The sequence below is a fragment of the Pleurodeles waltl genome, chromosome 8 (genome assembly GCF_031143425.1).
Source record: "Pleurodeles waltl isolate 20211129_DDA chromosome 8, aPleWal1.hap1.20221129, whole genome shotgun sequence".
Classification (NCBI taxonomy): domain Eukaryota; kingdom Metazoa; phylum Chordata; class Amphibia; order Caudata; family Salamandridae; genus Pleurodeles; species Pleurodeles waltl.
In genome coordinates this window covers 1405335386-1405407474 of record NC_090447.1, presented here as the reverse complement: position 1 = coordinate 1405407474, position 72089 = coordinate 1405335386, and the positions used below count along the sequence as shown (strand labels likewise).

The 72089-nt window shown below is 43.0% G+C and overlaps 1 protein-coding gene across 1 annotated transcript; it reads left to right on the top strand.

The window, feature by feature from the left end:
- Nucleotides 1–24287: 24287 nt before the first annotated feature.
- Nucleotides 24288–65641, top strand: ATP5PO (ATP synthase peripheral stalk subunit OSCP). The gene is made up of 7 exons (XM_069202492.1): nucleotides 24288–24411; nucleotides 26400–26450; nucleotides 34361–34471; nucleotides 35177–35306; nucleotides 52271–52383; nucleotides 54477–54563; nucleotides 65432–65641. Exons 1-7 carry the CDS (start codon nucleotides 24379–24381, stop codon nucleotides 65543–65545), a joined length of 639 nt encoding a protein of 212 aa, XP_069058593.1. The 5' UTR covers nucleotides 24288–24378; the 3' UTR covers nucleotides 65546–65641.
- The last annotated feature ends 6448 nt before the right edge of the window (nucleotides 65642–72089 follow it).

Here is a 72089-nt window from a genome sequence, read left to right as displayed (position 1 = left end):
TCCACCCGAAGTCACAAAAGGGAGTCCCACGACCCCGGAGGACAACTCAGAAGGTTGTGCACTGCAGGAAGGAGTGTAGGGGACCCAGGCTTGGCTGTGCAGGAAGGAAATCCTGGAAGAGTGCACAGGAGCCGGAGCATCTGCAAATCATGCGGTACCCAGCAATGCAGTCTCGCGTGGGGAGGCAAGGACTTACCTCCACCAAACTTGGACTGAAGAGTCACTGGACTGTGGGAGTCACTTGGACAAAGTTGCTGAGTTCCAGGGACCACGCTCGTCGTGCTGAGAGGGGACCCAGAGGACCAGTGATGCAGTCTTTTGGTGCCTGCGGTTGCAGGGGGAAGATTCCGTCGACCCACGAGAGATTTCTTCAGAGCACCTGGTGAAGAGAGGAGGCAGGCTACCCCCAGAGCATGCACCACCTGGAAACAGTCGAGAAAGCCGGCAGGATGAAGCGATACAAGGTTGCTAGTAGTCGTCTTGCTACTTTGTTGCGGTTTTGCAGGCGTCCTGAGCAGTCAGCGGTCGATCCTTTGGCAGAAGGTGAAGAGGGAGATGCAGAGGAACTCTGGTGAGCTCTTGCATTCGTTATCTGAAGAATTCCCCAAAGCAGAGACCCTAAATAGCCAGAAAAGGAGGTTTGGCTACCAACAAAGGAGGATTGGCTACCAAGACAGGTGAGAGCCTATAAGAAGGAGTCTCTGTCGTCACCTGCTGGCACTGGCCACTCAGAGCAGTCCAGTGTGCCCCCAGCACCTCTAAATCCAAGATGGCAGAGGTCTGGGACACACTGGAGGAGCTCTGGGCACCTCCCCTGGGAGGTGCAGGTCAGGGGAGTAGTCACTCCCCTTTCCTTTGTCCAGTTTCGCGCCAGAGCAGGACTGGGGGATCCCTGAACCGGTGTAGACTGGCTTATGCAGAGATGGGCACCATCTGTGCCCATCGAAGCATTTCCAGAGGCTGGGGGAGGCTACTCCTCCCCAGCCCTCACACCTATTTCCAAAGGGAGAGGGTGTTACACCCTCTCTCAGAGGATGTCCTTTGTTCTGCCTTCCTGGGCCAGGGCTGCCTGGACCCCAGGAGGGCAGAAACCTGTCTGAGGGGTTGGCAGCAGCAGCAGCTGCAGTGGAGACCCCGGAAAGGCAGTTTGGCAGTACCCGGGTTCTGGGCTAGAGACCCGGGGGATCATGGAATTGTCCCCCAAATGCCAGAATGGTATGATCTTAGACATGTTATATGGCCATGTTCGAAGTTACCATTGTGACGCTGTACATAGGTAGTGACCTATATATGCCTAGTATATGGTACTGAGGTACCCAGGGTATGTAACTTTGCACCCAACCTTCACCACGTGGAGGTTAGACATATAGGCGACTTATAAGTTAGTTAAGTGTAGTGGTAAATGGCTGTGAAATAACGTGGACGGTATTTCACGCAGGCTGCAGTGGCAGGCCTGTGTAAGAATTGTCAGAGCTCCCTATGGGTGGCAAAAGAAATGCTGCAGCCCATAGGGATCTCCTGGAACCCCAATACCCTGGGTACCTCAGTACCATATACTAGGCAATTATATGGATGTACCAGTATGCCAATGTGGATTGGTAAATTTAGTCACTAGCCTGTTAATGACAAATTTGGAAGTAAAGAGAGAGCATAACCACTGAGGTTCTGGTTAGCAGAGCCTCAGTGAGACAGTTAGGCATCACACAGGGAACACATATAGGCCACAATCTTATGAGCACTGGGGTCCTGGCTAGCAGGGTCCCAGTAACACATAACAAACATACTGACAACACAGGGTTTTCACTATGAGCACTGGGCCCTGGCTAGCAGGATCCCAGTGAGACAGTGAAAACACCCTGACATATACTCACAAACAGGCCAAAAGTGGGGGTAACAAGACTAGAAAGAGGCTACTTTCTCACACAACCCCCCCAAACGAAGGACAATAAGGCTAACCTTGGCCAGTTGAGTCTTTATTGTCTAAGTGGTGATAAGTGGAGAGTAGCTCTGCAATAGACTGGTTACTCCCTTTATCATCCCCTATATGGTTACTTCCCTGTGGGGATGTAAACCACCCTGTTTGAAGTTTTTAAGCTAACCAACAATGTGAATATATATTGTCAGAGTTCCTATCAGTAAGTTTTAGTTTAGAACAGTGGGAATTGTCCACTGGACCTATTTCTAGTGATGAGAATGCCAGACAGGGATGCTGCCTCAGTAAAGCCATAGCTGGGCAAAAACTTTGTCCATATGGCTGTAAGAGAGAACAGGGATGCTGTTTCTCTTGAGTTGGAGCATGGCAGGGATGCTGTCATATGAGCTCCACACTAGGGCAGGGCTACTGTCCTAAGTGTTTTGAGGCAGTGCAGGGTTTCTGCACTAAAGTTTCTCTGGGAGGGTTGGAGGGATGCTCCATGTTAACTAAAATGGTGTTCTTTTCCTCACCAATATTAGTTATCCCACAGAGAGGTACTTCCACCTCAGGGAGTACAGCTGTGCCAGCTGATGGTTCCCTTGGTACAGGTGCCACCCCAGGAGAGGTTTCTCCTACCACAGGAATGGTATCCTGAATGGCAGGGTGGGTAGGGGATACTGTGATGCCCTTTTTACCTGTTGTTGGAGAAGGATCCTGAGTTTTCAGCCCTGTTCCTCTCCTTTGCTTTTTCATTTCAGTAGAAGTGAGAGGAAGCAATTCCTCAGGGATACCCAGCATGGCTGCATGGGTATAAAACTCTACCTCAGCCCAACCTGAGGTATCTAGGTCATTACCTAAGAGACAGCCTACAGGTAAGCTAGGTGACACTACCACCTGCTTAGGGCCAGTAACTCCACCCCATCTAAGCTGAACTATAGCTAAGGGAAGAAACTTAGTGGAGTTATGGACATCAATAATCTTGTACTGATGTCCAATGATGTGTTGTTCAGGAGACACTAGGTTTTCAGTCACCAAAGTGATACTGGCACCTGTGTCCCTGTAGGCCTGGGCCTCAACACCATTTATTGAAACTGTCTGTCTGTACTTATCCATTGTAAGGGGACAAGCATCCAGTGTGGCAAGGCCAATGCCACTATGTGTGACAGAAACTGTCTTGGGACTGACTACCCCAGTTTCTATGATGGACCCATAAGTGAACCCAACTACACCCTTACTTTGACTGTTGCCAGCAGTCCCACCACTATTACCACTACTGCTAGGGGCACTAGAGTTTGATGTATTAGTGGTGGTTGGCTCAGGGGGTTTACCTGGACAGGACTTAACCCCTTGCCAATGGCCTTTATTTTTACACACATAGCACCAAGGCTTTTTAATGTGTGTATGTTGTGAGGAAGAGGAAGAATTTGATTTATCCCCACCCCCTGAAGAGTGTTTAGGATTTGAAGAAGGATCTTTGGTTTTACCCTTATCCCCATGCTTATCCTGAGATTTCTCACCATCTTTCTTCTTGCCATCGTTGTCACCTCCTGTATGAACTTTTCTGTTCACTCTTGTTCTGACCCATTTGTCTGCCTTCTTTCCCAGTTCTTGGGGAGAGGTCAGATCTGAGTCTATCAAGTACTGGTGTAACAAATTAGACACACAATTGTTAAGAATATGCTCTCTCAGAATAAGATTATACAGGCTTTCATAGTCAGAAACTTTACTGCCATGTAACCACCCCTCCAAGGCCTTCACTGAACAGTCAACAAAGTCTATCCAGTCTTGTAAGGACTCTTTTCTGGTGCCTCTGAACTTAATCCTGTATTGTTCAGTGGTTAAGGCAAATCCAGCCAAGAGTGCATCCTTCAAAACTGCAAAATTGTTAGCATCACTTTCTCTAACAGTAAGGAGCCTATCCGTACCCTTTCCAGTGAAAGATAGCCACAATATAGCAGCCCACTGCCTTTGAGGGACCCCTTGTACCATACAGGCCCTCTCAACTGCAGCAAACCACTTGTTGATGTCATCCCCCTCCTTGTAAGGGGGGACTATCTTGTGCAGATTCCTAGAATCATGCTCTCTAACAGGATTACTATCAGGAATACTGTTATAGCTGCCACCATGGGGTCCAAACCCCAATCTATGTCTCTCCTTCTCCAGGTCTAAGGATTCCCTATCTAAGGCCAGCTGTTGCTGTTTAAGCTTCAGTCTGGTCTCTTCAACTCTCAACATTTTGAGTTCCCTTTCTAACATGTTGTCTTCAGGGTGGGTGGGTTGGGAATGCTTGGACACAGAAGATAAATTGGAAACAACAGAGGGGGATTTGTCCCTAACTGACTGAACCCTAGCAACGTGGCCTCTAGGAATAAAGACTTCCCTACTGTGATGGGAACCTCCATTACTACCAACATTACTGGGTGTCTTGTTAGAGGGCAAATCCTGATCAGAACCCTCCCTACCTCCCTCAAGGAGATCCCCTGCGTCAGATTTGGAACCCTCTATTAACCTCTCATTTGAAGTGCCTGCTTGGGACTCATCAATTACAATGAGCATGTTAAATAGAAATTCTTTGGTAGGGTTCTTTCCTATCAATAAACCTCTCTCTAAGCAGAGACTCCTTAGGCTCTTATCATTCAAATTGTCATAAGTAGTATTGACTAATTTAAGAGCTGACTCTAAATCAGACATGATAGTAAAAGGTTTAGAAATAGTGAGAAGGAAGAAAAGGTTTCAGAACTTTTTAAAGAACAGAGAAAAAAACTTTTTCTAACTTTTTTAGAAACTTTTAGAAGTTTTAGAATACTTTTCAGTACTTTGTAAAAGGTCCAAGAGGAGAAAAGCAAAACTTTATGGTTATGTGTACATACACTGAACTTGTTTTGTATATTATTCTCTTATGAAAAGTACACAATGACAAAGTGGTAAGTAGTTACAAGTACTTATCCCACCACTGCACAACCAATGTAGGAGGCTGGCCTGGCTTGTAGTGGGTACCAGAGGTATTTACACCTTGTGCCAGGTTCAGTTATCCCTTATTAATGTACAAGAGGTGTTTCTAGCAGCTTAGGCTGATAGAAGGTAGCTATGGCAAAGCAGCTTAGGCTGACCTAGGAGACATGTAAAGCTCCTACTATACCACTGGTGTCATATGCACAATATTATAGGAAAACACAATACACAGAAGTACTAAAAAATAAGGTACTTTATTTTGATGACAATATGCCAAAAGTATCTCAGTGAGTACCCTCAGTATGAGGATAACTTATATACACAAGATATATGTACACAAACCAAACTTAGGTAAGTAATAGCAAGAAAAGTAAGGCAAGCAGTGTAAAATTACAGTAGATTGCAATAGGAGCACATAGGTATAGGGGCAACACAAACCATATACTCCAAAAGTGGAATGCGAACCACGAATGGACCCCAAACCTATGTGAGCTTGTAGAGGGTCGCTGGGACTGTAAGAAAACAGTGAGGGTTAGAAAAATAGCCCACCCCAAGACCCTGAGAGGTAGGTGTAAAGTGCACCTACTACCCCCAGAGAGCACAGAAGTCATGATAGGGGGATTCTGCAGGAAGAACGAACACCAGCAATCCAACAACAGTGGATTTCTGGACCTGAGTACCTGTAAGACAAGGAGACCAAGTCCAATAGACGCGACAGTGTCGAGAGTGGGCAGGAGCCGAGGAAATGCCAGCTGAGGGTGCAAGGAAGCTGCCACCTGTTGGACGAAGCTTGGAGTTCTGCAAGAAAGAAGAGGACTAGGAACTTCTCCTTTGGAGGATGGATGTCCTACGTTGCGATGAAGCATGCAGAGGTGTTCCCACGCAGAAAGACCGCAAACAAGCCTTGCTAGCTGCAAGGGTTGCAGTAGAGGTTTGTGGGTGCTGCTGTGGCCCAGGAGGGACCAGGATGTCGCCACTTGGAGGAGGAGACAGAGGGGGTGCCCAGCAACTCAGGGAGCCCTCACAGAAGCAGGCAGCACCCGCAGAAGTACCTGAACAGGCCTTAGAAGAAAAGTGAACCGGAGTCCACCTGAAGTCACAAAAGGGAGTCCCACGACGCCAGAAGACAACTCAGAAGGTTGTGCACTGCAGGAAGGAGTGTAGGGGACCCAGGCTTGGCTGTGCAGGAAGGAAATCCTGGAAGAGTGCACAGGAGCCGGAGCAGCTGCAAATCACGCGGTACCCAGCAATGCAGTCTAGCGTGGGGAGGCAAGGACTTACCTCCACCAAACTTGGACTGAAGAGTCACTGGACTGTGGGAGTCACTTAGACAAAGTTGCTGAGTTCCAGGGACCGCGCTCGTCGTGCTGAGAGGGGACCCAGAGGACCAGTGATGCAGTCTTTTGGTGCCGCAGGTTGCAGGGGGAAGATTCCGTCGACCCACGGGAGATTTCTTCAGAGCGCCTGGTGAAGAGAGGAGGCAGGCTACCCCCAGAGCATGCACCACCTGGAAACAGTCGAGAAAGCTGGCAGGATGAAGCGATACAAGGTTGCTAGTAGTCGTCTTGCTACTTTGTTGCGGTTTTGCAGGCGTCCTGAGCAGTCAGCGATCGATCCTTTGGCAGAAGGTGAAGAGGGAGATGCAGAGGAACTCTGGTGAGCTCTTGCATTCGTTATCTGAAGAATTCCCCAAAGCAGAGACCCTAAATAGCCAGAAAAGGAGGTTTGGCTACCAACAAAGGAGGATTGGCTACCAAGACAGGTGAGAGCCTATAAGAAGGAGTCTCTGTCGTCACCTGCTGGCACTGGCCACTCAGAGCAGTCCAGTGTGCCCCCAGCACCTCTAAATCCAAGATGGCAGAGGTCTGGGACACACTGGAGGAGCTCTGGGCACCTCCCCTGGGAGGTGCAGGTCAGGGGAGTGGTCACTCCCCTTTCCTTTGTCCAGTTTCGCGCCAGAGCAGGACTGGGGGATCCCTGAACCGGTGTAGACTGGCTTATGCAGAGATGGGCACCATCTGTGCCCATCGAAGCATTTCCAGAGGCTGGGGGAGGCTACTCCTCCCCAGCCCTCACACCTATTTCCAAAGGGAGAGGGTGTTACACCCTCTCTCAGAGGATGTCCTTTGTTCTGCCTTCCTGGGCCAGGGCTGCCTGGACCCCAGGAGGGCAGAAACCTGTCTGAGGGGTTGGCAGCAGCAGCAGCTGCAGTGGAGACCCCGGAAAGGCAGGTTGGCAGTACTCGGGTTCTGTGCTAGAGACCCGGGGGATCATGGAATTGTCCCCCAAATGCCAGAATGGCATGGGGGTGACAGTTCCATGATCTTAGACATGTTATATGGCCATGTTCGAAGTTACCATTGTGACGCTGTACATAGGTAGTGACCTATGTACAGTGCACGTGTGTAATGGTGTGCCCGCATTCACAAAGTCCGGAGAATTTGCCCTGAACGATGTAGGGGCACCTTGGCTAGTGCCAGGGTGCCCACACACTAAGTAACTTTGCACCCAACCTTCACCACGTGGAGGTTAGACATATAGGCGACTTATAATTATATGGGTGTACCAGTATGCCAATGTGGATTGGTAAATTTAGTCACTGGCCTGTTAATGACAAATTTGGAAGTAAAGAGAGAGCATAACCACTGAGGTTCTGGTTAGCAGAGCCTCAGTTAGGCATCACACAGGGAACACATATAGGCCACAATCTTATGAGCACTGGGGTCCTGGCTAGCAGGGTCCCAGTAACACATAACAAACATACTGACAACACAGGGTTTTCACTATGAGCACTGGGCCCTGGCTAGCAGGATCCCAGTGAGACATTGAAAACACCCTGACATATACTCACAAACAGGCCAAAGGTGGGGGTAACAAGACCAGAAAGAGGCTACTTTCTCACACAACCCCCCCAAACGAAGGACAATAAGGCTAACCTTGGCCAGTTGAGTCTTTATTGTCTAAGTGGTGATAAGTGGAGAGTAGCTCTGCAATAGACTGGTTACTCCCTTTATCATCCACTATATGGTTACTTCCCTGGGGGGATGTAAACCACCCTGTTTGAAGTTTTTAAGCTAACCAACAATGTGAATATATATTGTCAGAGTTCCTATCAGTAAGTTTTAGTTTAGAACAGCGGGAATTGTCCACTGGACCTATTTCTAGTGATGAGAATGCCAGACAGGGATGCTGCCTCAGTAAAGCCATAGCTGGGCAAAAACTTTGTCCATATGGCTGTAAGAGAGAACAGGGATGCTGTTTCTCTTGAGTTGGAGCAGGGCAGGGATGCTGTCATATGAGCTCCACACTAGGGCAGGGCTGCTGTCCTAAGTGTTTTTGAGGCAGTGCAGGGTTTCTGCACTAAAGTTTCTCTGGGCGGGTTGGAGGGATGCTCCATGTTAACTAAAATGGTGCTCTTTTCCTCACCAATATTAGTTATCCCACAGAGAGGTACTTCCACCTCAGGGAGTACAGCTGTGCCACCTGATGGTTCCCTTGGTACAGGTGCCACCCCAGGAGAGGTTTCTCCTACCACAAGAATGGTATCCTGAATGGCAGGGTGGGTAGGGGATACTGTGATGCCCTTTTTACCTGTTGTTGGAGAAGAATCCTGAGTTTTCAGGCCTGTTCCTCTCCTTTCCTTTTTCATTTCAGTAGAAGTGAGAGGAAGCAATTCCTCAGGGATACCCAGCATGGCTGCATGGGTATAAAACTCTACCTCAGCCCAACCTGAGGTATCTAGGTCATTACCTAAGAGACAGTCTACAGGTAAGCTAGGTGACACTACCACCTGCTTAGGGCCAGTAACTCCACCCCATCTAAGCTGAACTATAGCTAAGGGAAAAAACTTAGTGGAGTTATGGACATCAATAATCTTGTACTGATGTCCAATGATGTGTGGTTCAGGAGACACTAGGTTTTCAGTCACCAAAGTGATACTGGCACCTGTGTCCCTGTAGGCCTGGGCCTCAACACCATTTATTGAAACTGTCTGCCTGTACTTATCCATTGTAAGGGGACAAGCAGCCAGTTTGGCAAGGCCAATGCCACTAGGTGTGACAGAAACTGTCTTGGGACTGACTACCCCAGTTTCTATGATGGACCCATAAGTGAACCCAACTACACCCTTACTTTGACTGTTGCCAGCAGTCCCACCACTATTACCACTACTGCTAGGGGCACTAGAGTTTGATGTATTAGTGGTGGTTGTCTCAGGGGGTTTACCTGGACAGGACTTATCCCCTTGCCAATGGCCTTTATTTTTACACACATAGCACCAAGGCTTTTTAATGTGTGTATGTTGTGAGGAAGAGGAAGAATTTGATTTATCCCCACCCCCTGAAGAGTGTTTAGGATTTGAAGAAGGATCTTTGGTTTTACCCTTATCCCCATGCTTATCCTGAGATTTCTCACCATCTTTCTTCTTGCCATCGTTGTCACCTCCTGTATGAACTTTTCTGTTCACTCTTGTTCTGACCCATTTGTCTGCCTTCTTTCCCAATTCTTGGGGAGATGTCAGATCTGAGTCTATCAAGTACTGGTGTAACAAATTAGACACACAATTGTTAAGAATATGCTCTCTCAGAATAAGATTATACAGGCTTTCATAGTCAGAAACTTTACTGCCATGTAACCACCCCTCCAAGGCCTTCACTGAACAGTCAACAAAGTCTATCCAGTCTTGTGAGGACTCTTTTCTGGTGCCTCTGAACTTAATCCTGTATTGTTCAGTGGTTAAGGCAAATCCATCCAAGAGTGCATCCTTCAAAACTGCAAAATTGTTAGCATCACTTTCTCTAACAGTAAGGAGCCTATCCCTACCCTTTCCAGTGAAAGATAGCCACAATATAGCAGCCCACTGCCTTTGAGGGACCCCCTGTACCATACAGGCCCTCTCAAGTGCAGCAAACCACTTGTTGATGTCATCCCCCTCCTTGTAAGGGGGGACTATCTTGTGCAGATTCCTGGAATCATGCTCTCTAACAGGATTACTATCAGGAATACTGCTATTGCTGCCACCATGGGGTCTAAACCCCAATCTATGTCTCTCCTTCTCCAGGTCTAAGGATTCCCTATCTAAGGCCAGCTGTTGCTGTTTAAGCTTCAGTCTGGTCTCTTCAGCTCTCAACATTTTGAGTTCCCTTTCTAACATGTTGTCTTCAGGGTGGGTGGGTTTGGAATGCTTGGACACAGAAGATAAATTGGAAACAACAGAGGGGGATCTGTCCCTAACTGACTGAACCCTAGCAACTTGGCCTCTAGGAATAAAGACTTCCCTACTGTGATGGGAACCTCCATTACTACCAACATTACTGGGTGTCTTGTTAGAGGGCAAATCCTGATCAAAACCCTCCCTACCTCCCTCAAGGAGATCCCCTGCGTCAGATTTGGAACCTTCTATTAACCTCTCATTTGAAGTGCCTGCTTGGGACTCATCAATTACAATAAGCATGTTAAATAGAAATTCTTTGGTAGGGTTCTTTCCTATCAATAAACCTCTCTCTAAGCAGAGACTCCTTAGGCTCTTATCATTCAAATTGTCATAAGTAGTATTGACTAATTTAAGAGCTGACTCGAAATCAGACATGATAGTAAAAGGTTTAGAAATAGTGAGAAGGAAGAAAAAGTTTCAGAACTTTTTAAAGAACAGAGAAAAAAACTTTTTCTAACTTTTTTAGAAACTTTTAGAAGTTTTAGAATACTTTTCAGTACTTTGTAAAAAGTTCAAGAGGAGAAAAGCAAAACGTTTTGGTTATGTGTACATACACTGAACTTGTTTTGTATATTATTCTCTTATGAAAAGTACACAATGACAAAGTGGTAAGTAGTTACAAGTACTTATCCCACCGCTGCACAACCAATGTAGGAGGCTGGCCTGGCTTGTAGTGGGTACCAGAGGTATTTATCCCTTGTGCCAGGTTCAGTTATCCCTTAATAGTGTAGAAGAGGTGTTTCTAGCAGCTTAGGCTGATAGAAGGTAGCTATGGCAAAGCAGCTTAGGCTGACCTAGGAGACATGTACAGCTCCTACTATACCACTGGTGTCATATGCACAATATCATAGGAAAACACAATACACAGAAGTACTAAAAAAATGGTACTTTATTTTTATGACAATATGCCAAAAGTATCTCAGTGAGTACCCTCAGTATGAGGATAAGTTATATACACAAGATATATGTACACAAACCAAACTTAGGTAAGTAATAGCAAGAAAAGTAATGCAAGCAGTGTACAATTACAGTAGATTACAATAGGAGCACATAGGTATGGGGGCAACACAAACCATATACTCCAAAAGTGGAATGCGAACGACGAATGGACCCCAAACCTATGTGAGCTTGTAGAGGGTCCCTGGGACTGTAAGAAAACAGTGAGGGTTAGAAAAATAGCCCACCCCAAGACCCTGAAAGGTAGGTGTAAAGTGCACCTACTACCCTCAGAGAGCACAGAAGTCGTGATAGGGGGATTCTGCAGGAAGAACGAACACCAGCAATGCATCAACAGTAGATTTCCGGACCTGAGTACCTGTAGGACAAAGGGACCAAGTCCAATAGTTGCGACAGTGTCGAGAGTGGGCAGGAGCCCAGGAAATGCCAGCTGAGGGTGCAAGGAAGCTGCCACCTGTTGGAAGAAGCTTGGAGTTCTGCAAAAAAGAAGAGGACTAGGAACTTCTCCTTTGGAGGATGGATGTCCCACGTCGCGATGAAGCTTGTAGAGGTGTTCCCACACAGAAAGACCACAAACAAGCCTTGCTAGCTGCAAGGGTTGCAGTTGAGGTTTTTGGGTGCTGCTGTGGCCCAGGAGGGACCAGGATGTCGCCACTTGGAGGAGAAGACAGAAGGGGCGCCCAGCAACTCAGGGAGCCCTCACAGAAGCAGGCAGCACCCACAGAAGTACCTGAACAGGCACTTAGAAGAAAAGTGAACCAGAGTCCACCCGAAGTCACAAAAGGGAGTCCCACGACACCGGAGGACAACTCAGAAGGTTGTGCACTGCAGGAAGGAGTGTCGGGGACCCAGGCTTGGCTGTGCAGGAAGGAAATCCTGGAAGAGTGCACAGGAGCTGGAGCAGCTGCAAATCATGCGGTACCCAGCAATGCAGTCTAGCGTGGGGAGGCAAGGATTTATCTCCACCAAACTTGGACTGAAGAGTCACTGGACTGTGGGAGTCACTTGGACAGAGTTGCTGAGTTCCAGGGACCACGCTCGTCGTGCTGAGAGGGGACCCAGAGGACCAGTGATGCAGTCTTTTGGTGCCTGCGGTTGCAGGGGGAAGATTCCGTTGACCCACGGGAGATTTCTTCAGAGCTCCTGGTGCAGAGAGGAGGAAGGCTACCCCCAGAGCATGCACCACCTGGAAACAGTCGAAAAAGCCGGCAGGATGAAGCGATACAAGGTTGCTAGTAGTCGTCTTGCTACTTTGTTGCGGTTTTGCAGGCGTCCTGAGCAGTCAGCGGTCGATCCTTTGGCAGAAGGTGAAGAGGGAGATGCAGAGGAACTCTGGTGAGCTCTTGCATTCATTACCTGAAGAATTCCCCAAAGCAGAGACCCTAAATAGCCAGAAAAGGAGGTTTGGCTACCAACAAAGGAGGATTGGCTACCAAGACAGGTAAGAGCCTATCAGAAGGAGTCTCTGTCGTCACCTGCTGGCACTGGCCACTCAGAGAAGTCCAGTGTGTCCCCAGCACCTCTAAATCCAAGATGGCAGAGGTCTGGGACACACTGGAGGAGCTCTGGGCACCTCCCCTGGGAGGTGCAGGTCAGGAGAGTGGTCACTCCCCTTTCCTTTGTCCAGTTTCGCACCAGAGCAGGGCTGGGGGATCCCTGAACTGGTGTAGACTGGCTAATGCAGAGATGGACACCATCTGTGCCCATCAAAGCATTTCCAGAGGCTGGAGGAGGCTACTCCTCACCAAGCCCTCACACCTATTTCCAAAGGGAAAGGGTGTTACACCCTCTCTCAGAGGATGTCCTTTGTTCTGCCTTCCTGGGCCAGGGCTGCCTGGACCCCAGGAGGGCAGAAACCTGTCTGAGGGGTTGGCAGCAGCAGCAGCTGCAGTGGAGACCCCGGAAAGGCAGTTTGGCAGTACCCGGGTTCTGTGCTAGAGACCCGGGGGATCATGGAATTGTCCCCCAATGCCAGAATGGCATGGGGGTGACAGTGCCATGATCTTAGACATGTTACATGGCCATGTTCGGAGTTACCATTGTGACGCTGTACATAGGTAGTGACCTATGTACAGTGCACGCGTGTAATGGTGTCCCCGCACTCACAAAGTCCAGGGAATTTGCCCTGAACGATGTGGGGGCACCTTGGCTAGTGCCAGGGTGCCCACACACTAAGTAACTTTGCACCCAACCTTCACCAGGTGGAGGTTAGACATATAGGTGACTTATAAGTTACTTAAGTGCAGTGGTAAATGGCTGTGAAATAACATGGACGGTATTTCACGCAGGCTGCAGTGGCAGGCCTGTGTAAGAATTGTCAGAGCTCCCTATGGGTGGCAAAAGCAATGCTGCAGCCCATAGGGATCTCCTGGAACCCCAATACCCTGGGTACCTCAGTACCATATACTAGGGAATTATATGGGTGTACCAGTATGCCAATGTGAATAGGTAAATTTAGTCACTAGCCTGTTAGTGACAACTTTGGAAGTAAAGAGAGAGCATAACCACTGAGGTTCTGCTTAGCAGAGCCTCAGTGAGACAGTTAGGCATCACACAGGGAACACATATAGGCCACAAACTTATGAGCACTGGGGTCCTGGCTAGCAGGGTCCCAGTGACACATAACAAACATACTGACAACATAGGGTTTTCACTATGATCACTGGGCCCTGGCTAGCAGGATCCCAGTGAGACAGTGAAAACACCCTGACATGTGCTCACAAACAGGCCAAAAGTGGGGGTAACAAGGCTAGAAAGAGGCTACTTTCTCACAAGAAGCTGACCCTGAGCATATCCTGATCTCTGGTGCCCATTCCTAGCCCTCCTATCATCTGAGTTCCGAGAACTTACCTGCCCCAGATATCTTCGCATTCTTCTTCTATTGGAGGTTACACAAGATCCTAACTAGAGAAACTCCTTGGAAGACATGGGATGATCGATGAGATCACTTTTCTTTATGCTTAACAGCATTGCAGTTCCCTGGAGGAGGAGGGAGTTTTTGGTTTGTTATAATGATTTTGTATACTATAGCTGGTGAGCAATGAGAGTTCATGGAATTGCAATTGTTTTCATCTGTGAAAATTTAATAAAAAGATTTGGACCATAAGAGAAGATGGTGTAATGCCTACTGTAAGTCAATGTAACATTCCTTTTCTTCCTAGATAACAAAAAACAAGCAAGACCACTGTGTACTACTTTGGCCAAGACCTCTGCACCATTAATAATATGGTGATTCCCAGTTTCCCCATAGAAAGGGTATCAAAGAGTTTAGATCCCAGTTTCCATGCAGCATGAGAATAGTTGAATTTAGATTATTTACTTGACCCACATCGGACATATGGGCCAGAGTTAAGGTGAATACCCCAGCTGCTTTGGGAAAAGAGTCTACATGCGGTAAGGAGAGGAACTACTGATTACTACTCGCACACCAATCAGGGATACTTCTTTCCACTGGTCTTTGAAGCATAGCATGTCCTTGAGCTTCGGGTTCAGTGCTGGAGAACCCCACACAGAATGGAAATCTGGTTTGGAGCATGCTTTTTAGTTTTTAAGATGTTTAGGATCAGAAGCATACATGGACCATGTACTTTACCATGCAAACACAGGAGACACAGCTCCGAATCGTACACTTGGGGAATCCATGCACAGCATAATTCAGACCCCTAGGAGATTTTTATCTGCTTCATGATTAGATTTTTCTGTGTGTTTTAAATTCATGTTGATAACAGTGAGTATTTCGTACTGTCATGCAATTAGGACACTTGAGTATGCACCAGAGACAGTTCAAACAGCTCACTGTTTGGCTCTCTTATTTATCAGAATTTTAAGCCAGTGCTCCGGAGAACCTGTGATGTAGGCTAGTTCCATCAAATCATATCAAAGGTTGCGTCAATGTGAACAGAAGTAAATAAACATTAGTTGTTATATGCAGATAAGTTAATTATACACTTATACATTCCATGAAGACAAAAGTGATTGTGCTGTAGCTACGATAAAGAAATGTTTATTGAGATGATCAGAAAAAGTTTTTTCGTTATATTTTCTGGTTTCAGATTAAGTTACCTATAATCGCTCACCTAAACAAGAACTAGGACAACCCAAAATGCTTTGGGGATCAAGGGAGTGAACAAAATTATCATATGTTTGTTGAAACAAGCATATGATCCAGATAAAATGCAAATTAATCTGCTTTTAATTCAGTATCAATTTTGGAACAAAAAGGGGCAGTTAAAAAACACAATAAACACTGATTACTGTTAAAAAAAAGACAATAAAAAGCAGGTAAAAACAGAGAAAAATACTGGATGGTACTGAGTGAGTGGCAGAAGCAGAGGGATACACAAACCAAATTAAAGTATTCCCCACAAATTGTAAGACAATATTAATATGTCTCAGAACAGAGTTTCGCACAATTCCAGCAGTTACAGCCACCACAGCACGAGTGAGCTGAAGGCAAAAAACAAGCATTGGCAGAGCAATAAGCTTCGATTTTAAAATCTATTTGACTTTCCAATGCGTTTTGGCCATGAAAATCTAATGACATGGCCTCAGCAACCATGCCATCTTGTAGGCGTATTCATGCATGATGCTATTATGCATGTTCACTATTATGCATGTGTGCTATTATGCATGTGCACCTGCAAAAGGACATAGGCACAAATGGAAATGTATGGGACATTTTTTTTAAATTTAAAAGAAGGTACTTTTAAGGTGGTGGGACTGACAGTAATTTGCTGCCTGACCTCCATTGCTCTAAAATAAATAAATATTAATATAAATGATAAAAAAGACGTTGGGCATGAGGGTGATAGATATCAAATTTTACTAATACATTAGTGGTATAGAAGTCAGCATTTTGTGACTTATAAAGCGTCATTTAAAAGCCTAACAGAGAAGTTAACATTGAATGTAAAAATTTGCACTTTTGGACTATGAAGGACATTGTGCCCTCCATGTATTTGGACATCCCGTTTTGCCATGTCAGATGTTCAGCATTTATATTTTAGTGAATTACTGACATGAATTAATGTTAAAAGTATTATTATTAGAGATACAGTAGAGATTAATTATATATCATGAGCATTGAATGGACATGTATTAACCTTACTTATACTAATGTAGATGGATTTTATGAATTTAAAGTTGTGTGCCGAGAAATAAACATACATTTCAATTGTTTCTAGCATAATTCACTAATAATGTCTGCACATAAAATGAATTTTGTTTTGCATTTATTAATTAAATGGTATGCATTAGCAGACGTGTTTAGCAATTATAAATATGTATTTAGGCTTATTTAGCTAGACTAGACCTGAAGATTCATTTTTTCTGCAATAGTGAGAAGTGCTAATTCATCATGTTTCCTTTGACCTGAATTATTTCTTAAGTTTGCTTATGTGTTGGAGAATGTCTTATTGTATTAAGAGATAGCAATTTTATGACAAGACCGGAGGCTCCTATTATGCGTTTCTTCTCTTGCTTTATTTGTACAGCAGCAGTCAAGAAGAACAACAAATCCCATGAGGCTTAAAACAAACAGCCAATGGGATTGAAAAAGTAGTATGCTAATATAACAACCAATAGGAACGACCCTATACCATTATGACGTCACTTGACTGCAAGCAGCCCTCTTTTCTTGCTGCTGCAGTCAAGATAAGTTCATACCAATGTTTCTCTCATGACTTTATGATAGTTTAACATGTTTATCTGTATTTCTTAAGGTAATTGTTTTCCGATATCATATTTTGTTGACGGCATGTTGCCGCATTGATTCTAGCGCGTTGCTGTGCGCTCGCGTCCTCTTCCCGGTTCCAGGGTGCAACGTCGTGCTGCTCCCGGGCCGCGAAACCTAACGTTTTCTCTGCGCCTCGCGCGCAACGTTCCGGAGGAGTTTCCCTCGCGTCTGGGAAGTGACCGTTATTCTGGTTTCTCCCCTGACGCGAGGAATACTTCTGAGACACCGCTCTTACCTGTCGAGTTGTTCAGACGACTCCGGCTCTTCACCAGCTTCACGCAGCCTCATACGGCTTGTCACTCGGTCCCGCCCTGAAGTAGGAGGAGTTTTTCGGCTCCAAGTCAACTTAGTTTTCTATTAACCCCCGGTTGCCTGGGTGTTAACCCTTTGTGATTATTTACATTTTCCCTTTATATTTCATTGACATTTGTTCTTTAACAATTTAATACTATATTTTCCTTTATAATGGAACCCAATTCCTCACCAACGGAACATAGTGCTTCCAGTGTAGAGGAAATAAGGAATGAACTGCGCAATTTTATTAAAACTTCTGTTAAACAGGCAATGCAGTCATCCATTCAAAAACTATCAAAGAACTTGGAATCAAATTTTGCCAACTTATTGTCTAAATCTTCGGCCCAGACTGCGGGGGAATGCAGTCAACGCCTGCCTGTCAACCCCTCGGGTTCGACTCAAACGGAGAGTGAGTTTAACTCACACATGACAGAGGACGCGGTTCCTCCCACGGCTCCTGCCAAGGAGTATAATAATATGGCTTCCAGACCATTTTTAAAGAGAAAGTCCAAACAACATAATATTCCCCCTTCTATTCCTACGACCTCTGCTCCAGACACTGATGAGGATTTGCCTGACGCTGATTCAGACTACTACGTTTCAGATAAGGATCATGATGATTCTTTCAATCCTCCCCATCCAAAGAAACCCAAAGTTTCCTCGGTTCCCCCCCTCTTGGATGCAGAAGGCTTACCTATGTTCGATCCCTCCCACATTTTACACCCCAACTCTACAGAATGGTTCCCAGCTGAACATGTGGGGGATTATGTGGCGCAAAAGTTATTTTCCCCCCCCGATAAGCAAATTAGAAACAAACTAAAATCGGAATGTCCACGTCCGGTGCTTCCACACAGGGCAACAACTACCCCTGTTATCGACCAACAGATGTTAACCTTCTTTACTAAGCAAGGCAAGGACCCCCGCAAAGGGGTAGACAAAGCGTGGTCGTCCTGCCAGGACAAACTCCTCGATACAATTGGCCCATTAACGAGAATTTTTGATATGGTGGAGTCGGCCAGACTGGAGGGAACCTTTTTGGACCCGGAAGAGCTTTCATTGTGGGTTCAACGTTCTATTTGTCTTTTAGGAAATGCGAATTCCGCTTTCATTCATGAGAGACGTAAAGGTCTTCTGATCAAATTGGACCCTAAATTAATTAATTTGGCGACTGTACATCCTCAGATCCATACTGAGGGACAACTGTTCGGGGATTCCTTCATAAAGGACCTCGGCAAGTATGTAGCCACTTTTACCTCGCTGGACAAAGCCCAACAATCTATGAGGAAGATGTTTAATCAACGGGTTTTTGCCAGGGCCGGTAGAGGCAGGGGTCGCTTTACCGGCCGTGGTTTCTCCAATCAAGGCTCCAGAGCGTATTATAATACCTACCAACAAGACTTCAGACCTCAATTCTACCCCCAACGTGGCAGAGGTTATCGTGCCAGGTCCTTCAGACATACTAGAACCTCCAACCCTACAGGTAAGCCCTCAAGTTGCTCTCCTTCCAACTGGGGGTCGTATTTCCCATTTTCTTTCAAATTGGTTAACAATTACAGCAGATGTATGGGTTCTAAACACAGTCCAAGGTTACAACATAGAGCTTTACTCTACTCCGGTGCAAACATTTCTACCCCCTTTTCCTCATTTCTCTGCGGAAATGAAAGACTTGATATCTACCGAGGTAAACGCACTCTTACAAAAACAAGCGATTTCAATCACTCGTCCTCATCCTTTGGGATTTATCAGCCCAATTTTCCTGGTTCAAAAGAAAAACAAAAAGATGCGTCCGGTCATCAATTTAAAACATTTCAATCAATTTGTGGTGTACCGACATTTCAAAATGGAGACAATTCTTCATCTCAGAGATATACTTCTCCAATACGATTGGATGGTCAGACTGGACCTTCAGGACGCTTACCTAGTGGTTCCCGTACATCCAGAGTCAAGGAAATTTCTACAATTCCTATGGTTAGATCAAACGTATCACTTTACCTCTCTACCCTTCGGTCTATCGTCTGCCCCTTGGTGTTTTACCAAGCTTCTCAAGCCCGTAGTTGCTCATCTAAGGGCTCAGGGTATAAGGCTCCTAATCTACTTAGACGACATCCTCATCATGAATCAGTCTCCCCAAACTCTACTACTCCATTTGCAGATCACTTGTTCTCTCTTAGAGGACCTCGGTTTCATAATAAACAGAGAAAAATCTCTCCTAACTCCCTCCCAAGTTCTAGAATTTCTGGGTTTCCAAATAAATTCCATTTCCGCTACTCTTCTTCTTCCTACAACGAAAATAAAATCCATAAAGTCGGAAATTCTTCAGATTCTTCGCACTTCACTCATATCTCTCAGAACTTTAGCACGAATAGTAGGTCTGCTTTCCTCTTCCATCCAAGCGATATTTCCAGGTCCCCTCCATTACCGATCACTCCAAAGGCTAAAGATCCAGCACTTAAGGAAAGGGCTGTCTTATTCCGACCTCGTACCCTTAGATCTCGAATCTCGCACAGAGCTTCAGTGGTGGATAGACCATTTAGATGCTTGGAACGGGAAAAGTATATTTCCGTCAGCCCCAGATCTTGTATTAGAATCCGATGCAAGCCATCTAGGCTGGGGGGCCCGTTGTGGTCCCATCTCGACTGGGGTACATGGTCTATCGAGGAGTCCAAATTGCACATCAATTGTTTAGAGATGCTTGCAGGCTCCTTTGCAATCAGAAGCCTGGCAAAACACAAGGTACATTGTGCAATCCTTCTCAGAATGGACAATGTATCCGCAGTCAGGTATATAAATCATCTCGGAGGTACAAGGTCCAAACCTCTGGCGGATTTGGCCAAGAGTTTTTGGGAATTTTGCCTTACAAACCATCTTTCGGTTCATGCAGAATATCTTCCAGGAGCCCTGAATTCAGTGGCAGACTGGAATTCTCGTCATCTTCGAGACTCCAGCGATTGGAAACTCCATCCTTCAGTGTTCCACAGGATACAATCCTTATGGGGTCCGCTCTCCATAGACCTTTTTGCATCCCGTCTCAACACACAGCTTCCTCGATTTTACAGTTGGCGTCCAGATCCATTAGCCTTAGCATCAGATGCTTTCTTGCAAGATTGGTCTCATGCGCTCAATTACGCCTTTCCCCCTTTTATCATGATCAACAGAGTCTTAGCACAAGCCAGACGTCAACAGGCCTCTCTTATTCTCATAGTTCCGTTTTGGCAATCCCAGGTATGGTACCCTACCTTACTGGAACTTTCAGTGGATTTTCCCCTGTTGATACAACCCTTCCCAGACTTACTCCTAGACCCTCTGCATTGTCCTCACCCCCTCATTTCGGACAGTCTCCTTGTTCTATCCGCCTGGAAGATTTCAGGAATTCCCAAACTATCCCTTTCATTTCGTCAGAAGCTTCTCAATACATCGCAAATTCCTGGGCACCTGGTACCAAGAAAGCATACAAGGCAGCCTGGTCTTTATGGAGCGGCTGGTGTTTGGGAAGGCACATTAATCCCTTTTCAACAGATATAATATTTATAGTAAATTTCCTAGCGGCAGAAGCCAGCAAAGGCAAAGCTTTCCGTACTATCAACCTTTACAGATCAGCTATTTCCTCTAACCATACACACGTCAATGGGAAACCGGTCGGCGAACACCCGCTGGTATGCAGATTACTAAAGGGAGTAAAATTTTCCAAACCTCCTCTACCAAAGTACAATAACTTGTGGGATGTTAATGTTGTTCTAAAGTATTTGAACTCTTTACCAGACAACTCAATTTTATCACTAAAAATGTTATCTGCCAAACTTACAATGTTATTATGTTTAATTTCTATTAAACGTCTTTCGGATGTCAAGGCATTGGACGTCTCCAACCGCCAATTCACTCCTTCGGGGGTGTTGTTCTCGGTTGTCCGACGTACCAAAACCAATTTATCGTCAGTTTTCTATCCTTATTTCCCTCAACATCCGAAGTTATGTGTGGGCCAATGTCTCAAAGTTTATGAACAAAGAACTGCAGAGTTGAGAACATCCTCTTCCCAACTTCTTATTTCTTTCAGGAAACCTCATAATCCGGTTTCATCAGCTACCTTAGCACGTTGGGTTAGATTGATCATGTCCTTAGCGGGCATAGATATTTCCACTTTTGGAGCTCACTCTGCCAGAGGGGCTATGGCTTCCAAGGCCTTCTGGGCAGGTTCTCGTTTGGAGGATATTCTCAAGTCTGCAGACTGGTCCAATGATAATACCTTTCGACTTTTCTATTGCAAACCTGTTGATAATATGTCGTTAAATGTAGTTAATATGCTTTAAACTCGCATAATAGGAGCCTCCGGTCTTGTCATAAAATGTAGATTTTCCTAGTTTATGACGGAAAGTCTTAATTTTATTAAAGACACGGAGGCGAGTATTATCCCACCTCTGGATTAACTTGGTGTTTTTTCCCTCCCTTCTTTCCAGCACCTGCTACAACTACGCAACCTACATCCTAATTGGACCTCCTGGCATCACGTGGAATTCCCACTCACGTCAAGTCTGGAATCATATCCCTCGGACTTCAGGAAACATCCCTATCTCTACAGAATTCTGGACTTTTGTTCTGATGTTTTTGCTTTTCTCATGGCATTGTTTATCCTTTGTTCTCTATTTCCATTATTTTTCAATGATTAACTATTCGCAAGAAAAGAGGGCTGCTTGCAGTCAAGTGACGTCATAATGGTATAGGGTCGTTCCTATTGGTTGTTATATTAGCATACTACTTTTTCAATCCCATTGGCTGTTTGTTTTAAGCCACATGGGATTTGTTGTTCTTCTTGACTGCTGCTGTATAAATAAAGCAAGAGAAGAAACGCATAATACTCGCCTCTGTGTCTTTAATAAAATTAAGACTTTCCGTCATAAACTAGGAAAATCTACATTGTGGTTCTGTTGACCTCGAAATGTAGCAATATTTGTTCTAGCTACCAGACGAACGACAAGTATTATTGAATTCACAGGAAGACTTTGGGATTGTCCCGTGGCTCATGGGAAGAAATCTCACTGTTGCAAATGTTATAAAGATTGTAATTTTTCAATGGAGCTGTACGAATTCATCGAGATAACTTTGCACCTTCCCTGAGAAAATCCAGAACAGTTGTGAACCTGATGGGTGACTATAATTCTTATGGATATTGATACATTTGCGCAAGATGGGTCAACTCTGAGGACCCATCAGAACTCCATGGACCTTTCTAATTAGGGAGAGACATTTGAAAACTTTAGAGTCTTCTTCCTTGGTGTTCATGCTGTCACCTTCTGTTCATCTCCAAGTCTTTTACCATTTCAAGCCTTTCATGTTATGAGTTTCTCTTTAATCCTATATGCCCCATTTACATATGCCATCAGTACTAATATGCCCAACAAATTCTAAACTGCTGTCTTGCCCCATGTGCAGCTCATGTTCTGCACTGTCCCTGATGCTGCCGTATATTGATGCTGAGAAGCTGTGAGCGCTCTAGACCGACAAATCTTTCCTGTCTGCTGTCCCATGAGGAGAGGTATATAACCTGCAATGTGGTTCTTCTTGTTTCCTTTTCAGCCTAGATGATTACACCAGTGTCTTTTTATAGTTAGATGATTTTCCAAAAAATGTTTGTCTCTTCTGTTTTGTCGGCATGTGTTAGCCCGGCCCCCACACATGCAAGTCCAAATTTGTAATAGGGATTAGGATAGCCCAGCTCAAAAACTGATTATTACTAATTGAATTTTGATGATTTACTGATGTCACCATCATATGCTTTGAAATCTGTTTTGACGTGCATTCTTCTGGAGTGTTTAATCGTATTGATGTTTAGTAGGCTTAATCTCTTTAGACGTTTCGGTCAGCCTATGGTTTTTCATGTATGTTTACATCTTAGTGTGGAGTACCATTTATATCACATTGGCTCTGTGGTTGTAATAAAGCTTTGAAACTTAATTCAGTTTTGAGTCTTGTCTCCGTGGCCAAATTGGCCATGGTGTTTAAATTGTCTAGACTTCTCATGTTATTGATTTGTGTTGAAAAAATCTGATTACCCACTCTTCACTGAGTCCAAAGATCCCATAGACCTCTAGTGTGGGTGAGACGACTTGTGGCGTTTCAACCGTGTGCGTTTTTGTAATCTGATTTGGGGGGAAGAGACCCCCCACCGCTACAGCAAAGGGCAACTGAGATTGCTGGGGAGCAACGGAGTCAGTAGGGTAGGTGGAAGCAGCACAGGAACAGCAACACAAGGGTTTGAGGATAAGCACACGAGAAAAAAATACAAAGTGCAGGAGAGGAAGGGAGTTTTGGAGGAGTTAGGCACATCAGTAAGCTTGCAATACGGACTGGGCATAGCAGGTATTTGAGGGGGAAGGGGGAGAACACAGGACGGAGAGAGCTGAAAAAAACAGCTTGTTTGTTTCTTACCTTGAACTGCACCCTTAGGGCAAGCAGTGGGCATGGCAGACACTGGAAGGTCAAAATTACTATTTTAACTACAGTCCTATGAAAGTACAACTTTCCCCCAAATAGTCCGGTAAGTTTATTTAGCTTTCCAACACCAGTCCTGGAATAGTTTGGGAAAAGTTATACATTCACCGAGTATTTTTAAGAATGACTGAAAAGCAGCAAGTCTGAATGGTAGGAAGTGATGCCCTGATTGCGCAGCTCGGGCCAAAACACCTAGGAATGCCAAAAACACATTCCGTTTCATGGAGTACATGACAAAGGGAACAAAGTAATTCCCAATAAGTGAGCGTGTGGCAGTATAGAAGCCAGCTAAAACACAGGAATGGTTCAGAATATGCTACAGGGGTGGAAAACACAAGTGGACAAACTGGGACGAAGACAGCAAGCAAAATAAGAAGCAAGTAAATAAGTGTGACAATAAGGTTAAATTAGACAACTACAAGTATTTTCGATGTGGCAGCCTGCGCTGTCTGACAAACTCGAGCCGACGTCAGTCAATGGTTCACCGAGCATGCGCAGACCCTTCGTACATGCTCTTGTATCTTTTCACTTAAAGTCTTTTAAATTGTGCTGCTATAATTTAATGATATTTTGCCATACTTTGCAAATCGGCCTAATAGTAGCTTTACATTATTAAATATGTTTTGATCCATATTTATGAAGATATTATAGTTTACTACACGGCCTGCATGAAAACTCCAACGAATAACACCGCTTTAATATGGCCGGCACGTTTGTGTGTGTCTTGGAAGACATAGCACGTATAGTCCGTTGTCTCTTTCTCGTGCCTCGTATGTGCAGGCGAGGGCCGGTTTGACCTTCCTATCAGCCGTGGTGGGCCGGAGTGAGAAGATGGCAGCAGCAGCAGCAGGGATCCAGCAGCAGGTAGGTTACGTCCACGTAGAGACTGTCAGTTTATTTTTCAAGCTGAAGGTAGTTTGAACTAAGCATTTCTTGGAGGAGGGCGGGCGCCCTATGCACGGGAACTGGTAAAGTAAAAAATGCAGGCCATCAAGTACAGGCAAAGGTGACCTGCTAGAATGAGTCTGTCGTGTGTGAACCGGCGTTTGTTAGTGGCGTGTTTGCGGGAGACTTTGTTTCGTGAAACTACTTCCCTGGCGCTCTGATGGCTAGGGAGCTACCCCCAAGAAGCCAGAGGCCTTTATGGAGCCAGGTCCATAAAACTATTGGTTGCCCCCGAGTCACCAGACCCAGTTTTTAGTTTACACTGGAAATAATTGCAGCCGAGCAATATGGTGGTCTTATCCACTTAGGAAATGTAAGCAATGTTGTCAATCGTAAGAGTGGACAGATCTTTTAATTCGATTTCCCAAGCTCTGCGCTTGCACCATTTGCACATTAGGACTGCTCTTGTGCACTGCCATTTCCGCTCCCTGCCATTTCTGCACACTATTGGTGGCGGATAGTGATTTGTGAAGAGATGTAATATTTAATACCTGCCAACATACCCATTTTAAAGAGAAAGATTGTTTTATTTTAATGGTCTCGTGCCTAAAATTGTCTCTGCTTAAGTGTTAGTAGGGAAAATACATTCACCCATTTTTTTTCAGTCTCCCTCTTTCCTTTCTGGAAATGTTGGCATGCATGCAATATGTCTCGAATTCCAGTAATTTGAGCGAGGTAGTCAACTTCTAAGAGTCCTTTTTTTTTTTTTTTTTGATTCTTCCCCTGAGAAAATTATAACAATTGGGTGGTATAGTGTATTTTAAAGAAAGGTTTTACATAGAAAAAATCCGAAATGGCCATTATTAAATATTCCAATACTTTCAAGCTGTGCCAGGGAATCCTGACCCTCCCCGGGAGCTCTCCAGCAGCTTTGTATCAACTGAAAATCAAGAATTGGCAAAATTTGTGACACAGGACAATTGGCTACTCAGCAGCTATGTTTCAGTTTGATTTTCAGCCTTTGTTCTTGAATGCTATCAAAGGGTATTCAATTCAGTGGTCAAGTGGCAGAGTCTGAGCATCAGCTGCAGATGTTAGGATTCCAGTGTCAGTTGGCACTCTCCTCTAAAAGGTTGGAGTTTGGAAAATCTTTACTGCCCCACCACTGTAAGAGCCCTAAAGCGTGTTGCCCATAGCTGCCAAATTTCCAGATTGCCATGTGTGACATTTTCATAATTTCAGTGTAATTATGAGTGACATTTTAACGACTATAAGTAATACTTTCTTGCAAACAAAATCAAGCATTGAAGACCAGGGAACTATATGAATATCAGAAATGACATCCACTTGAGCAATGAGAAACCCTAAGAAGTTAACCGCTGTGATTTATTATTTTTTCCCCCCCAATTTTTATCGATTTTAAAATTGATCAAAAAAAAAAAATTGATTAATGTTGGTTATCATTTTTTTCCTCAAGATGTAATCAAGTAGTGCACTGTTTGTAGCTAAATCGTGGTTCAATTGAATTAAAACAAATAACCTACCATACCGAAACACAGTAATTAGCAAAAGGAAATCATAGGAAAGGAATCGTTGTATTCTGCTGCGTTGGGGCCATTGTGACACAGCCATCAGTTTCTGAAGCCGAGTTAAACCTCCTCGCTCTGCTTTTAAATAAAGGGTGTCTCCGGGACATATGTGTTTGTTTCAAGTCATTTTGCGTGGAAGTATGCTATATTTTATAAGCTGTTGAGAGCCAATAAGCACAATATTGCGCAAATGTGTTCTGAGTATCTAAGCAATTCATTCTTCACATGACTAAAAAAAAGTATCTCCGTAAGGATTTCAGGGAGATGGGGAGTTGATTAGTAATTGAGGGCAGCGACCACTGTGTCTAACTTCATACGAGGCCTGCATGAAAGAAGACCTTATTTAAATTTTTACTAAAAGATGTGTTTTATTTTCAGGTGCGCGCTTTCAGCACTAGCATGGCCAAGAATGCTACAAAATTGGTCCGGGTATGTATTAAAATCATTTTCATTGGTTTAATTCCCTTTTCTTTCAAAATTACAGCTTACCCTTATTTAAAATGTCTGTTTTACTATTACTGTACATGCTCACTTCTTTATGTATCAATCATTATGTTACTCTTAATTAAGATACACATGTTTGCACTGCACAGAACAGACATGCTTTGTATATCATCATTGATAGGAAATTTCTAAAATGCTTAACGGCATAACTGGGTAAACCAACAAGGCAGAAGAGAACTTCGCTGCCAGTATGTTACGGAGATGTCAACACTTCCCATAATTGCATTGTTAATGAGCAGCAAAACACAGTTTGGGGCTTTCGGAACCTACAGCTAATTTAATTGTGATGTCAGTATTACAAATGCAGTGGGGAATTTAAGATGCTGGGGTTGTAAGATACACAATCATTAATTTAGTCCGCACTCATTTTTCATGAGATCGGTTGCCTAGGAACAACAGTGTGCTATAAAGAACTGCAAAGGTGACTATTCCTGCTCACTTTTTAAATACCTGAATAAGCTGTCGAACTGTGTTTTGTAAAACAGAATTCCTGATTGTGTAGACACACCTAAGAATTTTTCAAGAGTGAAGTTACTATCATCTTCGAGCTTTGACTCTTCTTTAGCCTATTGCCATCAGAGGGAAATGCAGAGCATCGTATCCTAGTACTAGTTCATAGCATCAGTTACTAACTAGATCAAAACTTCTGACTTATAATTGTTTAAGATCCTCTGATTATTTTCCCTGAAATAATCATGATTTCATAAATGATTAAATGGTTGCAAAAATCTTGGAACCCTGGCTATCAAGCTAATTGACTGCCACTTACATTCTGACAGCGAATCGAGAGCTACAGTATGTTGTGGTGTTTCTGCCATGGTTGAAGCATCCGGAGTGATCCACTAGCCCCCTAGTTGCGTAGTCTGATCATTGCATCTTGTTTTCAGTGCATCTGAGAGGTGAGATCATCGCAAGGCTGTAAGAAATATTTCTGGCTCATTAACTTATGTTTTCCTGACACAAAATAGGTCTTTCTTTGATGCAGCTGACACCACTGAATTGAGGTTGTCTTACCTTTAGTAACTTACTGCCCTTAACCTAGTGCAATTACGGAATCCACCATCTCATAAAAAAAAATCAGTCTAGGTTGTTCTTGCCTGAGATTTGTACAATCAAAGTAAAAAATATTAGAATACAGCAGGTAGACATTATTAAGAACTAGTGGTACATCAAAGAAAATTAAAGTACTATACTGCACACGTTTCTTCAGGTCTGTCACAATGCAGTTTGAGCAGGATAAGTTTATGTTGGACATGTGGTGTTTTTAGTTTAAGAAAAAAACCTCTAAATACATTTACTATACCCCAACAGTAATTTGAACTTCTTTCACTTCTTTAAGAAGCTCACTCTGACCCAGAAGAACTCCTTGATGTTGGATAGTTGTAGTATTGTGCATCTAACTACATTGGGTAGTGTAACAATTCCCTTACTGTGGAGAAAATCCCTAATCCATAACCATCTAGACCTTTTAATCAGTTTAATTCACTTGTAGAAGAAAGTGTATGCCTATTCTTTACTGTAAGAGCATTCCTATCTACTGTCCTTCACTATCTGGGTCCTCTGCACATCTGCTTGTAAGACTTTTCAATTGATCAGGTCTTGTCCTGTACAGCACCAGATTAATTCAGAGTTGTGTTGGTTACGGCACTGTTGAAAAAATACTTGTGTTTTTTTTTGGATCAAAGAACCTTCACCCCAATTCCATATGTTGCTTATCCATCAGATTATGGTGTGCAATCAGATGTGATGGTTGGTTTAAGCTAGTAGAATGTCACACCTCCCCCTGCTTGCTGCAAGCAGGTTTGAGTCGAGTGGTGGAATTGAATAGGTCCTCACATCTGTTCTTGTTGGCCTAAAGAAGGAGCTGGATGCTGCTGGGTACTGATTTTGTTAAATCTGACACCAACCTTCAACATAACTGAACGTTGTTGCCTCCTTGAGTCGCTATACTTAGCCTGATCGTAGGCAGTTGCTATTCCTCCCACTCACTTCCGTGACAGTCTGTGTAGTGAGGGGTGATACTAGACTGAGACCGTTTTATCTTTTACTTAAGCTTTGTTTGTGATCTCCTATTATACGGTTCCTACAAATATAGTAGGACTGTGTATTCGACCAACACAATAAAGAGTCTCAGTCCACATATATCGTCAGTAAGCATTGGTGAGTCTCAGCTCACAGTACCACACCCAAACCCTAAACTGACCAAGGTAAAGATGTTGGCATCCTCAAATATGACAGTCTGATTCTAAAAGAATCAGTTGGAACAGATTTAACCCTTTCATCTGGTTACTCCTGCGCACCCAAGATAAACACAAGAAAGATACAACAAAAAAGCATTTTCAAAACATTTATTGAAATTATTGTATTCTTGCATAAAATGCATGTGCCACAATTGTTAGATGAGACACTACTGTAATCCGCTTTATTAGAATGGTAATTAATATGAACAGTTGAACCATGGTAATTTTTGCTAATGTTTGTGTACTCCTATTTGTGTCAAATACTATACAAAAGAGAGCATAGCGGGAGTACCCTTTTCCCAGATCAGTTAGGATAGTCTAGCTAGTACACCTTGGTGTTAGATGTCCGGAAGCCAGTACAGGCTATCCTCCTTGGCTGGATGGAGGTCTGAGTCAGCATGGCTGCATGTCAACCACAGTTCGCAGAGGTTCTGTGATAATTCCAGCATAGAACTGCTCCTCTCACCAAACGTTAGCATGGAAGCAGCTTATATACTAAAATAGCATTCTTATCACACGGTGACAAAGGTGCAGAACAGCTCATTCATTATATCTCGCTAAATTGAAGTTTCTCCTAACGAGCACAGTAAGAAAGGAAAGCAAAGGCATTGTGTTCTGAAATGTACTACCCTGGAACTAACTTTACAAATTACAGGGCGTCAGAAATGCACATACAGCACATTCACGTGCTAGCCGTAAAATGTGCAGAAAGCCAACATGAGAAAGAGAAGTCAACCTAAAGAGTTGAATGTGAAATGTGGACTAAATGCGAGCCATGCAACATTCCAACTACAGTCATCTTTCCTTTTTGGTTTGCATTATATAATAACAGAGCTGACATCCAGATTCTGTTTTTCTATGATATAATCAGGCCTTGAGACATCTAGTCGCCCACTCACTATGGCAAGTCAAATTTTATCAGGTCGAGCTATATGCCTTATCGCCTGTTCTGGCGAGTTGACAAAGAACAGATGTTCTGTACAGTCAGAAAGTGAAGGAGTAATAAAGATGCCTTTCAGTTCTTGTTTTTATATTGTCACATTTGCTCTGTGTTCTTAGACGGAGGTCATAAGTCAGTTTACAATTACTTTTCCTTCTCTTACTGCAGAGTCTATGATTTTGTAAGGTGAACTGTCTGACCTGCTGTACGAGGTGTGAAATGAAAGGCTGTAGGGTATCAGAGTTTTCACACAAAAAATGACACAGCTGGAATCCAGAATATCTTGTGCCACCTTAATATAAACCATAATTTGGAAGCCGTCTAAATTTGCAGCATGTACGTATTTGCTTGCATTAGAATAGTTCAAAACATAACCCAAATTACTTAAAGGTCTGGGGCCTGCATCGATGGCATTTGTTAGACTGTAATTTGCCAAGGTCTACAGATGCAGATGGCCTTTTGCATCCCTTCTTTGAATGAAAGCTTTGTGTAGTACACATGACAGGGAGCACTGAAATCGTATTTCTTCTGTCTGAGGATCCCAACAAGAGCCTTCACCTCCTTAGTGTTTCTGCATACTGTGCTGGCAGCACTAGTACCACCATGTATTGCTTATGCCATTATATACTAACTATATCTGGGGCTAGCACCTTACTTTCTAAGATGCTTGCAGTGGGTCTAGAAAGTGACCGTTCTCTTTTGCTGAACATTAATTAGAGAACACTCGTGGCTATCATTGTGTTTGCCCAGTTGGCTGCCTGTCAAGCATGGCTGTTTCAGATACCTGCCCATTCATACACATTTCCCCCTACTGCTTGTCAGCAAATATAAAAGGTGCATTATGTCTCAGGAGGTCCACCTTTCTACAGCACCTCAGCTACAGGTAATTTTTCAAAGTATATTCAGCAGGCTGTTGTTTTTCACGAAGCCCTACAATTTGTGGGAAACCGCACACCTCCCAATATGAAGAAAGTGATCTGAACTTGCTCTTCACTGTCAAAGCACATTCGCCTCACTTTTAGAAAAGTGCTCAAGACCTTTTCCTTCTGTTTATAATATTTTCTCTCTGCATCAACACTTTTATCAATCTGTTTTCATTCAGTGTAGGATTTCCTTGTTCATGTAGCTCAAAGAGGCCTTTGGAGCGTTTTATGACAGATAAAAAAGCATTTTAAACTGTATGTGTTTTTGATCAAGTAGAAGTCTCTACTCACTCCAGCATTTCTCTAACCTGTCCTGATGTCTTAACAGATATGATATATTAACACAATTTCGGCCTGATAGGAACTTTAAAAAAAAGCAAGTGTTTGACATATTTGTAATGGCCCTATTACTACTATTGTATCTACGCTACCTTATCTGTTATACCGGGTCAGCTCTGGTATTCAGTATTGGCCTAGTGTAATTTGTCAGCCTTCAAAGCCAGTTCAAGGTCCCTTTGAAATTTCCAGTAGCTAGGCATAAGGTCACTATCTTTTAATAAAACCACTGTCTATTATTCTGAGCTTTTGCTTCCAATCCTGTTATCTAGTCCGAATTGGCATACCCAGAGCTTCTGCTTGTGCCTTGATTCTTCATTATAATTCCCGGATGAAGGTTTTCAGGGTAACTGAGCAGTGTAGCCTTTCTAGATAGATATATCTGTCCTACAATGTGCTTGTTGCAGTGATAGGACTCCGCTCATTTAACTTTTATTCCTGGTATCATTAAGGTGTAAATCCTTCCTGATTTGAATAAATGTCCTCGTTATTTTCAACTAGTTCTTTCTTGTCCTAAATCCTAGGGCCACTAAATGTGTGTGCTGCGCTTGGTGGTAAATAGACTCAACTTAATGTCGAGTGTTGCTGTATTACAACCGTAAGAACTTCATCGAATAATTTTGTTAATAAACATAATGGCTTGTGAGGCATGCTTAGATGCTTTAAAAATTGTTCAACTATTTCAGAGTTTGTTATAGTTTTCCACCTCATTAACCCTCTCACAACTGTAAGGTAACCGTTACTCAAATGCTAAACCTTTGAATATTGAGTGTGAAGGCAGTAGTCAAGATTGAAGTTGCATAATCATCGTACACAGCAGGATAGTACATTTCACAAAATGAAGAGGATGGTAAGCATTTAAATATTTTAATGCTTCATTTTTCCTCCTGTCCAGCCACAAGCTATAAATTGATGGCATGACCCAGTTCTGATTGCCTAATTGTGGCGCCCGAATGTTGTTTCAACCTCGTATGATTCGGAAGAATTTGAAGCATTAATAAAAAAAAAAAATCCACTAAATAAATGTAACAACCTAAATGTTTTTTTTTTTTTTTTGTTTGTTTTTGTTTGACCAGCGTGTGCTGGCTTCACTTTCTCTTTGTGCGTTTGTTCCTTCCGTGGAGCATGGCCGAAGTACTGCTTTCTTTCCAAATGAGTATCCTTCTGCTGCTCGCAGCTTCATGGGGGAGCTACTTTTTTTTTCTTCTTGTACAAACATTCCATAAGAGTGCATGTGATTGCGAGCCATCTCCTCGCCCACTCCCCTTCATACCGCTCCTCCCAATCCCCATGTTTGCAGTTTTTTTTAAATGTAGTGTGAAATCGGCCTGAGGGCATTGGTGCACTCTTCATGAGAACTAGACATTGTGACCTATTGGGTTTGTCAGCGTTTTTCAGAAAGACTCAGTGTTTTTTTTTTTTTTTGTTTCCCACCCCCAAGTGCAATGACACAGCCAGCACTGGCTACTTCTAGCGCTTTTTTTGTTTTTTTGTTACTGGCAGGGGACGAGGCAGAAGGCATCTACGTCCTCCATGTTTCACTTCTTCCGTCCCTCCAAGACACCTTCTGCCAGCAATTTGAAAAAAGGCTGTGAGCATTTTTAGGTCGCAGCTGTCTAGTTTGCTAAAGACATCTTGAGAATTTTCAGAAAGTTGACCCAGGAATGCATTCCACTCATTGGTTACGATTGGCTCTGTTGTTTACAACTCATGCTTTCTGGCTTTCCATTTACTGGCTTTATTTGCTTTAGGCTCTCTGGGTTCAGTTCATCCCTCCCGTTGCCTAACATGGGTTTTCCTTATCCTTCCACAACAAAAAGTGAGTTTAACAGGCCTTTATAGCTTGTTCTTATATTGTCATGTTTGCTTTGTATTCAAATACCGAGGTTACATTTCAGGCGCTGTCTTCCAAGGGAGCTTGTTTACTTCTCTTTCTCTGACTTCAAGATAAGAGGATTTATGTGACAATCCTGCTGGATACTGGGATTAGGAAAGAGTTTCTTTCTAGCACACAACAAAGTTTAAATGAACTGTGTAAGTCAGGATATATATGAATGATAAACGCACAAATAAAGCATATTTGTTGTTGTTTCTGAAGTGTGTTTGAAACAAATATTTTAATGTAATATGAATCATTAAACTAGGTGATGCAATTTGCACATATTGTCGTCTGTGCACTGTATAGTTATATTAGTAAAACTATATGTCTGTGCAAATGTAATGGTCATTTCAATTGAAAATGTGTTGTCTATAATGGCAGAGTGCTACCACACCATGAATACACCACTCTATTTCACTCCACTCTATGCCTCTGCCACTCTAATCTACTCTGCACCACTGCACTCTGTGTCAGTCTACACAATTGCATTCTATACTGCAACGCTCCACTCTAGGCAGTTCACTCTACTCCACTCTACTTTATGCCACTGCACCCTACGCCACTCTACTCTCAATGACTGCTCTCTATGCCAATGCATTCTAAACAACTGCATTCTATGTCACTGCACTCTGCATCATAGTATCCTACTCTGCTCTACAGCACTGCACTCTGAAGCCCTACTCTGCAACACTGCACTCTCTTTGCTGCTGAATTCTACTCCGCTTTACGCAACTGTAATCTGTGGCACTAATCTGTACTCTGCATCACTCTGCTACATTGTTCTGCACCACTCTGCCACTGTACCCTATGCCACTGCCCTATGCATCACTCTCCTCTGCTTCACTCTAATCTACTGCATTCTGACGCTGCATTGTACGTCGCTGAATTCAGTCCCACTGCACTCAATGCCACTACACTCAACGCCGCTATGCTCTGCAACACTCTACGCCAGCCCACTCTACTGTATGCTATTCCAGTGTATGACACTCTACATGACTCCACACTATACCACTACGCTTTACAGCACTACTCCACTCTTCACCATTGTACTCTTCGACACTCCACACCACTGTCCTCTTTGCCACTAACCTTTAGCCATGTTGAACAGCAGCCATGCTGGTGAACAACATGGCTGGAACACATTATCAAAGCCAATTGCTGTTGCATAGGCGCGACCTATTGGCTTTGCCAATGCTTCTTTTATTTGAAAACTTTCAACCATGCTGCACAGCAGCCTAGCTGTGCAGTGTGGCTAAACCCTGACAAAGTCAATAGCTCGTGTAGGCAAGACCTATTGGCTTTGCAAATGCTTGTTGAAGGATTCAATGGTTCTGGTAAAGTGGCATACATACATTGAATGTTGTTGTTCTCCTTAGTCTTTGATGAATACAAATAACGTTTGTTTATAGGGAGAACCATATATTTCAGGTTGCCCAGATCAGCGGAGATGAAGGGTTGTTGGGACTAGTATTTATATCATGCCTTTGTTATATCCCAACTGTGTTCCTTCTACACAGCCTCCAATCACAGTGTTTGGCCTGGAAGGTCGCTATGCAACTGCTCTTTATTCTGCTGCTTCAAAAGAAAAAAAACTGGACCAAGTGGAGAAAGATCTCACCAGAGTATCAGTGAGTAGCTAAATCACTAGGCGTACTCCTTAGTTTAAATTGTGTGATGGCTGAAATGCAAATAATTTGCGCTCATTTCTGGAACTATGTATCTTCTTTTCGGATGTTTGTTTTCCTCACCTGTGTCTCTTTACATCCCAGCTGGGTGTTCTTTTCAAGTCACTTATTATTTTCTAAACCCATCAGTGTGATTTCTCGAACTTGTGATTTCCAGCTATCCAAAATAGTAAATTGTTCCATGTATTTCTTTTTCTCCACAACTGTTTACTCAAAACCTTACTAGTTCCTTGGCAGGAAAAGTGTTTGCTTACTTTTCTTAAATTTCTTGACATGCTGGTTAAGATTCCTCTACAAATAGTGTGCAGTCACCTGGGGATTTCCAGTCAGTGTTAGTAATGAAATGAAGATTGAGCCCACGCTTTTAATCTCCCATACTCAGTGGTTTAAAACATCCGCAATCACATGTTCGGTTGCATATAGAGTATCCACTTTGGACAAATGTTTACTACTGTTACAGGCTGATAAAACCTGGAATGTAATACAAAGAAAAAATCGAATTTAACACATTAAAAACACTGTGCTAACTTAATTGGAGGCAAAAGGAAAGGAGTCACTTTAGTGAGCGTTCCGGCACAGTATGGGCATTTAGATTTACCATTTTGTTATATGGATATACTGACAACCTTTTTCCTCATCTTCTTTAAGGCTTTGGTAAAGGAATCCAAAATGTTTGCTCTCATTACCAATCCCCATGTGAAGCGTGCAGTGAAGCAGAAGAGTCTAAATGACCTTTTAGCAAAAGAGAAGCTTGCACCCCTCACTATGAACTTTGTCAGTAAGTATAGTTTTTGAAGTGTGCTGCTGAATCATTTCATATTTTTCCATGTTTCTACAGGAATGTCCACATATGCAGTAAACGTCTATTGAATATTTATAAATTGATGTTCTAAAATGAAGTTGCATACTAAAGTGATATCATTTTTCTTTCAAGCTCTCTGTGGGATGCAAGGCTATGTACTGCTGAAAAGTTGTGACCGCCATCCCATTTTGACTTCTCTTCTGCCTTGTTCCTTTTTCTCCAGTGATCTCAGCTTCCTTGATTTCACCAAGTGTTTTACATCTTCGCTTTGCTCCTTCAGCAGAGCATATGGTCTGCTCTGGCCAGGGGATGCACCCACAGTTTACCCCGTCCCAAATTAAGTCAGCGTCTTTCATTCCACCAAGAGTGTTAATCATGTTTTGCTCCTTCTGCAGAGCATAAGTATTCTCTGAGCAGGAGCTGTACCCAAAGTATAGGATGACATCTGCCTTATCATTCGGACTCTGAATGATAAATACTGGTGCAAGGGTGGCACTTTTTTTTTTTTTTATATAAGGAAAATTGATTTAGTTTGTGTTTGTGTCCATGTGTTGTGTATGGAGTCAACATAATTATAGCATTAGATGGAGTTTTACCTTCAGGCAGGGTGAAAATGTTGTAGTCCACCAGGGAGAATTGGAAGAATCTTGCCGGGCCGGAGTATCTGCCTTGAGCAGAACTAGTGGACAAAAGCAGGTTAGGCTAACTACCCAGAGATTGCCTGTTCCAGTGCATGCTCATGTACACATCTGTGTGGCCCTCTCCCTCTTTGTGTTATGCAAAGAACTGCATGGACATTTAGAAAGGCCATGCTAAACGTCTGCTTTGTGTCTCCAGTACACCACCTCCTGATCACATGTTGCTGTCCAGCCCCTAGCTGGAGTTATGTTTTTTTTAATATGGCATCCATACCTTGTCATTGGTTCTGACTTCTACCAGTTGCCCCAGTTTAAGATAAATGCTCAACTTCTGGTCCTGGTAAGTTGAATGCACCTGGATGTCTGAAGATCCTTTACAGCACAATCTGGGCAAATCTGACCAGGACTTCGTGCAGCTTTTATTCTCTATTTAACCTGGACTTTGTGCTGCTCTTACACTCAAGGCTGGGACTAAACCCAAGACATTGTAGAAACCTTTGCTGTGTGTGTCATGCCTAAAAGACAAGTTGCAGGATGACTGAGAGAAGAGAAAAGCTTTGATGACCTATAGGGCAAGCGCAAGGTTCTCTTGACTGTGACCTGAATGGATGGTCATTTAAGTAAGGGAGCCTGTAGGAACCCTCGAGGATCTGCAGCCCTGCTTGCTGAGCTGGAACTGTGCTGCAGTGACTACTTTAAGTGAATCTGCACTCCAGGGTTATTCAGTCTACTTCTCCACATGGAAGTGAGTTGCCTCAGTACCCCTGTGGAAGCAGAGATTGTGTCCCCTGTGGTCTAGAATGTTGACACGGAGTCTGTCTTGTAGGTACCTACTCTACCTTACGATGTCTATATCAATGACCAGAGGATCATGGTCAGTCACTTGTTTGCAGACCCCAGGAAATACTTTGGTGGGGTGGCAGCTGCTGAAAAGGGTGCAGTGGAGAACATTTTAAGTAGTCACTTACAGATGTGGGAATAACAGATTGGAAACCAAGTGACTAAGGGAGTGTGTGAGGTACAACCTCAGCATGGGCTGTCTGCTCACGGTCTGACATCTTAGAGTTCAGTATGTTCATTTTCTCAGGATAATGAGACCCATAGAACAAAACACAAACAAGCTCAAACCATATCGGACACTATTGAATCACAAGTGTGCACCTCAAAGATACCTGCCAATTCAGGGAAGGAATCGGAGTATCCTTTTGATGACCGGGTGCTATGGACAGGGAAAATGACAGTGCCTTGGAGTTGGTAACCACTGACTCATCCCTGGTGGAATGAGTTCTGCAAATCTCAGGCAGTGTGTTCCACTTCAGAGGGAACAGGGTGGATGGAAAATGAAGCCCACAGACTGGGAGTATGGGAGTTAGAGGTTGGCTGTCCTGCTATGCCAAAGGAGCTTCCTTTTGCTTCTGGCCTATAAGTCTCCTTCAGCATTGAAATATTTCAAGAGCAGCGTTATAGATTGTATTCTGCTGGCTTGGCTGAAGGTACAAGACGTATTGCCAGATAACATGTATGTCAAATAGGTGCTCCTCCAGTACGTTGCCAGTGGCTGGCTGATAGATATCGACTTTGTTAATCACCCAGAAACTCCTGGAGATTCAGGCAACTAACATACTTGTGCCACCAGAAGACAGTAAGGCCTGGCCATTGAGAAACAGTACTTCCCCTGAGAATATTTTCTCGTCTTAGGTTCCCAACCTCTGACCGTGTGAATAACCTTGTCTACTTACTTCCTTTTAAGGTCATGTGGGACAAGTAGATTAAACTATCATTTCTCAACCTCATACCACTCGACAAACCAATAAGCCGATAAAATGGTTTATCAAAAGGCAGAAAGCATGAAGGGTGGCTTGGAGGAAAGTTTGAAGAAGTGTAACATTTTATCACAATGCTTCCTCTTTCCTTATGAGATGATCCCATAGTACAGATTGGCTTCAGCGTATTTTAACTCTTTGTCCATCCTATCTATTATCATCATCTTAATGATAGAGTATTGTCAGGAAATCCGAGTTTGAGTATGTGCTTGGCTTTAGGAGAATGTGACCCAGTTAATGCACATTGAACAGGGTTGTATTGAAGCCACTTAGGCTCTAATGAAGGAGCACTGTGGTTGAAGGTCATTGTTTACTCGGTACTAGGAGAGATAGGAAATACTAGTCTTCAAGTCTAGTAGTCCTTGTAATATGGAGGACAAATGTTATTCCCCTACATTGTATTAAAGATCACCAGGAATGTCCATTACCTAATGGGTATGCCAGTGGCCCTCAGATTTTGCTGTATGGGAATATGTTATGCTGTGTACTCCTAGGACTACTCCAAATGGTGTAAGAAGTGCCGCTAAAGGGCACAGGGGCTTTCAAAGCAACCTAGTGCCTCTTAGGGCAGTCTCCTGCACTGGAACACTTTTGTACGCTGTCGTGAAGATTGACACCTGAAGCCAGACTGTACTGCATTAGAGGTTTTCACAGCCAGACACAGCCTTTCTCACTCTGAAAGGGTAGTGACGGCATTTGTGTCCAAGCGCAATTACTGAAAAGGCCCTGTGAGTCAACCTGACCTTAAGAAAGCAGTCAGTGAACTCTTCTTGACTGCTAAGTTTCTGCAGTCATTTCAGTTCCTTAATAGTCAGGACACCAACACTTATGTGGCAGTGGAGGACAAATTATGTGGCAGGGTTAACTATATTATGTGGTTTAAAAAAAAAAAAAAAGTAAATTATTACGTATTCTGCACGTTTAGTGGTGGTATTATTTTGTCATTTTTACTCATGCATGAGTGCAAAGGGTATACCTTATCAAGCACCAGTTTAACACCCAAATACTTTAATAAACATCTGAAATACGACCAGTATCAACCCTTATAAAAGGCCTTTCAATCTGTATCAAAATGTTACTGCGTTTTAGTAACTTTATCTTTGAAACTCTGTAGATTATGTTTCAGATGATGGATTATGTGGCTAAAGCTGCAAATCCATAATTATTCAGAAAATGCAGCAGACTTGTGTAATCCCAGTGACTCGGTTTATATTATAGGTGAGCTCTTCTGACATGGTAGCAGGGGCCATTCTGGCTCAACTGTAGAATAAGCAATGAATAATTGCATTTAAAGGGCACACACACTGCCTTTGCAAAGGTGTTTTGGCGTCTGCCTTAGGTAAAAATCTAAAAGAGACTTTTACAGAGCTACATTGAAGCTGTAGAATGTGAGTGAAGCATAGCCTAGATGGAAGTGAATTACATAAAATACGACTTGCAACATAGATAACTATCACTTTAAAAAAAAAAAAAATTAGCTTTCATCTGGGGGATTGCTAGGCCTTGATCGTGGCTATGTAGAGTATGAGTCTGTAATGAAAAACGCAAATTGTTTATTGAATCCGAAACTATTTAATGGTACCACTTGTACATCAAACATTCAGTTTAAATTTAATCCGTTCCTTGACGTGAAGCCTGTGCAGCAAAACTGTATCCTGGGATACTTTGTCCTGTAGCTGTGCAGCAACTGCTGTGTGTACAGGAGCAACTTTGGACGCTGCGACCACAATATGTTGTTGGCTGATAGACCTGTGAACAGGCAGGTACAATAATCATGCACATTAATCGTATCACCCACCAGTACTGCGTTATGATTTGGTGAGATTAAAGATGGAGAGGTTTTATTTTAGTCGATAGTGGAAGGTTTGCCCATCAACTTAACAAATTGAGCCATATATTTTGATCAAAATTGAAACCCATAATGTTTTATTGAGGTGTACATATTTTGGAGTTCGGTCCTGCTAAACAAGATGTCTGGTTCCTCAGGAGCCATACCCTGAGATGCCCATCTTCCAGCAGCACGGATTCTGCCTTTAGAAAAAACAGGTTAGGAGTGGCCAGACGAGGATAAAAGAATTTAGAAGTGTGATGAAAATTAACCCCCACCCCACCGTGGCATTTTCTCATGTTATGGTGAAGCTTGCACTCCATGCACTAACGTTGTGCTAGTTTGCAGGTGATGTGTGTTCTACTAACCTATTGAGTTGTAAGAAAGAGAATAATTTGAATGAAAAGTAATCTAGACATTGCTTAAGCAGTTTTTTTGGAGCAGCACATTGTGCACATTGCCTTCCTTTGTGAGCTGTGGAGTTTGGCTTGGTGCTTTGACAGCCTTCAAGGTTGTGTGACAGCTGTTGAAATGGAGCTGGTAACTCCCAAAACTGTTTTGAACCAGAACACCCACCGAGAACTGCATTATGTCATGTAGCGGTTTCTATCAGTCCAGGAAAGCTCATTACTTTTCAGACATGTACGAAATCAAAAACGTTATATCTTCTAATCTGATTTGCTAAGATCTTAAAGTGAGATAATTTTAATTGGGGATAAAGCGAATTCCTCAGAGGTGTCCATCTGTAGTTAAAGATGGTAGAAAAAAACTTTATTTTCAGAAGCTTGGGATCAGAAAATCTGGAGCCGAATCTATTGCTGCTGGATTCTACCCAGAGGAGTAAAACGAGGTGCGGTAGCCTGTAGTTTGCTTAGGTGTCCAATCTGGACTTCATTCAGCTCCTTACCTCAGAGGAGTGATGCAGTTTCTCTTATTGGATCGGGACCTCTGGAATGAAGACCAGCAGGACATGCTTGTTTTTACTTCTGCCATTACTAAGTCTTATGCATGTGTGCCTTCTAGTATCCTTAGTTTGACAGAATCACTAACAATAGGAGTAGGGTCTAGTTAGATTTGAAGTTTGTGTTCTGTGGGATAAAACAAACTATGGAAAGGTTTTGAATCTGTTGAGCAGTGTCCTCATTCCCATTTCTTTTATTTGCTTTGATATTGGCTACTGTTCTCTTAATGTTTATTATTATGCTAATTAATTGAATGATTCTATGTGTAGTGCCCAATATTCCTATTAGATGCTGCTAGTAAACATTTGTTTTTACCAATAGTGGTGTGTTCACCTACTAACAGAGTCAGTATTGGAGGTCCCTTGCATAATTACCTGCAGTGTCTTATTGGTGGTTAGAATGTCTTGTTCAAATGTGTGTACTTTCAAATGAGTGGACGTATGACAAGATAAACCTGTGAGTTTCCTTTTCCCAATCACTAGAGTTGGTTATCTTATATCATATACCTGGGCTCCTATTCTTTGGCCCAGTAATATGACCACCATGTGCCCAGCTCCCAGAGAAAGTTTGTAGAGTGAGTAATTCTTAACAAATTGACAGGTATCACAGTTCCAGAAGTTTCTTTCCAACAAGATGAATGAAAATACAATTAACATAACTAAAAGATCAATTACACAAGCTACAGATAAGGTATATAGTGCATAGTCACTTAAGGTAACTTGGAGTAAGCTTGTGAAAATCATGCACGTTTCTAGACCAGACTTTTATAATTGGTATAAGAATGAGCAATACAAATGTGAACAATACTGCATCTACTATATATGCTCTATACCAGGTTCTGTGCAAGTCTAGGAGGTGTAAAAATCACCCATTATAAAGGTGCACAATTCTGCATACTGTTATGAAGGCTGTATACTTGAGCTTAACTTAGTATAGAGCCTGTATAACTGTGAGAAAGTAGCCTCTTTCTAGCCTTGTTACCCCCACTTTTGGCATGTTTGTGAGTGTATGTCAGGGTGTTTTCACTGTCTCACTGGGATCCTGCTAGCCAGGGCCCAGTGCTCATAGTGAAAACCCTATGTTTTCAGTATGTTTATGTGTCACTGGGACCCTGCTAGTCAGGACCCCAGTGCTCATAAGTTTGTGGCCTATATGTATGTGTTCCCTGTGTGGTGCCTAACTGTCTCACTGAGGCTCTTCTAACCAGAACCTCAGTGGTTATGCTCTCTCATTTCTTTTAAATTGTCACTAACAGGCTAGTGACCAATTTACATTGGCTTACTGGAACACCCTTATAATTCCCTAGTATATGGTACTGAGGTACCCAGGGTATTGGGTTCCAGGAGATCCCTATGGGCTGCAGCATTTCTTTTGCCACCCATAGGGAGCTCTGACAATTCTTACACAGGCCTGCCACTGCAGCCTGAGTGAAATAACGTCCACGTTAATTCACAGCCATTTTACACTGCACTTAAGTAACTTATAAGTCACCTATATGTCTAACCTTTACCTGGTAAAGGTTGGGTGCTAAGTTACTTAGTGTGTGGGCACCCTGGCACTAGCCAAGGTGCCCCCACATTGTTCAGGGCCAATTCCCCGGACTTTGTGAGTGCGGGGACACCATTACACGCGTGCACTACATATAGGTCACTACCTATGTGTAGCTTCACAATGGTAACTCAGAATATGGCCATGTAACATGTCTAAGATCATGGAATTGCCCCCTCTATGCCATCCTGGCATTGTTGGCACAATCCCATGATCCCACGGGTCTGTAGCACAGACCCGGGTACTGCCAAACTGCCTTTTCAGGGGTTTCACTGCAGCTGCTGCTGCTGCTGCCAACCCCTCCGACAGGTTTCTGCCCTCCTGGGGTCCAGCCAGGCTTGGCCCAGGATGGCAGAACAAAGGACTTCCTCAGAGAGAGGGTGTTACACCCTCTCCCTTTGGAAAAAGGTGTTAAGGCAGGGGAGGAGTAGCCTCCCCCAGCCTCTGGAAATGCTTTCATGGGCACAGATGGTGCCCATTTCTGCATAAGCCAGTCTACACCGGTTCAGGGACCCCTCAGCCCTGCTCTGGCGCGAAACTGGACAAAGGAAAGGTGAGTGACCACTCCCCTGACCTGCACCTCCCCTGGGAGGTGCCCAGAGCTCCTCCAGTGTGCTCCAGACCTCTGCCATCTTGGAAACAGAGGTGCTGCTGGCACACTGGACTGCTCTGAGTGGCCAGTGCCAGCAGGTGACGTCAGAGACTCCTTCTGATAGGCTCATTCAGGTGTTGCTAGCCTATCCTCTCTCCTAAGTAGCCAAACCCTCTTTTCTGGCTATTTAGGGTCTCTGTCTTTGGGGATTCCTTAGATAACGAATGCAAGAGCTCATCCGAGTTCCTCTGCATCTCTCTCTTCACCTTCTGCCAAGGAATCAACTGCTGACCGCGCTGGAAGCCTGCAAAACTGCAACAAAGTAGCGAAGACGACTACTGCAACTCGGTAACGCTGATCCTGCCGCCTTCTCGACTGCTTTCCTGGTGGTGCATGCTGTGGGGGTAGTCTGCCTCCTCTCTGCACTAGAAGCTCCGAAGAAATCTCCCGTGGGTCGACGGAATCATCCCCCTGCAACCGCAGGCACCAAAGAACTGCATCACTGGTACCCTGGGTCTCCTCTCAGCACGACGAGCGAGGTCCCTTGAATCCAGCAACTCTGTCCAAGTGACTCCCACAGTCCAGTGACTCTTCAGTCCAAGTTTGGTGGAGGTAAGTCCTTGCCTCCCCAAGCCAGACTGCATTGCTGGGAACCGCGACTTTTACAGCTACTCCGGCCTCCGTGCACTTCCGGCGGAAATCCTTTGTGCACAGTCCAGCCTGGGTCCACGGCACTCTAACCTGCATTGCACGACCTCCTCAGTTGTCCTCCGGCGACGTGGGACTCCTTTGTGCGACTTCGGGTGAGCACTGTTTCTCTCCACTTCGTAGTGCCTGTTCCGGCACTTCTGCGGGTGCTGCCTGCTTCTGAGAGGGCTCCTTGTCTTGCTCGACACCCCCTCTGTCCCCAGACGCAATTGGCGACATCCTGGTCCCTCCTGGGCCACAGCAGCATCCAAAAACCCTAACCGCACGATTTGCAGCTAGCAAGGCTTATTGGCGGTCTTTCTTCAGGAAAACACTTCTGCACGACTCTCCACAGCGTGGGGGATCCGTCCTCCAAAGGGGAAGTTCCTAGCCCTTGTTGTTCCTGCAGAATTTTCAGCTTCTACTGTCCAGTAGCAACTTCTTTGCACCCACAGCTGGCATTTCCTGGGCATCTGCCCATCTCCGACTTGCTTGTGACTTTTGGACTTGGTCCCCTTGTTCCACAGGTACCCTCGTTTGGAAATCCATTGTTGTTGCATTGCTGATTTGTGTCTTTCCTGCAGAATTCCCCTATCACGACTTCTATGTCCTTTGGGGAACTTTAGTGCACTTTGCACTCACTTTTCAGGGTCTTGGGGTGGGCTATTTTTCTAACCCTTACTATTTTCTAATAGTCCCAGCGACCCTCTACAAGGGGTCCATTCGTGGTTCGCATTCCACTTTTGGAGTATATGGTTTGTGTTGCCCCTATCCCTATGTGTCTCCATTGCATCCTATTGTAACTATACATTGTTTGCACTGTTTTCTAATACTATTACTGCATATTTTGGTATTGTGTACATATATCTTGTGTATATTTGCTATCCTCATACTGAGGGTACTCACTGAGATACTTTTGGCATATTGTCATAAAAATAAAGTACCTTTATTTTTAGTATATCTGTGTATTGTGTTTTCTTATGATATTGTGCATATGACACTAGTGGTACTGTAGGAGCTTCACTTGTCTCCTAGTTCAGCCTAAGCTGCTCTACTAAGCTACCATTATCTATCAGCCTAAGCTGCTAGACACCCTATACACCAATAAGGGATAACTGGGCCTGGTGCAAGGTTTAAGTACCCCTTGGTACTCACTACAAGCCAGTCCAGCCTCCTACAATAACCAAATCCGCATCATGCACAGTTATGGTAGTGATTTGTACCCTATTTATTAATGTCTTGTCTGGCAACTTTCATGAACTTAACTGGCTGAGGTTCCTCATATTACCATCGTTTTCTGAACAAGAGTACTATGTAATTCTCAGCCTTGCTGTAGACCATGTTGAAATTGGCATCTTTCATGGTCAAAACCTTGACAAATGGTTGTTTGACAATTTAGAATACAGGTTGGAGTCTTTGTTGAGGAATAACATTGATGATAGCTCAATTAGTTTGAAAACAGACAAAAATGTGTTCACTTGGGCATGGTCTTCGTGCACTTTTTTCACATCTTCACTTGTCTTAGTCACATTGTATGCAGCTTATGTTGGTGACAATGTTTCATTATTTTCGTGTCATAGATTGACTTCGAGATATGTTAATAGTTGGTAATTGCATTGTTGTATTGCATTATCTGAACTGCGGATCTATTTTCATATGAAAAGTTACATATTGCGCACACATAGCAATAAGACTTTTGTCCTTCTTGTTTAATGTGCTTGAAATGTAATTTACAAATAAGCGATTGTAAGAGAAACACTGTTATATAGTTTATAACCCATGCTTAGCCCATGTTTTCTTCTGAATACCTTTTTTAAAGCTGCGTCAAAAATGGCTGCTTAGGATTGCTAAAATATGGTATGAACAAAAGCTGCAACAGGGTACTCCCAACAACCTGCCTCATCTTTAGATTCCTCACAAGGAAGTAGTGTACCTCCGCCGCCATTTTCTGGACATTTACGCTCTTCCGGAAATGCTCAGACCTCACCTTTTAACATGAGGCCTTGTGAGCACAAGATGGGCACAGCATCCCACCATCTCAAAGGGATATGTTTTACTCTTGGGTCCCCAAGGGATCTCCCTCCAAAATGAACTCTCCCCTTTTTTTTTTTTTTTTTTTTCTTTTTTCTTCTTCTTCTCTCTCTCTCCCCGAGCTGCTCAACTGAAGTTGGCTCTGGTATATCCAGCTCTTGAAGGCAACAAGAAGCTCCTTTAAAAAGCTTCGCCATGTGAGATTTAGAGACTCCGATGTATATAATTTTGTATTGTCCCCATAGATCACATTTTTAATTCGGAGCTAGTGAACAGCTGAAACAAGAGTGCCATAATATTGAGCTTATTTGGTAAAAGAGAGGTGCCCTGAGGGATGATAATTAGGGGTAGACTAGTTAATTTAGCTACAGTTTGTGAGAAGTACTTATTCTCGATTTACTATTTATCATCTCCAATTGATTTATGATCTTATCTCTCTTGAGAATGTGATATCCCCTGGCAGAGCTCCAGTCTGATGGCCACCTGCCCAGCTGGTCCAACCAGCAACTCTAGAGTTTGGTGGTTCACTAATAAATAAAATGAGGACCGGTTTAGCGTAACTAGGTGACATCCACCCCCTCCTTTTTCTATTTTAGGGAATCATCACAAAATCCTTGCAGCACACTTTGTGTACCGTTCCGTGATCTAAATCCTAACTGGAAGACGCAGAGACACTTAGATATTTAAATGTTGTTGAAGCTGGATTACTAACAGTTTTTAAACGCCAGGATGGGTATGTTATGATAGGCCTAAAATGAGGGAGAACTGTTGCATGGAGGTTCGTTTTTACAGTGAGAATTGATCTCTCCATTGCTTTAAAAAAAAAATATTTTCATTAGTAGTCTCTTGCCTAAAGAGGGACAGTAAACATCTTTCCCGGTTGTCTAAGCTTCGTGTTTGGGATGTATTTAATGCTTTAAACCACATTAAATCTCAAGAGGCCGATATTCCCAAGGTGAAAACCACATGCTTCTGGGCTGGTCTATTTGTTTTGTTAGACGTTCTTCTAAAGCACAAAGATCAGTAATTACCCACAGCTAACTGCACAGAATAGATGTTGCAGAAGAGGCTCTCAATTTGATTTGGGAATTGAGCCTTAAGTGTCTGGGATGTGCTTCCCCCTTCAAAAAAATAGAAAGTGGTGTTGTCAAGAGTTTATAACCAAGAAAACATCTCTATGGTTTGGGCTTTTTGTTATTTAATTTATAACGCCTCAGTTAAATAAATTGCCTCATCTCCACAAATGATTTGCTAAAATTTAGTGAAGTCTATAATGGGGAGTCTCTAAATCAGTACAAACATCACATTGGTTGAGCTTTACTGAATGGCATAAGGTGGATAAAATAATTATTTCCAGAGTCAAGGCATTCAAGTGCTCTGGAGCAAATATCTGGCCTTGCCTCCCTAGATTTGGTCACTTTCAGTAGAATGTTGCCATCCAAATGTGGCAAGCATCCGTTGTTCTTAGCCTGGAACAAAACATAATTTTCAGTTAGTTTTTGTCACCATCTCTTTATATTTTACACCTGTAAGAGAAGGGATTCTATATTCTATTTGATTCCTTACTTAACAGTACAGACTTGTCAGCAGGTGATTTGAGGGGTGTGTTGAGTGGGAGTTTGAGTCCCTCCTGGCATTTCCAAAAATAGTTCATGTAACAACCTTCTGAAACAACAGCAGATGCTAAATTTGAAGTGTTGCAAAGCCCACAAAAATGTCACTGCTGTACCTCAACCAAGACTTGGTGTTTTAGAGCTCCCAGTGAAATTTTAGGTTTCTTTTGTGTTACAAATGGAGCAGATTTCATTGTTAGAGTAGACAGTAAAAAAGCACAGTTTAGCCTGTGTAAGGAAATCCCTCTTTTTCCATGTTCACTCCACACATTTTGGGATTGTTGCTGCTGGTTTTTCACCTCCGCGTGCAGTGAGTCCTACTAACAAGACCGTAGTGCCAGTTGTCCAATCCTATAAAAATTGCTTGTCGAATTGGATACACCCAGTTGGCACGGACTGACTTACTTTTAAGTAATAGAGAGGTCTACTCAGGTCTGCAGCACTATTTGTGCCACCCTGTGTCTAACAAAGTGCAAAAATGACCCCCAGCCTGCCACTGTAGACTGGGAAGGACAGTGTTTACACTCCAGTTTGATTTTGACATTCATGCCAATTGCGAAGCCACCGTGTCCCTTAACTTTATTTAACTCCCCTGAAGAACCGTGTGGCAGGGAACTACATTTTGTTAATTAGGACATATATTTGTGTTATATCTTTACACAAACACTTCCAAATTGTCATTTTGCTGGTGGATAAAGTTAGTAGTTCCATTGGCTAACACAGGGTTACCTGTTGACACCCCAACCCGGCTAACTCATGAATGGGACTACCTAACTGGGTCTTTTAAGGTCGAATTTAACACCACAATTGAAGTTTTTAGCAACTTTTAGAAAGTTGCCACTCTGTACTCCAGATAGTCCAGATGCTTTACAAAGGCTGTGGCACACAGACTGCTTTCTGACCGCCTGGGGTGACATGTGAACGACTCCCATGCCCAGGAATAAAGGCAGTTGTAACAGAGTGAGGTGTCGCCTCCTCTCCCAGGATGGCCACTCTGGGTGTTTTGTGAGGTAAGTCGCTCCAACGCCCCTGAGTGTGATGCTTTTTGTTCCTGCAGACAAACTGAAGACAGGACCAAGGAGCTAACACTCACCCCCACACCAGTTTTACCATGGGCGTACAGCCTTCTGGTAGCCACACCTTCAGGGTGGACTACCAAACTCCTGATGATAGAGGAAGATTAGTGCCATCTTGAAAGGAGCAAGAATGTGGCACTATGCGGTAGCTAGATGCCACTCGTTACAGGAACTTCGTCACTCGGTAGGAGGGGACCCAGTAGCCCATTGACTAGTGACCGCATGGCCCCCTCAGGACACTTTCTTAGAATAAATATGGCAGCCCTGGAATCCTGACCCTTAGATCACACTGGAATTGGAGAGAGGCTGCTCTACTGGCCTTCAACCCACAAAAAGAGAGGCTGCACTATCAGATGGGCTGCACCTTGGGCTACCAAAGTTTGGACTGTGCCTGCAGCTCCTGGCTTGGGAAAAAGTTGATTCTTAACAATAGTGACTCCAAGGATCAGTTGTCTGATCTCCTGGAACCAGTTCCAGGGACACAAGTGCTGAAGAAGCCCAAACCAATAAATAAGTAGACACCATAGAAGTTTTGCCGCTATGAGTTCCCAGGCACCCCAGAGGACAAATCTGAGATAGCCGAAAGTTGCACCCGAGTCTTCCTGACCTGGTAGTGCTAAGTCCAGATTTGTTTAACATGAGGGACACTGGCCCCCACCTAAGGATCTCGCCCCACTATGATGCAGCCTGACCAGTAGCCTAGCATCGACTGGCCTACTACTGCAGTGTAGAGGACATTGTGGGACCCCGATGTCTGTGGCCAAGTTTGCCCCACTTGACCTGTGGACTGAGGAGCAACCCCATCAACCGCATCACAACCGGAGCATCTTTTGCCTGCAACAGAACCACTCTGTTGATGGCAGTCGTCCTGTAAAGTTTGGATCTTGCCTTAAAACACTCTGGTGGCCAAGTAACTGTCCAAAGTGTCCCCTCTGGCCCTCGAGACCAGGTGTCTTCAAACTGCGGGGCGGGCCCCCCTAGGAGGGCCTTAAGTGATCCCAGGAGGGTGGCAGGCTCTGGCCAAAAGAAGGATTATGCAAATAAAAAAATTTCTGCTTAAAACAAAGCAAATTTATTGCATTTTTTTAAAAGATAACTTAACTGCAATGTTTAAATCAGTCTAGACAGTGTTAAACATTGCCAACTTAATAGAATAGTTATGAAAAATTCTGAGGGGGGTCTGATGATTTATTTTTTCCAGCATTAACAAGTTTGAAAAACACTGCTTTGGACTTTGTCCTGCCAAAATTGGTCACCCGTCAAATTAACTGTTTCAAACTTTTCAAAAGGTTCCAAAGTTTTTGTTGACCAATGCTTCTTTGTAGTTGAATTAAAAGTGATATCTTCTAAAATCTGTATCTTCGGAGCCCTTTGGTGGATTTTGCTCATCACGGACTAAAAAATAAAAACAAATCATAAAAATATAACCTATTTTTATATATTGGTGTTTTCTTTCTTTACTGTGTTGTGACTCTCTCATTTCGTTGTTTGGTGCTCTGAAATGATTTTCGCATAGTTCCTTTGTTATAAATTACTGCGTGAAGCCACAGATAATCAGAGTTGAGTTTAATGTTAAGTAAACAAGCCTGACTGGATCCAAGACTGTATTTGTGAATGTAATGCATGATAAGGCCCCCACTGCTATCTCACACGGTACACCCAAATTCTCACACCCCTGCCCTTATTTGGATATTCTTTATGTAATGCTCACTTTTGTGGCAACCTTTTTTGAGGACCAAGAAGTGTGGAAGTTTGGGTCAGGGCATGAAATTGGTGGTTGGTTTGTGAAACCAGGCATTTGGCTGATGTTCTGGGCCAAGATGATAAACCTTTGTCTTTGATCCATTGATCTTATGACTGATATTTCTTATCAGGTCCACATCCGGTTTGAGATATGCCAACAAGCACAAAACTGTGTTGTAACAGCGTGCCTTACACGCATGGCCGTCATTTTACTCTGATGAACAGAGCTTAGGGACCACTTTTGCCATGTCATGAACCAAGGATGCTGACGGATAATACACAAGACAAGTCTTGTCCACCATCTTGAGGGCAGTAGATAGACGTATAATATGAGTATTAAGAGGAACCACCCTCAAATATGAGCTACAGTGTCATGCAGTACTTTAACCCAGAGCACTTCCCATCCTGCTTTGGCCTGAAATCAAGTTGGCAAGTTTTCTATATTTTTTTCATTTTCATAATCTCAGTGGATTCGAAATTATCTAGTGGTAGTCCTGCATGGAGATAACGGCCTTTTATATACCACAGAGAGAGCGGATTTCTGCAGCATTAAATTGCCAGATTATGCAGCATGGGTGGCTAAATTATACATAAAAATAATCTCATTTCGTAGTATAATGCAACACATTTTGTTTTTTCTATATTTCACTGTATTATCATTATAACACGATACTGCCTGGGCAAAAGATTAACCTTGTTAGTAGCACTAAAACACATGAATAGCGTTGTTGATCGGTAACTTAAAGGTAACTGAGGTTTTTTGGTTGAAATATGTAAATCATGTTTTAGATGGTGGAAATGTGACACATAGTAGATCCATAGTTATGACGCATCATTTAAGTGTTCCTAATGTATGTATACAATTTATGTGTGTGGTTCATTAAACATTGACTATTACTCTAGGGAGATCTGTATTTGCATTGTTTTTCTGTGAGGAAAAGGGTGAGTTGATGAGCTGTGACGTTCCCTTGTTTGACTGATAATTTGATTAATACTTGCATCTAGCCATGATGCTTCATTTGCTACCACTGCTGACTTGTTCAAAGACTTTTATGTTGTGTAATATATGGATAGAGACGCATCAATGTGATTTCTTTAAGGTACAAGATCATAAAGACAAGTTGAGCATGTTATACACTTCTGAGGAGCAGTGGACGGGTTTACTTATCCGATTACAATTACAATTATCCACATTCAGTCAACACTTATATCTTGACTTAATTTCTTGGGCGAGGGTTCATTTTGGTTGAGATTTGTGCTGTGCTGTACCTTTTTAAACAGCAAGATACCAACTATTATGTTTGAGTCTCCAATCTTACTTGGGTTTTCCTCCCAGTCGTAAGAAGATTTAGGGCCTGCATTAGATGTCGGCAGAGGGGGAATACTCCGTTTGTGACCGTTATCCTGTACGTCGTATTACAGTCCCATTATGTCCTATGGGGATCGTAATACAGTGGACGGGATATCTGTCATGTTTGTGACTGTGTATTCCCTCTGCCGACATCTAATGCAGGCTCTTACCAGCCAAAGAAAAAACTATTTCCCACCTGAAATGACATGCTGACAAGGTGGCTCCAAAACATAACTAATCGAGATAATATTGAATGGTCGCTCATAGGAGACTCTTGGTGTCAGAACATCAATTTCTCTACAATGCCTGGACCTTGGGTTTGTTGCAGTTGGCATTTGTGCCCCACTGGCAGTTATGATGCTGCTTTACGATGTGTTCAGTGAAATAATGATGGACTACTGAAGAGATACATTTGTTATTGTTGTTCACGTTGGACCAGAAATCATTAGGAGATATCCGTTCCTGATTGGAGGAGCAGGCAACTGTTCTGCTGTCTTTGGAGAAGCCAGAGTTGCCGCAGGATTGTATAGACTGGATTGCAGGTTCGTAGGTTGAGCCCCTAGTTTCAACTATCTACTGACCGGGAGGCTGTTAATATCGCTATTGTATCTGAAACCTTCAATTGGCATGACAAGAAAGAAAAAGTCATTCCACTTATTTCTTAAGAGGGTGATTTTATTTTTTGGGTGTAATTTAATTATGCTTGGGCCTTTTTAACCTGTTTTTATAGTTTTGACTTGCAACAAAACAAACCTGTAGAAGTTAACTTAGTCTGGTCTTTGGGCTGAAAAGCATTACACCGAGCTAGCGTAAGTACTGCCGTACCTTTGTAGGCCATACACTTGTGCATGGGGGAGTGTGAGCAGTGCTGTATATATCATTTTAGCAAATCTTTGAACTTAGGCTATGGGATCCTTTCAGTGCTGCCCGATAGAATCTTGTATCATGGATCTAAAGTAAGAAATATTACCACTGATTAAAGTAACCAGTGCTTCTGTTTCAGATTTTTTAGCGAGTAATTCTTCACAAAACTGTTCTTCTTCTACAGACTTGCTGGCAGAGAATGGGCGCCTGAACAACACTGCAGAAATCATTTCTTCCTTTAGTAAAATTATGAGCGCTCATCGTGGTGAAGTACTATGTTCTGTCACAACTGCAAGGGTTTGTTAATTAGATATTCTATAGAAAATATATATCTATATTCTTGTCTCTTAAAAGTACATTTTCATGCATTTGTATTACTCTTGAGTATGCGAGGCAGCGAGGGAAACTATGTGTAACTCATTTACTGGAAGTAAATAATCGGGTCTGTGTAATGTCATTTACTTCTCTTAGGTAAACATCTGCTTGTTGTGCTGTTGATGTGCTTTTCGTTAGATATGGACTGCTACCAATTTACCTATGTTTTTCTGTTGTCGAAAGAATCTTCCATTATAGTCAATTGTTGAGAATTGTTTTAAAGCATACCTCTCTGCCGCTCAGTTTTATTCACTGGGATTGAGGCTGCTCACAAATGTGATTGACTTTAGAAGCGAAATAACAGTGCAATAATTAAATCCAGCATTAACTTCTAACAAAATTAACATCATGCAAAATATAGGTCATAGTAGTAGAATAGTAGTTACCATTGCAAGCTTGGGGTGTTTGTGAGCAGACAGGTGCATCCCCGTGAAGGATTTTGCTTGCTGCCAGACATTAAAAGTATTTGGATATTAAGGTTTGCCCTCACTTCGAAGGATGAGAGATGTGCCAGACAGCCTCCCCTCTTGTATCCCCTGGGGGCTGGATAAAAATCTGGGCAGAGGAATACACCTGTCAGCACTCGCTCTGAACAATGTAGCATCTCCTCGACCCCCCCCCCCCCCCCCAGGACTACACATGTCTTCTCCTTTTCCTCCATGTTATGGATTACAGCCTGAGGCTGTTTGGAGAGCAAGGAGGGGATTGGAAGTGGTACCACGATTGGCGATACTATTATGAATGAAATCCCCGATGAGCTGTGGACGACTCTTGTTTGAGAACTGCAAGACAAAGGAAAGAGCAGCACAGTCTTTGTGCAATTTTTATCAAGTGTTCCACCAAATACTCATTTCTGAATTGTAAAACAGTCAGATGACGCAACCAATGATGAGCACCAAGTAGTGTACCTTTCAGAGAAGCGTGTCGATCAACCCTCTTGGTATTCTGGGATGAGCTATGTGGAAGCAGAATCCCTCACACCCATATACGACTAACCTGTTTCTCACCCAAAGCAAATACAAAATAAGAGGCATGCCTGTTTTGTACTGTCAAACATATGGTAAATTCGTTCATCTAAGAGATTTACACACTTTTCCTCAGGAATGCTAACATATGCTCACTTTGCAGAGACTTGGTTTGTGATAAGTTGAGGGAGATGGTGTTTGCAAGAAGTAGATGAGAATATGTTTGAGATTTAGTTATGTAACTAATGTTTTAAATGAGGCTGCCCCAGCATAAGGCTTGCTCAATAAGTGTCGCCTCAGAAAATGAGTCTTGAGTCCGTATTATAAGTACTTTGCCTATCCCAATTTCGGCAGAAACCGGAGTTTCACCCTGAATCCGGCATTCAGGGTGTGCAGTAATAGCATCCCCTTAGGGTTTTCCAAGCACAAATTCTGGTAGGGCAAACCCGATGACATATATCGACGGAAAGAGGCCTTGAATATGCGAAGAACATGCAGAAATAGATGCAGAAGCACCGCTTTCCACTGCAACTCTCCTTTCCTATGGGGCAGTTTCATAATGGTGTGGTAATATTACACCTAAAACGACCTCAACCTGCAGTATAGAGATTTCATGGGTAGTATTGCATCTGAAATTTTGTGATCCTTGTTAGGTGGTGCGAAATGGGTTGTGCAAGTCAAGTCTTGAAATTAGGAAATGCATGTGATGATGATCTTGCCTAGATTGTCCTGGCCATTCAAGAAAAGCTCTCCCTAAGATAGACTTAACTATCATATTTTGGTAACCTTTGAGAAGTAGAAAACCCTTTTTTTCCCCACTACTGCTTTTGATGGTCACCTATTAATTTCATCGTGACTCAAAATTAGTAAAGAAAATATGAATTTGTGTCTGCATGCATGATTTAAAAACCATTTGAATGTTAAACATCAAAATATTATTTGGAAATGATTTCACTGTAATTTCATGAGTCATTTTTTTCATTTTCGTATCGGAGACTGCAATGCTCTGTTAGCGGTTGACTACATTTTCTTTATTTTGTTTTGGTTTAGGCTTTGGATCAACCCACACTGGCTGATTTAAAAACTGCTCTGAATGGATTTCTGGCCAAAGGGCAAGTCCTGCAGCTGGAGACCAAAGTGAGTACTTGTACCCTGCACCTCTTCCAGCCTCTCTAAGCTGGAGGTTACTTGTATCTGTTCTATGAATGCATTAATCACTGCACTATAAATGGTGTACTTAAGTAGGTGCCATTCTGTTTTTTTTTGTTGTCTGTGCATGGGGTTTGGTGCAACAGGGCACACAGAGGCAACTGTGATGTAAAGAAGTGCAGGAATAAAACAAAATGACTTCCATCCTGCCTGCATACAATATTGCCACTGTAGTTGTTGAGCTGCCAGTCCGTCTTTATAAACTGTAGACAAGCCTGGGACAATGTGCGACTGGCAGTAAATGTTCTTGACACGGCTTAACGGACCAAGACTATCCTTCTCTCGCTAAATGTGAAGAAGGCCTTCGATCGAGTGGATTGGCAATTTCTTTGAGCGGTCCTCTTGGAAAAACAGGCGTGGGCCCCCTCATGACAATGTATGATTTGGCCAACTACACTGCCCCCGTTACATGAATCAAAGTTAATGGCACCCTTTCCCCTCAGTTCCTCTCAGTGGGGGTGCCATCCCACTTTATATGCACGTTAACAAAGGAACCCCTAGTCAACCACTTAGAAACCAAATCCCAAAGTCTGTGGGATCGAGTTTCATGGGGAACAGTACAAACTGGCCATGTTTGCTGATGATGTGCTGTGCTTCTTGTCCTGCCCTGACACGTCCCTCCCTTGTCTTTTACACAAATTGAGGCGACCATGTTGTTTCACATTAGCTATACGAAGTTTATAGGTATGGGTGTGGAAGATCCCACCAACATGTCTCAACGCTTTCTCTCCACCTCCGCATGTGCAGACATATCTATACTGTACCTCTGTGTCTTTCTCACCAACATTATCAGTAATTCTACAAATGCAATGTGCCACCCATTCTTGAGGTCCTGCTTTAAGCCTTTTATTGTTGGGTAAGCATGAAATTCATGGTTGGGCCGAATCAATAGCATCAAAATGAACTACCTACCCAGATTCCCATATGTAACACAAACTCTTTACCTGTGGATTCCTAAAGAAACCATCTGCCAGGTGCAAAAACAGCTACTTCAATTCGTATGGACTAACGCTGCGTTAAGAGTGCCCGGGGCAACATTAATTAAGAGAACATTTAAGTGAGGTCTCGAGTTACCTGACCTGGAGCACTAAATACATGCTACACAATTGTAGTTGGCCCTAGACTGGCACCAACTCCCTTATACTAAACCTTAGGCGCTGCAGGAACAGGGCTGCTCCTTCCTTCCCTCTTCACTACGTCCTGTGGATGAGGCCACAGGACCCCTTCCCACCTTTTCAGGCATCCCTGTATGCTAGGGCCACACGTGTGGATAAGACTTATCACCTTCATTTGGCACACGTATCCCTCCCCACTCTTCCTCGTTGAAGGAAATCCGGAGTTCCAGCGTGTACCAAACACCTTGAAGATTGGAGTTGGTATACCGCCCGCATCTGGGGGACCTCTATCGTGATGAGACCTCCTTAGATAGGCCCACTGACAAACGGATCTTCTAACTGACTGGAGCAAATGATTTCTGACTTAACTCCTCCACTGGCAAACACTCAGTGCATAAAAGATAAATGTAGCAGAGCTAAAACACTCTTGGAACAGCTTTTTCACCCAAGATTCCACAAAGAAGAGCATCACTTGTCTCTGTGTCACCTTGATCAGCCTCACACAAACACTGAGACATACCTACAGCGTTGGTTGCGAGCTGCCAAGCTATTTGCTTGCAACACAAAGCTAACTGAAAAAAAATGGTCACCTAGTGGTGTTTTACCCCTGTGAGACTCCATGCCATGTTTGCGAACACCTGACCTCTGCTGGAGTGTCTGTGGGTCCCAGGGTTCCAATTTCATTATGTTGTGGCAATGTACACAAGGAAAGCGTTCCTAGGTGGAGGTCCTACAACAGATCTGTCGAATTTGCTTGGTGGCCTAGCCACTGGACCCAATGGTGTTCTTGTTGGGTGATGCTGGGAGGATTTGATAATACCCATACACTACTCCTAGGGGCAAGTTGTTTACTACTTTCCTATTAGATACAAGACCACCGATCACCCACACGAATCCACTCCCTCCGAGCCTCCTGTTGTGGTGGTCTAAGGTCTGGCATATTTATTCTATGGAACGGCTGGCTGCTTTAATCAGTACAAAAGAGGGGAAGGGAAGCAAAAGTAACTTTGAGGCCAATGAGGATGGTCCTATATTGGCGGCACTTTAGTACATGACTAGCCGTTGCTGAGATTTGTTAGTTTTATGTATTTGAGACTGTACTGTGATGCATTGTACTATGTCCTGTATTGCCAGCACTGCAGTCCCTATAAGGGCCAAGCTATGTATATTTTTTTAATGGCAAATGCGGTGACCAGTTTTCCAATTGGCACCTGTAAAAGTAATAAAGTTGCTTAATGCAGTTTCAAGGTAAGAGCGCTGTTTTTCCAAATTTCTGTACACACTACTATTAATAACTGAGCCAATGGAATGATTGATGAATAATGAGGTTACTAAATGCAATCTGTTGCTGCTAAAGGTTTGAGAATTTTGGATGACATGATCTATAGTTGTAATATAGAAACACAATCCTGAAACAATGTATATCATAGGGTTTTTGTTTCAGTGTCAACCCTCAAGCGGTTCATACTGTAAACAAAAGGCAATTGAGCAAAAACAAGGTCTTAAAAATAGATCTCCTTGAGTGAATATGTGCTTACATGTAGGTTTAGCTGTTCTAATACGAGGCCATCTCAGACGCATACCGTTGAAATTATGATTCTGTGAAAGCCTGATAGACATGAACTTACCGTTATGACTTTACCTGAAACCTCTGTACTTAGTACAGGGCTTGGACTTTCTAATATTTGTGCAGTTTTTGTTGTATTTTATTTGTTGTGGATTTTGGTTAAGTGACAGGTGCCTGATTCAGAATTCATGAAGATGAGCCTTTTCTCATGTGCAGCATTAGGCAATTTGCTGCCTTATTCACAAACTTCAAAAATAAAATCTATTCAATTTAGATTTACAGTTTTAAAAAGTTTGTCTTTGGGAATCCAAAGAAATTCTTGGGTCCTTGTGGAAATAGTTTACCACTTAAGTAAGCATCCCATAATTGTGCTTCAGCTCTCAACATTTTAATTCTCATTTCAGGGTAATTATTTTCTCAGTGGAGAAATGTGTTCAACAGTACCCCTTGAAACACAGGGGTATTTTCTTCCCTTTCCCACCTTATAAATAGTTATTGCTGGTTTTGTTTGATTACGTTTACTTGTTTCACCAGCCTAGGCGCTACTATGAAAAGTGTTGAATACCCACAAAAAGACGACTATGAATCCTTTCACATCCCTTACCCTTTAGAAATTGCACCATACTTGTAGAGTTAATGTGGTTTGTTAGACCTGGCATCCTTGATGTGGTCTCACCTAACTTTCTGCCCCTGACTTCCAGTGTTTTTGACCTATTTTTGCTAGCTTTTGGGGATCTGGGCACTTTACCACTGCTGACCAGTGCTAAACTGCAGGTGGCTTGTCCTCTAAAACATGGTAACATTGGCTCCTCCAAAATTGGCATATTTAATTTACTGGTACTTCCATAGTAAAACATACTATCTGTGTCAGGCCTTCAAATTATATTATCTGTGTCGGGCCTTCAAATTAAATGCTGCCAGTGGGGCCTGCTGCACTGATTGTGCCACCTGCTACAGTACCCCACCCCATCCCCCCAGGACATGTCTCAGGCCTGCCCATGCAGAGCCTGGGTGTGCAGTCTTGACATGCCAGTTTGACCTGGTAAGTACACCCACTTGCCAGGCCCAAATCACCTTTATTACATGGTAGGTCCCAGTTACCCCCCAAGGGCCAGATGTAGTGTTCATAAAAGGTTGGGTATATGCTTCTTAAGTATAACATGCCCAGAAAGTGAAAAACTGGTAAACACATTTCTCACTATTGCAAGGCCTCTCTCTCCCATAGTAAAACCTTGGGGGTTGCCTGAAAACATCTCTTCAGTCTAACTTCCCAACAGGACAAGATAGAAATAGGAATTTGGTGCCCCTGGATTCACAATTTAAAATCACAACTTGGCATTTTTCATAATTTACCATCCTGTGTCTCGGCTTGTCCCTGAATACACATCTGGGGTAACTGACAGCTGTGCTCTGTGCATTCCTACTAGACAGACACACACAAAAGGAGCTTGGGTGTGGCGTTAGCATATTGATGGCCCATCACCAGGCTGATGGTTCTTCCTGGACTAGGTGGAAGGGAGGAGCTGTCACCTGCCTGTGAATAGGGCTGTGCCTCTACTCACACAAAGGGGTGCCTACCCTGTGCATAGTGTTTGTAGCCTGGGAGTTTATCCAGCCTTCTAGATTGTGGACCCTCTGGTATAAAAGTAGGACCCCCCCCCCCCCAAGCCCCACAGATTTCAATACTGTACTGGGACAATGACACGCTGTCAAGGAGAAGGACTGCCTCTTTGCTGCTGCCCTGTGTTCTGGCCTGCTGCCTAACCCTGCCAGAGAAGGTCTGACCCTTCCCAAGTAACCTGTGTCCCAAGAGACTCCACAGGCTTGTTGGCTGCCCCCAGTTCCAAGGTCTCGGACATCAAAGGCCTCTTCATGGGACTGGACACCGTAGGAGCATGACGGGCTGTGCCTGGAGGAACTTAGTGGAGTCTTGAGTGTGGCCTGGCTTATCCTACAAAAGGATAGCACAAAGGGTGGGAGCAGCATGAGGGCGACCCTATTGTTTTCTCTTCCTCTTGTGTCTGCTAACTGTCATCAGGCCCGTCTGCTTAGCCGGATACCGACAGAGGTGTGGGCTGAGCTCCATCACCCCTGACTCTGAGCGTGACCGCAGGACGTCTCCTCCCCCGCCGGCCGTATGGTGTCTAGCACTACTTCCCCTGTCGGGCTTTACCGAAACTCTAGGAGTGTTTCCTTCCCCTTATGGCCCCACCATCTATACTCCCCTTGTGAGGTCCCCGCTCTTCACTTCACTCCTCAGATCGTGGCCGCCTCCCTTACTGACTCCGGGCCTCTGGACCATAACACCAGCATGGGGGACTGCACCCAGAGGGTCAGGTGGCCCACTGGTTCCCCCTAGACGAGACGAGGCGCCTCCAACGACCATCGGCACTCTGCCAGGACCTCTCGTGGATTTTCTGCTTGCACTCTGCACCCTTGCACAACCAGAACAGCTGCAGCTTCCGTCAGTGAGCTGTCCGGGGGCTGGGCCACATACCACCTAATTGACAGACCCACAAAATTTGCGAGACACTTCATAACAGTCTTGTCACCCAGGGCACCGCGAGGCCCCAGGCATTACTAAGACACACTGCATCCCACTTCACTTGTGGAAGAAGAACATAAGAGTGGTCCTAGCTAGGCGTGCCACTTAAAGACTCATATTTTGCAACAGACACTTTTTCAACTGGCCTCACAGTATTGGCCCAGACTGGAGCAAGTAGCCCATACCGTAAACCTACTGCTAGAGGTGCCCCATTCTTCTTCCCCACGCACTATGACACCATATTCCCTGTAGTGGGGATGCCTCAATTTTTCCTGTGGATCGCCTCTCCTCATTCCCCCTGCTTGGACAACCTCACTATACCAGACCCCTATGTGCATTGATGTAATGACAGAAATAAAAGATAGTCCTTTCATGCCTTATTTAAAACAGATTAAAAAAAACTTTTTTTTCCCCTTGTATTTAACTTCGTGTTAAGTTTCTTTATTTTTTGAGGAGTGTCCAATACTGGGCTGCTGAAGTTAAGTGCTCCGCAAATACTTTACACATTGCCTTCTGATTTAAGCCTGCCTGCTCTGTGCCAGGCTACCAGAGGGTGAGTTCAGGTTGTGTATCAAGCTACCCTGACTAGGATTTGGGGTTCCTACTTGAACCGGATGCATAACCTGCCAACTAGAGACCCCAGTTTCTAACATGGCGCTATGTTCCATCTGCTGAAATGTCACATAGCTAGCTTCTGTGATTGAGTCCTTGGAATTTGCAAATACAGATTATATTTTTGGCAATTAAGTTGAACATGCATGTGCAAGAATTGTGGTGAATTGGCCCCCATTTAGTTCTGAACCTAAATTGCCAGGTGGACTGGTTTCTAACTGTTCTGTGAACTTTGCTTTGTTTGACATTTGGTAATTTCTGTCCTTAAATGTGCAGTTAAAATCTATAACTCTGCATTCCTCATCAGACATTATTGAGACCTCTTGATGAGAAACAACTGGCTCAAAAGGTATAATTGCTCACAGGGAGTTGAGGGTCCGATATTTATTTGAAAGAATGCCCAAGTCTCACTTAGGATGTGGAATTGTATGCCGAGAGCCAAGGCGCTTCAAAAAATCATTTTGTTTTCTTAAAAAAAAAAAAAAACAGTTGTCCCATCTTGGGCCATGGAATGAGGTGACAGATTATAACCGTGTTCTAATATCCAAGCTCTGATAGCCTCTCTTTTTAGGCCAAGCCTTTTAGCCAGCCTAATCATGCTACCTTTCTGATTGTACAAGGCTGTCAACAGTCCAGGACTCTACTTCTATTAACTATTTGAATATTCACAAGCTCTGTATATGCCAGCACTTTCATTATGCTTGATCTGATTTATACTTGAGCTGACTTACAGCAGAGTTTATAGAATGTATCACTGCTGTCTTACTAATTGAGAAAGTGTGAATTGCACAGAAAAATGCATTTTTTAACTTTTTGCTCCATTTCACTAAATGGTACTGTTAATAAACTTGGATTCTTCCTGTGGTCCAGTGCCTAATTTACCAAATGAGAAACAAGGAGATCACCCCTAGTCTGACATTGTCCACTTCACCACATTGTGTAATTTTTGGGCAGATCACCTTATCTCACTTTGCCACAGGTTATTGCTTCAATTGTGAGGATATGCCAAGTGCTGCATCAATGATAAGACATTTATATTTTACAACTATATAAACTCTCCAAAATCTGTCAGTTTGAAAATGCAAACTAGCTAAGCATGTAAGTTTTTGGTTTACACATGGATAAGTTTGTTTTGCAGTCCTGAAATGATTCACTTACGTGAAGGTTTTAGTGTGAGCATATCTTCTCATAGGGACTTGAAGTAGGCCAGAAGTGGTTGTACCATGACTTAAATGCCTCCAGAGGTTTTGCACACCCACAACTTACACATTTTAAGGATATTCTTGAACTTGTCTCCAACCCGTTCCCACCATGGAAAACATTGGAACTGTTCTCCCTAAGAAGGGGAAGGCAGGAGTAAAAAGTTTTCCCGGGTGGATAAGGGCTCACCAGAAAGGGTGAGGGAAACGAGTTTCGTCGTGGGGAGGGTTTGCTCTGGAGAAAATTGAAATAAACGTTTGCTAGGAGTATGCCTGGAACCGTGAATTTTTGGAGGTTTCCATGCCTACTTCTGTAAACTCTTTTGAAATCCTGAAAATATGAATTTTACATCCAGCAGGGCCATTGAGATGCAAATGGACTTTCGTGACTTTAAGATTGAGAACATTTGTTTATTTTTATAAGTGGCACATACTTGTTTTACACTAATTCTCCTTTTTAGGTTGAGCATAGCAGCGCGTAAGCGCCGCTTTTCCGACGTGTTGGTATGTATTTGGGCTTTTAACCGCACCCAAGGCACACGCATCACTATCACTCGTTCGTGGGCTTGACTTTCAAAAATGTTATTGATAAATGCTTTAGGTTTGTTCCTCCTTTGGGCAGGTTTGTTACCGTGTTGGCCATCGACCCTGTTACATGGATAATTGCACTTTTGCTGCGAGCAAACTTATTTTTCTTCTTGTGTCTCTCCTACGCGCTCATACTCATGGCGGCGGTGTTGCTTTGAATTGGCTCGCTTATGTCAACCGTTTTACTTTTTATTTTCAGTTTGTGTGGCAAGAAAAGTCCACTCAGGAATTTACAGAGCTAATAGCTCTAACTCGAGCAAACGCTGGACCCATTGTATTGCAACTGCCTGTTTGATATTGGCATTCATCAAACATGATGCCTTTGAGAATTTGTGTTTAATGTTAAACGTTCCATTGTAACTAAGCAGTTGCAAGAAGTTTTTTGTGTACATTGTTTTCTTTCAAAATAAAAGCTAGCCTTGTTTTTGGGAGCATTACGAACAGCTGCTGGTTGTTAAATTTTGCAGCAAATGTCTAAACATTTTTCTACAGATTACCACTTAGTACTAAAATCTCGCCTTACAGCTCATTCTATTTCTTTAGAGCAGTAGACGTAACAAGAAAGGCTTGCGTTAATTAAACCTATACACAAATTTGAGCATCTTCATATTTGCCTTAGCAGCAAAATGTCTTATTTCCCGTAGTCATACTCTGGCACTGTAAACTGGCACCCCCTTAAAAAAAAAAAAAAAAACCTGCGCTGCAGAGGTTTGTGCCTACTTGTCCAGGAGACAATATAAGAGCTTGTTGCTCTTGTCACCAACAATAGGTCATAGGCTTCAAGCCGTAGTTCTCCTTCCCTGCTCATTCCTCTAGAGGATAAACTCTTTCACGACTTGCTAGCAAAGATATTCTTTAAAGAAGATTCTGGGCCTAATATCAATAGGAAAAACAACAAATATGGGTGAAAAAAGAAACTGAATGTGCCTCGCAGATTATTTGGCATGCATATTTGCACAGTTCCATTGCCAATGCAAATCTGAGGCTTGTGGTGGACAACCGTAATTACAAATGCAATGTCCTTCCATTTCAACTGCTGCTCGTGTTTTTCCCAGATTCTCAGCACTTGTAGCATACCCTGTACAGAAATTGAAGATCTGTATTTGAACAGTCTGGCTTTTAAGACATGGTTGATACCAGATAATGTCCTTCAGATTTACCATACAACATTCTGAGGCTCCTCATCAAATTGAGCGTGTAGAAGGATGTTTAGTCTGGATACCATTCCAGTTTCTTGATCCTCATCTATTAGCGGATACTCACAGGAGTTTGCCGTGCAGACTAGAAATGCTGTTAATGAACGGTTGTAGCATTTACCATGTCCACCTACCATCCTTTAAGTAGATGGCCTTTAGACTGAATACCTGTAAACATGAAACATATAAATCTGCTGCTGGACTATATGAACAGAGGCCTTCACCTAGTTTTCATCCTTTCAAATGGCAGATATTTTGCATGTATAGTTTGAGCAAGATCTATATTCCACAAACAGTGCCAGCTTACTGTCTCTAGTTATGCAAATCTGGTTTTAAGTTCTCATTTATTAAAGTTCATCTGGCAGCCTTTACCATATTTTGAAAATGTTCTCAGACGACTAACTGCACCATAGAATAAGAAAGTCTTCCCTTCAGTGAGAAATTGCCTCGCCCATGGGATACAAATGTCATCATTTCTAAATTGTTGGGTATTCTATTTCCACCTGTGATCATTTAGGGATCTTTCTTCAAAGGTAACCTTAGTGGCTGTTACATCAACCACAAAGGTATGAAAAATGAATGCATGCCATGTGTGCTCATGAACCCTCCGGGGCTCCACCTTTTTTGCTTCTGATGGTAATTCTGGATTTCCACCTAAATTATTTGCATCTCTTTAGCCTGCTTCCTTGAAGTCCTCCTCTCCAGCTAAAGGACCTCATTACGAGTGTGACTGTGGCAATGCTGTTGTAATACTGCATCCAGAATTACTGGTACTGCGTGTAGCGTTACCACAACATTACACAGTTTGTCACCTATGAAATTATGAATGACCACTGGAATTGGTTTGCGTACTGATTTCTACAGTTTTTCCCTCATTACATCACATTTAACTAAGTACATCCTAGCAAAATGTGAAAGCGTAAATTGTGTGGAATTTTTCACTTTACTCGTGATACTGATTTTGCCTGTTAACGGCTTAATCAGGATTAATGGAAATCTTGTAATGAAGACCGAGTTAATTGTCTTTCTATTTCTTTGTTTTTCGGTATTCAGAAACGTTTAAAGCTTTATAGTCTCCGTTTCATTCTCTTCCTAATTAAACAGATAGGTTTTTATACGTGTTTTGTAAATAATTGTCTCACTCAACATGTCCAGGTTACAGTGGTATGTGGACCTATTCAGTACTTATGTTTACTCCCAGATTTCCCTTAAAGTATCTCCATTAAATTAATTAGTTAAACAGCAGAATTAGTTTGAGTTAGCTTTTTGCTCTATTATAGACAGGAGAGTTTTGTTTTTTTGTAGTTGTGACTTTCGTAGGTTGGGAACGCAGACACTCAATAATTCAACATTGAGGCGTGCCATTGATCATTGGCTGGCATGCCTCAATACACAAGAAAGCAGAAGTATGTTACTGTCTGCGTGAAAGGGATGGCAAGGTGCTCTCTGACTTTGATGTACAGCCCAATACAAGTGTATCACAATACTTGAATGACGACTCCTCACATTTTCACCAAGAAATATATTGCATGAAGAAAAAAAGTTTTCAATATCGAAGCAGCATGAAAGATAAAGATATTGATCATCAACTGCTGCAACATGTTCAGGAGACAGTAGCTGTAGCTCACTGTTGAGCGAAAACAGTTGCATGCATCTGAGCGTTGATATCCTTGAGGGAGTTGGTCATGGTTGACTTAGTCACCTGTAAAGTAGTACCACAGTTAGATTGACATTGTTCTGGGCTTGTACATTGAGTAATAAAATACAAAAATGGTTTTAGCCTTTGAAGCTTTGGATAACCAAAGCTTCTTGTCCTTTAATTCTGGGTAAACTCTTTTAATATGAATGGATTTGAGTTTGTTTTAACGATAAAGGTAATTGTCTAACTTCTGTAGCAGAAAACATAAAATGGTTCTCATGATTCAAACACATACAGTTTCTCTTACTAATTATTATATGTTTTCCTCTCTGTAGACTGATTCAGCTATCCTCGGCGGAATGGTTATCAGCATTGGCGATAAATACATTGATATGTCCACAAAAGCCAAAATTCAGAAACTGAGCAAAATTATGAGGGAGACTGCATAAGAAAATATTTCTGTACAAGTGGTATTTTTATCGCACTGTAACATTTCACCATGAAGCCCCTTCATGTATTGAATCAATAAATATTCCTTCTGATCATCAAGTAGTAATGGTATTTGTTATTTTGATTTTAAAAAAACGAATTACACATCTACTTACAGGGCTGTACTTGCGTTTGTCGAGTGTGAGGTGACTCATAATTTATAGCTTTCTGAATTATTTAGATAAAAAGTTAGAGAAGTACACTTAAAATAAGCACGACTGCAAAATGCTGACATTGCAGCATTTCAGAAAGGGGCAATGGAAGGCGGTAAGGTAACACCTGTCTAATGAGATTAGGTAAGAGGTAAACCTACTTTAAAGCCTACATACAAAAGGCAGTCTCTAGGAGGGACATGAACATGCAAGTTTCTGTTAGAGATATTTTGTACTTGTGCCTCAAATGGAAGTGTGTTTTTCAAAATATTTAAATTGTCTGCAAAGCTAACAACCTCTGTTGTTGTTTAATACCCGTTTCAGTGGCTCAATCTAGATACCAGATCCTATGCTACTCACAGGAAATCAACTGATTTTATTTGATATATTATTGTCAGGCACAAATCATTATTACTTCCACTGATGCTGCAATACCACCTAAGCCACAAGGAAATTACAGTATTCAAAGGTGAAATTTCAAAAAGTGAATACAAATGGTTAGATATTTTCAGTGTCTCTGCATAATACATAATTTGTAATGTTGTTGGACTGTCTGGGCTTCTACAGTTTAGTTTATTTGTCATATTGTGTAGCCAACCCATTTTACATACAATATCAATTGACATATGAAATTTGATCGTAAATCTCTTTACCTTGTGCTACAGATTTGCATGAAGAAAGGAGACTTGATAATACACAGTTATCCTAAATGCTTCTTGGATATTTGGCAGTTCATGTTCATCTTTTAATTGCTTTTTTTTTTTTTTTTTTTTTTAAACCTTGAGAAACATAAATCGCCTAAAATGCAGTGAATGATGGATTTGTGCCTTAGCATCCCAAAGCTGTATGTAGATTAGCATCCTGCAAGGTTGTGGAGAGGGCATAACGTTTGCTTATTCTTTAGGCCCACAGGCAGCCTGAGGACTGCATTTGGTAAGGATTGCTTAACTGCTAAGAAAGCACTCCAAAGTTATCCTTCAGGTTCATGGACACGCACACACTGTAGAGGATCGCGTTCTATGCCATATAACGTACTTGGGGGCAGTTTAGCATTATGCACTATTTCTGAGGACAGAACTCTGCGACAGCCCATATTGACAATAAATTACCAATTCTTTATGTGCAATTCTTGGCTTTTGGTACAAGACTTTAAGGCTAATTTGGATGGCAATGGGACTCCTAGAAAACATTAGAAGAACACTACCTATACCTCTTGGAGCACCATATAAATGAAGATGGAATTTTCCTTCCGGTAAATAGCATGGCTTTTGTCTTTGTAATAATTATTTTTAAGCCATGTTCTTCTGAGTATTTTTCTCAGTTTTAAAAGAAACATGTACAGTTCGCCTTTTTTTTAAATATTTCATGCTGTGCATGCTTAAAGCAAGTCAAGTTTCTGGTGTTGACGATGCCTGAAAAACTGGGTTTTCACTTATCATGTCAGTGAACCCAGTTTTATTAATTCTTCTAGAGGCGTTTTGCAAATATTTTTCTAGAGGCATTCGGAATGGCAGTCGAGCAGTATATGTGAAGTGACAGCGGTCTTCCTTTTTAGGTATGATGAAGCCAAATACCTCTTGTGAACAATATGCAGACTGAGTTTTGGGTTAGCCTATTTAAACATGTGCTTCTTTGGGTCAGACCCCAACCCTCGAACCCCTGATTTTAGACGTCTCAGAGGGGTATCTCCATGTAAGTGACATGTTGTTTGGTGTGTTATTACTACTACACTAGAGGTTTTTTTTTTGGGGGGGGGGGGGGGGGGGTTTGGTTTTTTTTGTGCAATACATGAGGTGCGCTATTTTCCGGTGCAGCTGGATGGGACTATTTGATGAACACAGAAGCCATCTTGAAGGCTTTCCACACTAAAAACAATACATTCAGCATGACACACAAATACTTACTTGGAGTACGATGTAAATCCACAGTAATATTTCTCAGGTATATTTTTATTCAAGAAGATGTCACTACAGCTGTTCTTGAGTTGTGTGGATCTTGAAAATAATTATTGATTCCACTGGGATCAAATGGTGATCTTCTGCACGGCTTTCACATGATCTTGTTTTACCAAGGTTAGAATCTGATTGTCTCATTCTGCCCTGTGTGAAATTTGTTAATAATTATATGATGTTTCAATAGTGTATGTTACACACAAAGGTTGTGGAGGGACAAGTTTATTTATATGTCACTATAACTTTGTAACCCCAGGATCAGTCATAATCCTTGTGACAGTGCTGTTTTAATTATCTAGCAGGTGATTCCTCCTTATGGAGAGGTGATCTTGCACACTTAGTCGTGTCATTGGCCACCTCTGTCCACCCTGGTAGGACAGTGCCACCAGGGTGGCATTCACCAGAGGAAGATCTTAGATAATAGTTATTGGATAATACTGGGATCCAGATCAGTTAAAAATCCCTAACGGACTACCAGTAGTTTTTACCTTTTGATGGTGATGTGCACAGGTATGGTTAAAAACACGTATTGACGGTGAACATGAGTATGACTCAACCCGTCTTTAAAAAGTCGACATGTTTCTGCCCTCACTGTGAGCCTACCGTGGCCTGGGGTAGTCTTCAGGGCCTAATTTATGAGAGTTGAACTACCACCTACCCTATTCTTAGAAAAGAAACCCACTCTGGTCCTACCTGAGTGGAAGGTACTCATCTAGGCACCTTCTTCTTCTTTTTTGGAGAAAGATAAAACACAATTTCTAAGGGTGCAACATCCCCTAACTCACAAGACCTGAATGCCACAAGTGCACACACGTCGTGAACGTGCAAGGTGGGGGAACACTGCAACCAATAGTGCCATTCTAGTGCTAATCAAACACAACATGCGTCCTCTAATTCATTAAACTAGGGGCTGCATTCAGGTAATTTTACTACCTAGATAAGCTAGCTCATCTTAATGAGGTCATTATTCTACTATGGCGTGACAGACACTAATTGTCATAGATTTTACATCCGTACCCCTGACTTTAGTGGTTCAGGCCTCTGGTCTGGACATGTCCCTTATCACACACTGCGGAAAAAGCAAGAAATATACATCAGAAGAAATTGTCCTATCATTCATAGATCTGGGAGCCTTCTCTGTTTTAAATATAATGAATGCCGTGATGTCTAACTATTCCGGGTACTTTGATAGGGTAAGCAGCTGCCATTTTGTTGCACAAAATCACTTGAACATCAATGTCCGTAATTGTTTCAATGCCCCTGTGTTTGCTGTGTATCTCCAGGCGAGCGCAGGACATGAAAACGGTCGCTAATAATGAGTCTGTGGGGGTGGCATTGCCTAGGAATGCAGGCCATAACTCTACTCTTGGCAGGCAGGATCATGCGGGCAGGGAAGAGATGGATACGGTCCCAACAGTTCCCCACCCCGACACTTCGTCAAAGAGAACATCATGTAGATGCACCTGGTCTCTGCCGCTCCCAGCCGCGTGTACAACACCAGGGAGACTGGTGCGGCTTTTTCAAGGCCCCCGCGGTAGTCACGGAGTGTCGGGGAGGGTGTCTACGTAGGGCGCATGAGGCGCATCAATACCGCGCGTCCACTCCCGGGTTCTCATGAGAGTCGTAGTTTACTCTACCCGTGCGGTATATGGCGGGTAGTTCGATGCATGCTTATGATATTAGCATGTTTTTGGAAAAATACGTTTTATGGGGACCCCTTAGCATTTCCAGGTCCCGGGATCAAACAAGTTTAACTGTCAAGATGCATGCGGGCCAGTCTCAGTGTGTCCACTCCCAAGTACCCACGGGAGTGGTAGTTTTCTGTTCGGGTAGTGTGAGGGTTCGAGGTATACAGGTGGTATATAAGCAATGCTTTTTTTTTTATATCTATATATGAAACTCTCTCGCAAACAGGTTAAATGCAAAAAGTAGAGACTGGCAGGGATTTTTTCTAATTCCATTTTAAACATAAATGGGTATCAAGTCAGTAATGGATGCTAGGAGATCCCAAACAAATATATAATTTTCTCAGAAAACTAGTACCATAATAGAATTATTATGTTGCCAAGAGGGCACTGTCCTTTGTTGTGTTACAATAACTATGTCCAATGTCGTATAGAGGTATTCAGTGGGAAGCACAGGAAGGTAAGGTAACTGATTAGTCAGTGAGAATTATCTCTCTATTGAGGACCAAAGGACATCCTCCTTCAGCCCGCTTCTGTCTGCATGAAGTCTCCACACACACCTTTGTTCATGCCACAGCAACAGTCACGTTTGGTCTTGTTTGAGTCCATTTTTCAATAACACACCATTCAATATTTTTTAGATAAAATGACTCGTGACATTTGTGGAGTTCCATTTACAACAGATTGTGCTCCTGTGTTCACAAATCTGCGTTCCAACCCGTTTTGTGGACATCCTTATGTACCTTAATTTGCAAGGCACGTAATCACAAAGATTATGTTTTTGATGTTGCAGTTAAACAGGGACTGCAATTCCCATGGGGTTGCGAGTCTCAGATCGAGGTTGGTTGTCCTTTTTTGTAAATCGGCAGACGCTGCACTTCTCACATGGAGAGTACCCTGATGGGGGTTGGAATGTTCCACAGAGTCTGTTGTCTGTCAGTTGCTGCCATATGTTTAGGACGTGTGCACAATCATGTCCCAGATACTCTTGGCATTTTTAAATGACTGCATGGGTTGTTCAAAAGGTAGGTCCCCTGAGACCAGGATTCTTCATTTGTCTGATGATCTTCTGCAGTTGGTTGAAGAGGGGATTAAAAGTAGATACACTGATCAGTCTTTCTTCTGTTGATTATTTTTTTTTTTTTTTTGACTCAAGTAGTTGTTCTCTATTATTATTAGCTGCGCTTTTATTCGCGCTACGTATCGGGTGCGCAGGATAGTTTTTTCTGCTAGCTTACTTGAAAGTTTCCTTGTATGTGTGGTATATTCCTTTAAACTCCAAAAACTGCGTCTTAGGCGCAAAAACTGGCCTACTGGTAAATGTTCTCTCGGGGCTTGCGGGTGGATGCTCTCAAATTGTAATGGATTGTTCCTGTCTGTGAGCTTACAGTACACTTGAGTCTAGATGCTTCCCATTTGGCCTTACTCAGGAGCTCATTTACTACTTGAAGAATTGCTTCCTGGTGGATTTAAGGACTACACATCTAGGCTAATCAGTAACTCCTTTTCACTATCAAGACATTTTCTCTAAAAGTCTTAGGACATCTTGTGTCTTGCAGGTAAGTGGGCATCTGTTTTACTAGCGGCCGAAGGAACATGTCACAAAACTGTGACTGGTTCTAAGGCTGAACCTACGCCTGAGACAATTGGTGTCACTGGGGAAAGGATTTTCCCTTTGTGAATTTTAGGAAGTATATACAAATATTGTGTTTTTGGAGTCTTCTGTACCAAAAACCCGACCTCATGTTTAGTGATCCATTCATTCTCAAGACTTCTTGAGACCAGGAAGTTGATCTCCCTGATTTCAGGAGTGGGATCCTTAGACAGACGCTTGTAGTTACAGGAGTCATTCAGTATTCTATTGTATTGTAGTATTTGTAAAGCGCATTATGGCCGTAGCATCGAAGCGCTGAGGGAGACAGTAAGTCGTAGGGGTCCTGATCCAGGAAATAAGACACTAAGGCCCATATTTATACTTTTTTAGCGCCGTATTTGCGTCATTTTTTTACGCCAAAGCGGCGCAAATTTACAGACTACAATTATATTTTGCAAGTTGCGCCGCTTTTGTGTAACTAATGACGCAAATGCGGCGCTAAAGTATAAATATGGGCCTAAGACAACAAGAAGGTGCATTCTACCTAATGTGAAAACAGCCAGGTTTTGAGTTGCTTTCTAAAGCAGAGATACGTCTCCTCCAGCCTGATTGATGGTGGAAGTGTGTTCCATAGTCTCACTGCCACCGCTGAGAAGGCTTTGTCTCCCCATCGAGCCTGATGGCAGCGGGGCACTGAGATGAGCTGGAGAGTAGCAGATCTGAGCTGGCGACAAGGCTGGTAGGGCTCTAAAACAGAGCTCAGGTAAGAGAAGCCTGCCTGGTGGTAGGCCTTATATGTAAGGCAAAGTGTCTTAAACTTAATTAATTTCTCCACTGGTAACCAATGGAGCTGTCTCAGGCTCCTGCTGGCTGATGCGGAGCGAGGTAGATCCAGGACAAGGCGGGCCACAGCGTTCTGAATAAGCTTTAGTCTATGAAGGGCAGCCTTGCTGATGTTCAACACGAGAGCAATTTAGAAAGGACTAAAGCTAGGATAACTATAGTTTTAAGTTCATCCTGAAGAAATGGGAAGATTTTCTTTAGCGTTTTTATAGACCAGTAGCAACATTTGACCGTATGGTTGACTTGTTGATCAAACGATGGAGTACTGTTGAATACAA

Excerpts from the sequence above, each read along its gene's own strand:
- ATP5PO (XM_069202492.1), top strand. The coding sequence starts at position 24,379 with ATGGCAGCAGCAGCAGCAGGGATCCAGCAGCAG. Across the intron at positions 24,412-26,399 it reads CAGCAGGGATCCAGCAGCAG|GTGCGCGCTTTCAGCACTAG; the intron begins GTAGGTTACGTC and ends TTTTATTTTCAG. Across the intron at positions 35,307-52,270 it reads CCTCACTATGAACTTTGTCA|ACTTGCTGGCAGAGAATGGG; the intron begins GTAAGTATAGTT and ends CTTCTTCTACAG.